This window comes from Parasteatoda tepidariorum, chromosome 8, assembly GCF_982258835.1.
Source record: "Parasteatoda tepidariorum strain Cologne lab strain chromosome 8, Ptep-v5.0, whole genome shotgun sequence".
Classification (NCBI taxonomy): domain Eukaryota; kingdom Metazoa; phylum Arthropoda; class Arachnida; order Araneae; family Theridiidae; genus Parasteatoda; species Parasteatoda tepidariorum.
This window is the reverse complement of record NC_141762.1, coordinates 4147630-4198484: the sequence shown is the minus strand read 5'-3', so window position 1 is coordinate 4198484 and position 50855 is coordinate 4147630. Positions and strand designations below refer to the sequence as shown.

The 50855-nt window shown below is 27.6% G+C and overlaps 1 protein-coding gene across 3 annotated transcripts; it reads left to right on the top strand.

Annotated features, from left to right (window-relative positions):
• The first annotated feature begins 5210 nt into the window (after positions 1–5210).
• gish (casein kinase I gish) lies at positions 5211–43104 on the top strand. 3 transcript variants are annotated; one of them, XM_043047081.3, is made up of 11 exons: positions 5211–5742; positions 11674–11714; positions 12420–12489; positions 17959–18107; positions 20604–20838; positions 21726–21896; positions 24110–24258; positions 28186–28248; positions 33897–33980; positions 37483–37697; positions 42499–43104. In XM_043047081.3, exons 1-11 carry the CDS (start codon positions 5550–5552, stop codon positions 42548–42550), a joined length of 1422 nt encoding a protein of 473 aa, XP_042903015.1. In that variant the 5' UTR covers positions 5211–5549; the 3' UTR covers positions 42551–43104. The 3 variants fall into 3 exon arrangements, with proteins under 3 accessions (XP_042903015.1, XP_015920271.1, XP_015920272.1); XM_016064785.4 differs by lacking the exon at positions 28186–28248; XM_016064786.4 differs by lacking the exons at positions 28186–28248; positions 33897–33980.
• Positions 43105–50855: the final 7751 nt, after the last annotated feature.

Genomic DNA, 50855 nt, shown 5'->3' with positions numbered 1-50855 from the left:
CAAAACGAAACGTTAAGTTGAAAACCCATAACTGGGGCGAATTTGCGATTTAGATATATAAAATAAAAAATAAGTTAAGTTATGACTATTCCTTTTTTTTCTTTTGAGAATGTGGGAAATAAAATTTTTTGCTTAATAAGGGTATCCAGGTAAATTATTTACCTAATTTTATTGATTCAAAAGAAGCAAAAATTAGATTTTTAAAAAAAAAATGCGACGTAAGAAAAGAATTAAAACCAATTGGGCCGAAACTATAATCCCATAACAAGAGACGAACTGACTATCTGGTTGAAAATCATCAGGCAAAGGCTAGAGCAGTTAATCCTCATACCTGCTTACCAATGGTTAGCAGAAGTTCATTCCGTTTACAATTTAAATTTTTTTTTTCTTTCGAAAAATATTTTTTGGAATGATTAGAAATATCTTCTGTTTCACGCATTACAAATCGTATGAAGCAAGAAAGTTTAAAGCTAAATTAAAATAAGAATGCATTCGAGTGTTCAGATTTATTTTTTTTTTTTTTCTCTTTATTAAGGATATGGTCCGGAACATAATTCGAAATTTCTTATCTGGGGTTATTTTACTTAGTCATTTTAAAATAAACTAAAAGAAAAAAACATTTTGAGCTTCGGTTGTTTTTAAAAAAAGTTTAAAGCCGATTTAAAAATTATATATCTTGGTATTTCGTATGTACAGGAGGACAATTATTGAATTATATAAAATAAAACGTAAATTGTTTAAAAACTACTGTACTGATTGCACAAACTTTATTCAACATATGAACAGATATTCGAATTTACGTTGATGTGTTCGATATGCCTGCCATCATTGGCTAAGATGTGACTCAGACGAATAGTAAAATTATGCGTAACCCGTAGAAATGTCAGAACATCGATGCTGTCAATGACCTTCTAAATGACAGTTTTCGGGTTTTATATCTGTACACATTGTCTTTAATATAGCTCTATAAAACTGAATCACATTTACTCATATCCGGAGAACGTGGCGACCAAGAGAGACCCATTCCGGTGGCGTCTGGGTACCCGTGAGCCAGAATGCGGTCTCCAAAGTGCTCCTCCAGGACATTAAATACTATCTTTGTTCGATGGGGTCGAGCTCCGTTTTGAATGAACCATATCTTGTTGAAATCGTGGATTCTTTGGAAAAATGGGGATGAAAATCATTTTCTAAAACCTTCACGTATATTTCTGTAGTCAAGGAATATCTCACCGATTATTCCATGACTTGACATTGCACACCAGGGTGGGGAGATTTCTCTATCGCGAAACGCGGATTCTTAATCTCCCAAATGTGTCAATTTTGCTTATTGGCGAACCCATCTAAGTGAAAGTGAGTTTCGTCGCTAAACCAAACCCACATCAAATTCCTGTCAGAAATTCTCTAGACAATAGTGTTGACCCAACACAACCACTGTTCCATAGCTATGCGGCTTAGTGGTAGTTAGGTTTGAATTTTGAGCTGGGAGAAATGCAGGTCTTCAACCACAATTTGTCGCAGGGTCTCTTGGTTGATTCTAACCTGTTGTTCAGCTCGTCTGATCGTTTTTCTTTTGGCTAGTCTGAAACACAGAGTGTGTTTTCTTGAGGTTTTTAAGCGTTTTCACTCTTGTTTGTCGACCGATATTCCCAACACTGTCATCACAGACATTACCAGTTCTCTCAAACTTGTGAATCAAATTCTTGATTGTTAGACCAGCTTTCTTCAGCTAATGGTCGGTTGCTGCTAACTTCCTTTGAACCTCAATGGAGCTAGAGCTGTAATTTTATCGCATGGTAGGCGTTCACAAGCGATATACGCTCGATCAAGCACGCTGTAGAGCGATATTTTTATTTGCAAATGGGCGACAATAACGCATACTAATTCCGCATACTCATACTAATTCCGCACGCGCATACTAATTCCCCTGCAATCAACCACGAAGTTAAAATTCCATCATGCAAACCATTCAGAAGTTATGAAGATATTATTTCATATAGCTCAATAATTCTCTCCCTGTATGTACTATTAAAAAGTTGTACGAGAAAAAAATTCTTGCGTTTTCCACTTGCATCCCATAATGAAATTGAGAAACGCGAAAATCATCTTTTTCCAATTCGCGATCGCAACACTCGAATACGCCATCTGGGGAGAGACCGGTTTCATGCTTTTAGCCCTTCTCCCTTCCCTCTCCTCCTCTTTTCAGTTGTATAGGAATGTACTACGATATTTTCCCTTTTCTTAATATTTTTCCTTTTTATTTAATAAGAATATTTTTTAAAATTTCCATAATACTTTTCTTTAGAACTATGTTTAATGTAGTTTTCAGTTCCATATAGTTTTTCAAGTTAAAAGATTTCAATCTATATGAAAATCAAGAGAGAAACTAACGTACTTCCTTCCTCTATGACTTTCCACACGCTAATGGGGAAAGCATGTGAAGTGTTGCCATAGGAAAAGAGTTCTGCTCTACGCCACCTGCAGTCCATTTCGATCGCCAATAATGGACACTTTTTTTTAAATATATATATATATGTATATAATTAAAAGAGTTAGGTACTTTTAATTTCTATTAAAAAATAATTATTAGGTTTTGAAACACTACTGAGGAAGGCAAGACTAAAATCTTTAAATGATTGATTTGTTAATTTACGTCGCACTAGAGCTGCACAATGGGCTATTCGCGACGGTCTGGGAAGCATCCCTGAGGATGATCCGAAGACATGCCATCACAATTTTGATCCTCCGCAGAGGGGTAAATCTTTAAAACTTTCCAATAATCGCTTTACTATTTTTCGATTCCTCTGACTTTCGAAGAGGTCAGTCATAATTTGTTGGGTTTTAAGCAGCGTTTTTGTTTCTATTAATTAGTGACCCCCTGAGTTTTGTATTCTTGTGTAATAATCTTGCGTTCAAAAAAAATACCTTAACGGTGGCTATTGTGGAACTCCCTGTATTAATATGTATTTCAAAGTTATATGAGATAATTCATGAGTTATATTATTAAGAGTATTTGTCACGATCTTTAATTTACATAGCTGCGGTGGGTCAGAAAATAGAGCACCTCGCTTCCCAATGTGGTGACCTATTTTTAGATCCCAGAGATAACTGGTAGATAGGAAATCTCCTTTCAGCTAACATCAAAAGTCCATAAAACGAGGTGGATTTGTACCATTTTTTTTTCTTCTTCTAGATTGCAACATAGAATTCTGATTTTTTTTTTTGTTTTGTTTTGACAGTAGGGAAAAGAAAAAATAAGATTCTTATAACTAAATTCTTAAAAGAATTAAAATACAGGGAATTTTGAAGAGGAGGGAGAAATTACTTAAAAAATATCAGTTTTAAGAAAAATTGAATTTTTTAAAAAAAGAAATTGAAATTTTGAGATAAAGGGGGTAATATTTTTAAAATGTCACACTTTTTCGTTGTTGAAGGGACGGGTTAAAGTTCTTTTTTTTTTTTAGATTTATTTTTATTGAAAATTAAAATTATAAATCAGCGTTTATTAGAGGCAATGACGCGAAGTTTCTATGCAAATAAGCTAAAAAAAGGAAAAAATGCAAATTCTACTACAAAACTACTTACCTCTTACATGTAGGTTTTTTTTCTAAATTTTTCTAATGCAAATTGGGTCATTTTTTAAAAAAATCGGAAAAAAACCCTGACTGGATACAAAATGTATAAACATAGGTTTGATGAGAAATATATAAAAACAAAGAATCGAGGACTTCATTACGTTTGTAGGAATTTAAAGTAAAAAATCTAAAGTGATTTTTTTTATTTAATATTAAAAAAAAAAAAAAAATACAGTGACAAACCCAAGTATTAGACCTAAAATCCTTGATGGTGAATGTAAATAAACCATGGCTCTAATGCACATCGTATTTATGAAAGGAAAAAAAAAATCAAAAACTTCTTAACGCAGAATAGGCTAAGACTATACTTCGTTCAAACTATGAAACAAAGCTTTAATAACGAAAATAAAACATAATCTTTTTTTAAATTCACATTATACATATTTATTGAAGATCTCTCAACTTTATGACGCTTTTTTTACATCCTTTACATAAAGATAATCGGTGTTTTCTATTGGTGCTATAAACTAAGTTAGACGATAAGAAAAAAAATGATCCGCTTTGGGTAGTGGTCGTAAGATATCTGAGTACCAAAAAAAAAAGCAAAGAAAAAAAGAATTTAAGTTTTTTTGCAGGAAAAGGTTCAGTTGGGTGAATTTTTTTATTGCTGCTACTACATTAAAAAAAACTACTGCCTTTGCTGTTGTCACCATTTTTCAAATTATAATAAATTATTATCAAATGCTATTACGCAATTAGTTCCCATTTTTTTCCTGTATAAGTTGTGGATATTTAAAAAATAATTTAATATATGAAACAAAAGAACATTTTTAAGTTTTAAGCACTAACTTAATTTATATTTGTTAAGAAACTTTTTTAACAGTTTATTCTGGTAGGTTACGCGTAAAATTAAAAAGAGTAAGTTGAAAATTTTAATTTTAAATAATTAATGAGCATACAGTATTTAAGTAATGAGGCTTTGAATTTGTAGTTTCTTTTTTATAAAGTTATTTATATTGCGATTTACTGATTTTAACGAAGTTTCTGTAAAGGAAAATATTATTTTATTTTTTTAATTATTTTGATAAATATTTGATTCGATAAACGTGGGTTCGCCACCCTTGTTGTACCGCGACAGTTATAACAAGTAAATAAAACAGTTTTAAATAATGGACCCAATTAAATCATACGTTTAATGCACCCGATGGCAGGATTTTAGAAGCAGTAAATGCGCCAATATGTTTGAAATGAATTTGTGCGCCCTCTTGCGGAATTTCTTTAGGTTCAGATCAGGACGGCCTCTTACGTAAAATATCCTTTGCTTATATATATTTAATAATGGCCAAAATCCCTATTATTTGTAAATATTGAATTATTCTTACCTATATAATAATTAAATTATGCTTTCTTTTCTGAAATCTGTATCACAGTTCTAGTTTCGTTTTCCATTATCAAGTGAAAGATTCACTGTTAGTTGTTTATTCAAAAGCAAGCAGAATAATAAGCAGAGTTATGTAATTTTAACTCATCATTAGCTAAAATTATGTTTTAAAAGATCCCTTATTTAGCAATTTTTTAAAAATAAAATAAAATACTGCAAAAAAATTTTGGAAACAGCATCAAGTAATTCAATATCTTATATATCGATTTGAGAATTGGCAACTCCTGTTGTTGAGGGGATAGAAGCCTTTTGTCAATTGTTTTTGAAAGGGTATATTAAAATAAAATTTTAGATGAAAACAACTTATTTACACTCTTGTTTTATGACTTCACAACAAATGTTAAAGCTTAAATGGACTACTTAGTTTCATTTTTTAACAGTATGAACTCTCAACTTTATCCTTGATTTCACTATGTGGAACTTATGACTAACCCAAAGAATCGTGGTATATGCCGTATCGATAGCGGTTTCGTACCTAACTAGGTTGCCTAGTTAGGAAACATTATTTAATTCCAATAGTGCAAGATTTATAAAAAATGCAGAAGCTAGATTCACGAGAAGACCAAATAAATCAAAAGGCTAAAAAGTCCGACCAGTTTTATGCAAGAAAATGGACGACATCACAAAATTCCGAAAGGAGTACACAATCCTCCGGTTTATTAATGGTTGGACCGAATTTTAAAGTTGGAAAGAAAATTGGGTGCGGAAATTTCGGAGAACTTAGACTTGGTAAGTAATTGCAGATAAATATCTTGCGTAAATTTAACGTTGGAGCATTTGTTTGTACACAACCCCACCTATGTGCTATCATCACGTTTTGTAATCTGTCAGTTTTTGAAACTTTGTTTTGATTTAAGCTTGTTTTATGGAATCAAAAGATAAATAAACATCTATATTCTAATTTTGCATTATTGTTTTATATATAAATTTCCGCTAAAACGTACGATAATGCTTATGTCATGTTCGTACATGAATAACTCGCTGTATTGGGTAATTAGTATTTCAAATGCCTGATCTTTGTAACCAAACGTACTTGTCCTATGTTTATTATTTTAATGAAGAGAATTTTATGTTAGGGTTTGCTCTTCTATATTGGAAAATGCACCTTCATTCATGCTTGAGTAAATAAAAAAGACTGTACAGACTAAAAATTGGGACCATGATGATTAAACACTTGTCCGTGTTTTATTGCGTTACCTTCTACCAATGTTAAAGGCGGGAGTTTTCTTAACCACATTGATATTTATAATGCTTTTGTAAAATTTACTATCAAGTATTAAAAACCCTTTTCAGAATTCAATGGCATAAGTTCATAGGAAATGTTAGCAAACACATTTAAACTGTAGTTTTATTACCTCAGAATAGAAAATACTAATTAGTCATAACTGGATTAATAATTATTAGTTTAATTGGTACTTAGTAAACAAATTTCAGTCAAATGAGTTGAGATTTATTAATGAAAATATACTATACATTGTTTTGAATTTCACACTACAGTTATTTAAATGTTGGATTTAGGTAGCTGTATTAAATTCTATAAAATTTTTTAAATCTCATGAGATTTCACTTTTACAATAATGCTTTTAGGAAATGTTTTCTTTATCAACATCATATGTGAATGGATATCATTAGCTTTTCTGTACATTCTGCTGGTTAATGTAACATAAGTGAGCTCAAGATGCATCCTCTATGATAATAAATCTGTGGCTGTCTGCGTTACAATAGAAAATTGATTGGAAGTTTTTTAAGTAACATATAAAATATTATGCCTCTCTTCAAAATTTTTCTGAAAGAATTAACAAAAAAGAAAACACTGGTATTCTTGTACTGATTTCAGAAGATTTTTTCATGTTTTGATTCTTACAAAGTGATAAGTTTTTTTAACCAACACATTCCAAACTGATGTAGTTCAAGGATTTATTTAAAAATTAAAGATATACATTAGAAAGTTATGAAATTGATATAGCCATAAGAAAAGATGAAAACCTGCTATAATTTTATTGAAGGCAAACTAAACTTCAAATGTTTTTCAATTTGAAAATTAGCATATGTGATTAATCTTTGAGCCAAATTGATATTGCTCTTATTACACTAAGAAATAATTAAGTTATTGTTAATAGATATAAAAACTGAAATCATTCCAACACTTTCCTAAAGCAAAATTATTTTTTTTGCAATTTTCTTCCCAAAAAAGGTCTTGCAATCCTACTGGAATAAAAATTAATAATATTCTGTGCAGTAAGTTCTATTTTTTTTTTTTAACATATTTTCTACAACATTTTTTAAACCTTGTGATACATATTTAAAATTTTAATTTTTTTGTTTATATATTTTCAATTTTATCCATTATGCATTAGTTAGGCTAAACCATAAATTCAGAAGATTTTGTTGAACTGCTGTTGTCTTTAAGAACAAGATTCTGACTTTATATAGAATTTTAGCTATGGTCTAAATTTTATTAAATAGATGACTATGTATTGTCATGGGATAATATTGTCTTGCATGGATGACAATAATAGAGACAATGATCTAAACTGTATTTAAACTTTAGAAGAAATTAAATTTCTCAACTTTATCTCATTATTTTATTCTCTTTAATCAGGATTAATATCAGTGTTGGAATTCGGGAAAAAAAAGAAATTGAAAGAATCTAGACGAAATAAAAGAAATTCAAAATGACAATTAAAATTTGTTTAGCAAAAAGTATTATAATAAAAGCTTAAATTTAAAAATAGTTTAATTTTATGTAATGCAGAAGTTTTATATCGTCTTTTTTTTAATGAAATAACTATTTTCATATTTTTTACTTTAGTTTTATATAGAATTTTAAAACCTATTTACATTAAATACTTAAGAGTGTTTCATTTAAAAATTAGTATGCTATTAGTAATGATGTAATTTGTAGTAGTGCATATGTTTATATGATTTGTTAATCAAGAAGAATTTAATAAAATTTGATAATTTAATGATTTATTAAATTAGATTTTATTGTATTAATTTACATAAAAATTTGAACTGCTTATATTATTTTAATACTGTTATATTATTAAATTTATTTATTTTTCCATTTGCTGCTTTTGAGTTTTCATTTATTTATTTATTATATATTAAATAGCTTTGAAATTAATATTATTATTTAAATTAGATTGTAATTGTAAATTGTTTTATAAATGGTGCTCACATAAGGAAAAATGTTTCTTTGTCATTGTTTAATTTAGCAATGCTGCAATAATTAACTTATTAGGCAACATTTTCTCTAATCTAAAGTCAACTTCATCTGCATCAGTACCCAGAAGCAAGAAATTAATAATGCAGCTAGAATTTAATATAATTAAAATTTCACACAATAAATTAAAAATTATTTACTTAACCACTGTAGATACTTATTAATGTCCATAAAGTAAAGAACCTTGTGACTGGGTATCTGTTTACTGACAAGTTTGTCAACGTCTGCTTACTGACAAGAAGAAACAGTTTAAATATAAAGTTATAAAATGTTAAAATTTTTCAAATTATTATAGGTAGTTTTGTAATTTTGAGAGTATAGCACTTATGTCTTAAATCTTCTATATTAGAAATAAAAAAGTTAAACTGTTTTCTAAAAGACCTGATGTTTATTGAGCTGAATACAAAGTTAAAATAAGACTTAAGAAAAATAGTCTAGCATATGAACATACTCTTGAAATTAGAGATTGTTTTTTTTCCCTTCTCAAAACATCAATAAATTTAGAAACTATTAATATTAAATATTAGAGCAAGGATCTGAACTTAAAAAACAAAATGAAAATGTTGTTTGAAATTTCAAATTTGATAATGCTGTCAAAGTATGTTAGAAAAGAAATTTATAGAAATTGTAATGAAAATAATTTATTTGCATCAAATTATTTTTCTATATGAAACTATGTCAAATATGCTGAATAAAAAAATTTAAATCTTTACTCATTCTATTTTTCCTATCTCGTGTTTTATCCATATTCTTTTTAAATTTTTTTTATAAAATTTTTTTCTGATAATATATATAATGTTATTATATATATTATCATTTTATGTAATAATGTTATGGTTATGTTATCATAACCATAACATATAATGTTATGGTTATGTTATTATAACCACAGACCTGCCAACTCTCCTGCTTTTAGCAGGAGTCTCCTGCTTTTGCCTCAAATCTTCGCCCTCAGGCCTTCAGGGTGTTTTCTCCTGCTTTTTTCTATTTAGTGCAAGATAGAGGAAAAAAAACAACAATTTGTGCCTTCCCAACTTGTGCTTCAGATCATGCTGGGCATTTATTTAGAAAAACTTTTCCCCATAGCAACATCACTAAAAATTATGGTGAGTGTGAACCAAAACAGCAGCAATAACCAATGAAATGGCAAAATCGGAGATATCTTGGACACCATTAGGCAAAATGTTTTTTCACTTTCTATAGATGCCAGTTTTTTTTTTTTAAAATAATGCTAAGTCAGCAACATCTGCAGTTTTAAAACAGTAGCAGTTAAAAAAAAATTAAGAAATGCCTTTATAAAGTATTGTATTCATTATTGACATATTTTGTTAGTTTTGAACTTCTTCCTAAATTTGAAAAAATCAAAAGATATGTTTTAATATAATTCTGTAGAACCTTATATTTTATAGTAAGAACACGTATCTTTATTAGTCAGTGTCAGAATCTTATTGTGGTCTATTTTATGTAATGTAAATAATATATTTTGAAATAAACTTCTTGTAGGAAGTGTGAATCAGGTTTAATTTTCAATGTTGCGCTATGTCGTGATACAGAAAGAGTCTCCTGCTTTTTTATTTTCTAAGGTTGGCAGGTCTGTAACCATAACATATAATGTTATGGTTACATAATGTTATGCTTACAAAGCTGTCAACTGCTATACTTTTTGTGAAATATTTTTTTAAATTTTTTTTAAAACTATGAATCAGGGATCTGTCCAGGCCAAATTTACTATCGTTTAGCTGTAGCTTCACAAATTCAACTTTAGGAAAAACGGTAGTTTCACAAAATACTTTTTCTTCTTAAAATTTTATTTTTGTATCCCATAAGAAATGATAAATCCATATTTTTACCATATTTTTGTGTTGATTTTTTTAAATATAATTTTTAATTTTCACAAATTATGTCTAAATTTTCACAAAATAGGTAGGGTGACCTGGTAATTCCTGATCAAAAAATGCAAACATCTATTTTGTGAAAAAACTATTCAAGATAGAATTTTATTATTTACTGGAAGTTTGACTATATGAGATGAGTCCTATGCTACCTTCTTTTGTTTGAAAGTCTAATTAGAATTTAAAAGGTTTCAAATTTTTAGTGATCAGGAATTACCCCTTCTCTTGATCATTTCTGGGGTAATTACTGATCACCAGTTTTTATAGTAAATGGGCTGTTTAAAAATAATTATACAAAGGCAATTAACAAATAAGACATTAAGATCAAACAAATAAACCAAAAAGATATTTTTAAGCAGCTATTAAAGCATTTTATTTAAAAGCAGAAATGAAGATTAATACTTCAGCTCTGGCAGCAGCTCTCACACTGAAATTTTCAATCATTAAAAGAAATTAGCTATTTTTGCTTTTTAGAAGCTTAGTATCCTTTTTAGGCTTATAATTTCTCACCATATTTATATTAGGTTAGTTTATCAACTTAAGAATTATTCTAATAATGTACACACATGAAATTAAGATAGAAGAAAGGTAAGACAAGCTAGAAATTTTATGCATATCAGAACACATTTGTCTTGAATACAGTTAAAAACAAATTTTGTGATTATATTTAAAATGATTTTATAGTTGTTCCACTTAATAAATATGAACTGTTATTTAAGAAAAGACAATTAACTATTGATTACCTATTTTTTATACTATTTATAAGAGGAAATGAAAATGAACAGGAATTACCCAGTGATCAATAATCACCCCATCTGTAGGGGGCAACATTTGATATAGTTTCCTATAATCAATTATAATGTTTACAGTAGATGTGAAACAATTAAACAAAAGCTTACACTATTTTTATATCAAAGAAAAAGAAAGTAACTCAAAATATTTAATATTGCAGAAATGTGCACATTTTGAAACCCATCTTTGAAATGGAAAATGCAGAAAGCATTTTAAAAGATACTTATTTTGTTAGATTAAACAAAAAGCTATTACAATTAAGTAAATGTAGTTATACTTTAGTAAAGTGTACAAGCATTCTTGTCCATGTCTCAAATTTAAAAAAAAATTTTTTTTTTAAAATAAAACTTGAGTGATCATTATTTACCCCAGAAACAGAGTGATCCTGAATTACCCCGGGTCACCCTACCTCTCAGAAAAACCTAGACAGATCCCTGTAAATGCTTTCTTTATGAGTATAATATTCATTACATTCATTTAAATGCAGTGGTTTGACTCTAGATGACTACCCTTATGATAAAATCTTGAAACTGTTGAAATTGCTAATAAATGTAATAAGCTTAAAATAATTAAGTATTTTTATGCCTTAAAAAGTAATGTTACTTTAATTCATTTTAAGTTCTTGATTTTTTTTTTCTTTTTAAATTACGTTTTAAATTATTTGGTTTAAATGATGCTATTTGAATTGTTATTTTTTAATATTTTGTTTACATTTTAAATACATTTGTAATAATAATTTTTATTTTATAGGAAAAAATTTATACAACAATGAACATGTTGCTATAAAACTCGTAAGTATAGCTTATTATTTAAATTAATTTATGCAGTTTCTTGTGACTCATGATGAATTTTTTTATTTAAAAATGCCATTTTTTGTAAAAATAGAAAATGAAGAGCTGAGTGAGAAAGGTGCTAAGTTCGAGGGTTCACTGTTAATTTTATAACTGCCTCATATTTCTTTTTTTTTTCTCTTTTAGAAAAAGTAAAGAATAAAAGTTCAAAAACCCTTGGAAAAAAAAGAGAAAAATAACCATTAAAAAAAACTATACAATAATCATTCAACAGATTAAATTTTAATAAAATGTTGGGACACCAGAAGTAACTTTTTAAGCAGAATGGCATCTGTTCTTTGTTAGACTCCTAAAAATTATGATTATTTTTATAAATTATATGTAAAAATAATGTTTTAAAAATACTTTTCTGTTAGATTTTATCTTGAAAAATCAGTAAAGAATTGTACTGCTTTTAATTTGTATTTGACACATTTAAAAGGTATTTTTTAAAATCTGAATTATACCTAACATTCATTTATTAAATGAATATAATTTATATAAATGAATGTCACATCCATTAAACATTTATTTATTTGTAATGCTTTATAATTTCTGTTTTAAATTTTATAAAAATTTGATCACTTATCATATAACAAATAACTGGAATATTATCAGATTTGCTGCTGTGCATTCATTATACTGTAATGAATTTTTTCATTTTAGGAATCCATGAAATCAAAAGCACCTCAGCTACACTTAGAATATAGGTTTTATAAATTACTTGGTAACCAAGGTGAGAATATTTACTATTTTTTAAAAATTAAAACTTGTAAGTTATGCTAGTTAAACTACAGTAGGGAACCAATTATCCGTAAGGATTGGGACCATTGCTATTCCGGATAACTGATTTTTCCACTTTTCTGAATCGCTACAAAAAGCTGTTTTTTTAATTGTTAAACCCAACTAAAAACGAAAATGATTTGGAAATAATCTTAATAAGAAGAAAAAACGATGAAACGAATATTCAATAATGATTATTTCCAAAATGATGGTAAGGTAAACATCTTTCAAAAAAGAAAAATCCAAAAATCTAATGAGGAAAAAAACATTTTTTAAAAAAAAATGCGGGAAAATTTATCGAATTTCGTTCCGGTTTTCTGATTTCCGGATAACGGGTTCTGTACTGTACTTAAAACTCTTGTAAACTTTATCAGATTTTATGTATGAGATTTTCAGATTAGATTTTTGGGGAGGTCTGGAAATATTGCATTTTTAGCTGTAACCTTAAAAATATTCTGTATCTAATGTGAAAAACAATTCATGGTAATAATAAGCTGCTAATAAGCTTCAAAGTAATTAAAACCAACAATGTATTACATTTACTTCTTGTAAAAATTCTAATAAAAGGTTAAATTTTCTTAGATTTATTAAAATTGAAATATAATTTGTACAATTTTTTGTTTAAAAGTTAAACAATATTTACCATAAAATATACAGTAGTTATATAAGATTTACCATAGTTATATCAAGCATTGTGAGTTTTTTATGATTTTTGTATTGTTTGTACTTATGTTCAAAAATGTTAATTTCAAATTAATATAATTTCCAACTAATACTGCCTTTGTAGCCTTTTAGTGGCCGAGGAAAATTTGTTTTTGTAGAAAATTATGAAATTCAAATGCTATTTGTTTGTTTGTTATTGTTTTTTATAATTTATATATTTGTGTATTTTACAATCTACATATTAAACATTCACCCAGTGAAATTCTGTTTCCTACAAATGATAATAGTTGCCATATTTTGTATCACAAAGTTACAGCTTCTTTGCTCATTCAGTAAAAAATGTATATAAATCTGATAAAATATTGTTTGCATAGTAAAAATTATAATCTGAAATTTAGTTAAGATTTTCTTGAAAATTTGAAAAAGTCAGAAAATTTTTATTTGATATTTTTCTTTTTTAATAATTTTGAAATCAAGTGGTAAGTCTAGCTACAAATGTAACAAGCATTTTTGTACAAATGGTCCACTTTTTTCAATTTATACTTTCTTTTAGTTTTATCAAAAACTATTTAAAAATGAAAACATTTTAAAGTAAATTTAGCTTGTTTACTTTAATTATTTTTTATTACAATACTTGTTGCAACCTGCATCAATGCAGGCATTTTTTTTTTGAAATGTGTAAAATTGCAATATAAAATATTTGCTTGAAAAAATTAATTTTTATCTCATCGGTAGAAAATAGTTAACTTAAACTTCTGCTTTAAAATGAAAAAAGTATTTAATTTTATTCACATTTTAGGAATTAGTATTATTGTTAGAAGTTCCAAAACTAGGACATCATTCTTTAAAAGTACAAAATTTCATCTTTAAACTGAAACCATAAAAAGTTGCTGTTTTAGACTCTACCCGAATATATTTAAACTTTGAACAATTGTTAAATACTACATAAGTATTAATTATTAAGGTTTGTAAAATATATTATTTATAACCACAACCCTCACAGTAAAGATAAATAAACAGTGCTTTGTATAAATGATTAAGTAATAAAATGATGTTTATTTTGTTAACTATTTCAATGTCAGAAATTTGCACTATAGAATATATATTTGAATCCAGACAATTTAATTTTCTTTAAAATTTCAAAAATGTTCTGTTTTTAAAGGCCTACTGTGATTGTTCTGGTTGAAGTCTTATTATTTAACATTAGCTCTTATTAGAACTATAAAGATTACTTCTAACTTACAGCATGATTTATCAATGTTATTGTTTGTACTGTTACAAAAATGTAATGTATGTTAAATGTTAAGACATTTTAAATCACGGTTAATACATTTTCATGCAGTAAAAGCTTGAATTAAAACTTTAAACAAAAAAAAAGTTATATGTCTGTGTACTAGGGAAAGAGTGGAATCTAAAATACAAAAAAAAATTCAAACTTTACAAATCTCGTGCTTTCATGCTCCTGAGTCAAGCCTAACTCGATTTTTAATACAAAAAAGTAGCTGCCACTTTAAATCATTAATTCTTCACCTCTGAAGGTTTAGCAACACTGTATTCTGTGAGTATTCAAATATTAATGAAACACATGTCTAAAATTAATTATATTTACATAATTGTGGCAAACATGCACCTGAATGAGAAAATAATTTAGTGCATAAATGGTTTCTATGTACACCAAATTAAATACATAAACATATTTTTTATTTGCATATTTTATTATACTTAAAAAATTGTTTGAAAATGCTACTGTTAACTTGTATCTGTTACTAAAAGTAACAATGAATTACCAGGTTTTTTTTCTACTTTTCTGTTCAAATAAGAGATGACAACTTATGCAACAGAAAAAGCAGAAGAAATCATCGGGAAAAAATTGCCTCAGAAGAAATTGAAATATCAAATATTAGCGTTTTTTAAAGCAATTTATTATTGCAGTCTAGTTTAAATAATAGTATTAATTTCTGAGCTATTTAATGTAGCATTTTCAGATAAGATTAAAGAGTAGTTTCTTTAGAAATTAAAAGTAACTTTTATCCTTCAATATTTTATGAATATACAGGGTTGCCACAGGCTACTAAAATGCAACTATTTGCTACTATTTTTGACCTTAGGCGACTATGGCGACTTTTTTTGCCTGAAAAACTAATAAAATACTTATATAATTTAATAAAGTGCTTGTTATGTGTTTTCTCTGAGGGGCAGTTTTGTTATTTTTAATTGTTTTTTTCTTCTATTAACATTCATATTTTATTGCAATTCAACTTTTATTTAGGTACGTATTTTCTAATATGTATACCTTTTATATTTGTACAAAACTTTTTTTAATTGGAGCATAGTTAGGACTGGGCGATAAATCAATGTATCGCGAAATATCGATTTAACGCATATATCAGTAGGCCGATGTAATGACTTTCGTTTTAGGCGATGCATCAGAAATCTGATTTAAGAAGTCGGAATTGGATTACAATCGAGGTTTAACGATTTAATATGCAAGGACCCTTGACTAGGCTAACGCTGTTACCGCACTAACGAAGACGATTTTGATTTCGTCTAGCTGCAGAGATGTAGATAGCGTTTTGCTATTAAGATGATGTTAGTTTTGTGATGTTGAATGACGAAGAGCGAATTGAATCAGAACTCCCGGTTTCGTGCGAGGATCAGCGTTGTAATATAGAACGCAATGCATAGTTTCTTTATGTCCATTTTTGTCTTTGGGATTTTGCTTATTTTGAAGATTATTTTCAATGGGACTTAAGTCATTTTGCGATCGTTGTGCATTTTATTTCGTCGGAAATAATTGTCGGGTTTCTTGTTAATTATTTTCAGTGAGTCATTTGCAGCGATCGTTTCGTTCTGCATTATTTCATACCATTTTTTTTCTGTCTGGGTTTAACGATTCTTGTCAATTATTTTTAGTAGACCTTCTGTTACTTTGCGATTGCTGCACAATCGCTTTTATCTTGAATTTTCGTTCTGAACTCAATAGATCAAATAATTGATTTTTTTCAATTATTGTTTTTTATCCTAAGCGATACAATTTAATAGGGGTATTTTGTATTTAACTTTGTTATAAAAAGTTAGTTTTTTAAAATTTATTAAATGTAATTAAGTATAATAATTTGATTGTTTTCAACCAATAAATGCTCAGTCGTTTTTAATTATAAAAAAATTAAAACAAAACTTACCTTTATTTAATTTGCTTTTATTTTTGAAAAAATGAAAACAAAGTTTTAAAAAAATTTGGCTATTAGTTGAAACAATTTTTTTTTTAATTAAAAAAAAAGGTTTAGTAATGTTTTGACGTTTTTAGTAATTTAACATTAGTACTTGAAGTATTTTTTTAAAATTTTTATTAAAATTCTTTCAATACTTGTTTGTTTTATAATTTGTTCGATAGTCAGTATAATTTTTAAACAAATGAATCTTTAGTCGATTTTATTTTCAAAAATGAAAATAATAAATAAGTAAAAATATTTTTACATTTATTAAGTACAGAATTTGACCATTAGTTAATACTACTTTTTATTATTTTAAATAAGTAAATAAAAAAGAGTCTAATGATGTTTCAAAAGCATGTTTTTTTTTTCAACAAATAATAAATAAAAAAAAAAATTTCGAAAGTGAACATTTATTTGGTTTGTTTTCCACTTACGTTTTTTTTCTTCTTTTAATTTTTAATGCATGTATGTAAAATAATTTGTTGCAGTATTATTATTTTTAAATCAATAAATCTTAAATCATTTTTAGTTTGAGAAAAATGAAATAAAGCTTGGGTTTGCTTTTACTTTGACTTCTTTATTAATTTAATTGAAAAAATTAAGCAATTGGTATTGATGTCATAGTAGAATATGTTTCGAATTAATATTTTCTTTTGTACTAGATTTATTCTTTTTTATTTATTTTTGATTGATTTAAAGATTTCCCATAGGTAATTTTGAACGTACGCTAAATTGCGATGCATCACTATATCGTGATGTCTAACTGACGATGTATCACAATTTAAAATTTCTGACATCAACCAGTCCTAATAATAGTATTTGACAATTAAGTTATAATTTTAGTTATTTGGCTACTATTTTTGATACATTTTTGTTCCTGTTCAGGCAACTATTTTCATAGTTTTAGGCAACTATTTTTATGCTTGAGGCTACTAAAAGCAACTATTTTTGTTCATTTTTTACTGTGGCAACCCTGATATAGTAAAACCTTGTTTTTTCTTAAAAATTTTGTAAAGATGTAATAAATTTTTATTATCACTAAATTAACAGATCACGTACTTCACACATATCACTGTGAATGACCGTATGGGTGGTTGTTGATTTCCACTGGTGAATGTTGACAATCACATAGTTGCTTTGGTAAATGTCCAAAATATATAGTGTGTCTAGTTAAGTTCCACTGCCCTGTATGTCCTACATCAATGTTTTTTTAAGGTTCAGTGCAACTGCCCGGAATGCATTTAACCAGTATTCTGAACACTGATGTTTCTCCTAATCCATCCTCAGCAGATATTAAAGTATCAAATAAAATAATAGAAAAATAGTTATTTTTTTAAAAAAGGTGTTGATATGAAAAACTTTTTAATTTTCTGGAATTTTAATAAATTTATTTAAACTATTATTATAATTTTCATTGCTTAATGGTTCTTTTGGTCATTTTTAGTGTCTCGAAAGAAATAGGTTTCTTCTAGGTAGATAAAATGTGAATTTATTTTTAGAATATATCCAAGCCTATTTTATATGGAATTTTTAATCTTTTACAGAGGGTATACCCAAAGTGTTTTATTTTGGGCCATGTGGCAAATACAATGCACTTGTGATGGAGCTGCTTGGTCCCAGCCTTGAAGATTTGTTTGATTTATGTGATCGAAAATTTAGTCTCAAAACAGTTCTTATGATAGCTATTCAATTGGTTAGTATCATCATGCATGTATGTTTTTCATTTTTCAGGGAATTAAGTGAAAATGGAATGTAAAGGAGACTTCAAATAAATATTTCTTGATAATTTCTATGGAATATTAATCAAAACTGTAAAGCCATAAAAATATGTTCTCTAATTTTAAGTCAATCATTTAAAACTACACAATTTAACCGTTTTTAGAATTTTTAAAATTTAATTCATAAAATAATAAATAAACTGATTAATAAAATGAAGCTGATGAAAACTGGGCATGTGCTGCATAAAAGTACTATTTTAAATAATAAAATCTTATGAAATTTTTTTTAAGAAAAATTTCACATTTTAAAATACTTTTGTCATTAATTAAAAATTACTCCAAAAAGTTTGTTTTGCTTATTGAATATTTCCACAGTTATAATAAAAAAACTTAAAGCAAAATTTTTTGTTGTTGTTTTATTTATTAAAATGCCTATATTTCCATGTATATTCAAGCTAGGTTTAAGAAATTTTGTGCAGTTATAGCTTATAATAATCAAATGATTTGTACAACTTGCAAGCTTATTGCTATATTTCTTGACAAAGGGTGTTGAAAACACTCTTTTTCGCTTGTAATTTATTGTCAGTCCCTCAAACCTCTAAATGCTATAAATTTTATTGATAGTTTACTTTTGATAAATTGCATGACCTAAACTCCTCCAAAATTATAAAATAATTGTCTTAATATTTCTTGAGAAATTTGAAAATAATGCACTTTTTAAAGAGCTTTAAAAAATATTTAAAATTCATCTTATTAAATGAATTTTAAAAAACTTCCAAAAACAGGTAGATCATATTGGTATGTTAGGAATGTATGAGAATTCTTTGTAATTTGTTAATTTGTCTTAAAATACCTTTATCGCATAATTTTTATAACAAGATTTTTTTAATGAAAAGCATTTTTTTTCAGAAGAAACTAAAATTCTGGTAGAATTATGGTTTATATTCATTATTTTTTTAAAAAAACTATTTGGTTTGACCCAACCAAGTATGAATAAATGTAACAATTTTATTTGTTTCAAGCTATTTTGTTTAATACTATTTCAAGGGTGATTTATAACATGTAATTTAACATTCTTTATGTTTTTTTTAATATAGCCAGCTAAAGCTATTTTAATCATAAGCCTGGTTCTATGAATCAAGTATTTGTAAAGTATTTTATCTTTAAATGATAACTTTTTTTTTAAAATCTATTTTTTTAATCATGCACGAATCTCCTTTTATTATTATTATTAATATATTTTATTATTATTGTTAATATATTTTATTATTATTAATGTATCATGGTGTGTAGCGTTTTTAAAAAGTGCTTAAAGGTGCTTATTTACGATTTTTGTTTTTTAAAAGCCCTTAAAGGCACTTTTTCATTGGGTGTTTTTAAAAAGTGCTTAATTTTCCCTCTCCCGAAATGAGTTTTTTTTCTTCTTTGCCATGTCGATTTTCACCACATATTATGCAGAAGCGTGCTTTTCAATTCAACGTCTTCACTATTCATTCAACCACAATTTATTTCAGCTTTCCATCGATCCATAGTGTATGAAGGCGCCAATCATTTTACATGTTTGATTAAATTCTTGCGAGTCCACATGCGTTACTGCTGAGCTACGTTCAGTTCTTTTACTGTCATGTGCAACTCTGCTGCATTTTGCAAGATATTCTCAATTTCATGCTACATTTTCCACCCTCTGATATCGAGCCAAAAAACCTCTTGATCTTTTTCTAATGGCTAATATAACCAAGAAAAGAGTTCTTTGTCAGAAACTGGTTTTTTTTTCATGATCATGTAAAGTCTTTGAAAATTATTTTGCATTTTATTAATATATGTAGTGCTTAAAAATATTTTCTGAGTGCTTAAAAGGTGCTTATTTTTTGTTGAGAGATTTGGCTACGCACCCTGTGTATTTTATTCTTTAATACTGTTTTATAGCAAATATTTTTCTATGTCTCAAATTAATACATTATTAAATCTTCTTTATATGGCATAAAAGAAAAGTTGTTTAAAGATAAATTCATCTTGCGTTTTTTTCAATTGTGTGTTTTTTCTTTTTTTAATAAAATGGTTTTAGAAATTTTAGTCAACCTGCATTTTATGTTACACCTTTTAAAACAACACAATTTTATCAGTTCTAAAATTAAATTAGAAAGAGATGTTTGTAGTTTGCATAAGTCTGTTCTACAGTAGGCCATAATGCATTTCTATTTAATTTTAATTAAATTTGACTCTTGGATGTATTGTGTATTATAAAACAATTTTTTATGCAGTAAAATATATATTTAAATGTATTGACATGATTTATTTTTAATAATATTTCAATCATAATTATATTTTTAAAAAAATCAACTAATTCTAAACAAAAATTCAAAAAAATCTGATGTAAATGAAATTTTTTTTTAAATATAAAAGTTTGAACCTTGCTATTATTAGATACTAAGTATTTTATTATTTTTCATAACCTATTTTTTCCCTTCCAGCTTCACCGTGTTGAATATGTTCATTCCAAACACTTAATTTACCGAGATGTAAAGCCTGAAAATTTCTTAATAGGAAGGCAGTCAACTAAAAAACATAACATTATCCATATAATCGATTTTGGTTTAGCTAAAGAATATATAGACCCTGAAACCAATAAGCACATACCTTATAGGGAACATAAAAGTCTTACTGGCACAGCTAGGTATATGAGCATCAACACTCACTTAGGAAAAGGTAAATATTTTTGTGTCATGTAATACTTTTTTTTTTTTTTTTTAATTATTATTATAATTTTTTTCCCTTCAGATTTTACCCCAATAGCCTGTGTTCTCTTTATTAATTTTAAATGTTTGCTATTATATGAAAATATGTGACCATTTAAATGTAATTTTCCATAATAATTATTGAAATACAAGAAATTTAGATAAATGGGATAAAAAAATTACTTACAGAGCAATAGGGAAAAACCGGGAATTATCACGGAATTTCTCAAAAATCTTAGTAAAAGCAGGAAAAAGTTCAGTTATTTATCATTTTTTCTCCTTTTTTCACATATTTTTTTTAGAAATTACGATCGTTTAAATACTAAGTTATTAGGACTTACAAATTTTGAATTTGAGTATTTTGAATATAATGAACTTTTCAGTTTGTAGCTCACTGCCCTTTTTAAGGTCTAGAATAAAACCTGCCTTATTTTGAAATGCAAAGTGTTTGTTTTATAATATTAACCTGCCCATTAATGTTCTTATTTTATTTTACCCTGATTGATTCAATGATATATCATTTTCAATGATAAATTATTTATTTAATAAAATCCAATATTAAATATTATCTGGGTAATTTAAGAAAAATCCCTATTTTTTGGGAAAAGTAAGGAATAACAATTAAGAAATATTATATTTACAGAATTTTAAAACAACTAGTATTTTGAAAATAAACAGCGATTAATTTCTGTTTTGTAACTTTTTAAATGGTAGAATAATTGAATGAATGATATATACAGCACACTAATTGCATTTTAAATTAATCATACTACATATTACTATTTAAAAAAAAGGAGCATGTCACTGTTTGTAACGCTTCTTGTAAATAACACCTAAGAGACATGATTAATTTTTCAGAGCAAAGTCGTAGAGATGATTTAGAAGCTCTAGGACACATGTTCATGTATTTCCTTCGTGGCAGTCTACCTTGGCAAGGTCTCAAAGCAGACACTCTCAAAGAAAGATACCAAAAAATAGGAGATACGAAAAGAGCTACGCCTATTGAAAATCTATGTGAAGGTTATCCAGGTAATAATTTTTTTCCTTACCTCTTAGTTTGAAATTGTCTATTAATTTCAAATGCTTTCTTTCTAATTGTCTTATAAGTCAGAAATGTTTAGTTAATTATTATTTTTTAGTTAACGTTTTCATTGTAGTTTTCTTTTATTACCTTTATAAGTGTCTTTTAGGTTGAAATTATGTAGATAGGAATGTTTTTTCTTCATAATTGTCTTTCAGATACATGTTCTCTTCGTATTTTTCTTTTAGTTAAAAATGTTTTCCTTTTATTAGTCTTTTAGTTAATGTTTTAATTGTTATGGATTAATGTTTTTTGAAGTTAAAAATGTTTTCCTTTTAATTTTCATTTAAGTTGAAATTTAATATTTATAATTATCTTTAAGGTTAAAATTTTTTTGTTTTGTGGATTAAAATGTTTTTTTTTCTTTTTAATTATCTTTTAGTTTCACATTTTCTTTGTTTTCTTTCTAATTGTCTTTTAGTTAATGTTTTATTTGTATTTGTTTTCTAGTTCAAAATACATTTTTTGCTATTAATTGTTTTCCTTTCTTAGATATAAATATTTTCATTGTAATTTTCTTTTAAGCTCAAATGTTCCCTTCATAATTGTTTAGCTCAAATGTTGCCTACATAATTGTTTTTTAGCTTAAAGTTAGTGGTTTCAGATTGTAATTTATTGGCTTTTAGGATTTTATGTTTTATTTGTAATAACTGTGTATCTGCACACCTGGAAAGTCATGAATTTCGGTATTGAACAAAATTTGTCATGATTTTATCTATTTTTTAAAAAAATAAATAATGGAAAATCATGGATTTAGGTCGCTCAAAAATCAAAATTTTAAAATCAGGGTTCGTACAGACTCCTTATACTCCTTGGAAATAAAAAGATCTCCAAAGAGTACTTGGAACTACTTAGATTTCCAAATTAGTCCTTAGAAACTCCTTAGATTATTGTGTTGCATAGATGAACTTACTAAGTCTGCTGATGAATTTGCTGCCCATGAGGGGAAACGAAACAATATAACTTAGCTGTCAAAATCTAATAGTTTAGGAAAAACTTTAAAAGAAAAGAAATTGAATTGCAAGAGTTGAAGAAAAAAATAACAGCAAATAATTTTACATGTTACAAGCAGACTTAATTAATGATTTACTGTGATTTTTTTTATTTTTATAGATGAATTGCCTTAGATTTTCTTATGTATTCAAGTTTAAAAATATAAGATTGGTAGGTTTTTTTGTTAATCTTTAACATCTGTACTATGTACTTTAACAAGATTGATTAAAATATTTGAAGCTGGAAAAAATGTTTATGTGTGAAAGTGATAACTTTATTTATTTTTCTTGATGAGGTTTGACAAAGTCAAAATTTATTTCAAAAGGGCTAGAAAAAATATCTTATGCAAAATATACATTTTTGCAAGTTCTTTTTAGCAACTGCTTTTTGATTTAAAAAAAAAAAAAAAAAAAAAAAAAAAAAAAACTGTCTAGTTATCTTTTACGCAATGTTTTTAAATTTTGGACTCCTTGGATTTCTTCTTCTGATCTCTGTATGAACCCTGTAAAATAGAATTTACCCCTTACTTCCAATTTCATTGTATTCTGAGTAACTGAATTTGTAACAAAATTCCCACTCACAGTCATATTTTATTAAATTATAAAATGTTTGTATCATTCAAATTCTAGATGAAGCAAGCCAGTCATCAGCGAATTTTTTTTATTCCGAAATGAGAACAGAAAAGTCAGGAGTATTTCTTACCTTCGATGAACAAGAAAAGTATCTTTAGAATACAATTCTGCAGAATATTTTTTTTTTTTTTTTTTTGTATTTTTTTCTGCTATTTTATTGCTTCAACTCTTTTTTTACTCTGCTTTCTAAATTTAAAATCTATAAATATGAAGTTGTAGAGTACAACAGTTTTGGCTTTACCTATCATTTCAATTAATGTTATTATAATGCCTTTTTAAATTTATTGTTGTTTTTGTTGGAGAAAATAGTAACTTTATTAAGTCGTGACAATTTCTTGGAATTAGTCGTGGAAAGTCACGAGTTTGAAAATCAAAAATGTGGCAGATACCCTGTAATAAACTTTTAATTTGAAATGTTTTCTCCATAAGTGACTGTCTTTTAGATTTGAATATTTTGATTGTAATTGTCTTGTATCACTTGTCTTTGTTTTGAAATGTTTTTTTTAAAAATCAATGCACTATAATTTTTATTTAAGATGAAATGTCTACTTACTTGCATTATGTAAGGAGACTGGATTTCTTTGAAACTCCAGACTATGACTATTTAAGAAAATTATTCCAAGATCTCTTTGATAAGAAGAAATATGTTGATGATGCGGAATTTGATTGGACAGGAAAACAACTGGTAATGTTATAATCTTTTGTATTTTGGCATGCTATACTCCCATTTGACAACCACTTTCATGTTTAGAATTTTTTTGTGTGATTGATTTTTTTGTATTTAATTTCTCTTAAAACTCTGTTAACTGTTATGCTTTATTTGTATTAATCGCTGCTATGCATGCACTTTGTTGACTTCACATTTTGCTTTCTTGTTCATACGCTACCCATGTTCTTCCCATAGCTGCAGTCCAGTATGAGTAAATTTTAATAGTTTTTATAAACAGGGTGCATAGAGTTTTTAAAAAGTACTTGAAGGTGCTTATTCAAGGCTGCCACTTCACAGAGAAAACCTGGAAAATACAGGGAATTTAAAAATGACCTAAATTAACAGGGAATGTTTAGTTTTTCCTTACAATACAGGGAATTTTATTTTAGTCTTTTTAAAAAGTGGTCACTCAAAGCGCATTCTATGGGATATTTAAGGATGATATTTCTGCTACACTAAACTGTTTCATTTACTATAGCATTATTTGTTATAAGCATTATTTGTTTAAAGTAGTTTAAGCTGTTCCTTATTTCTTCAAGTTTTCCAGCAATTAAAACTAGTATAGTTAGCATAATATAGCTCAGACGCGAGCACAGTGATAGTTTTTTTCCTCTTAATATATTGTGTATAATACGTACTGGGAAAACACATGTTTTTCTCCCAGATTTGTGTGACAACCCTGTTATGTTTGATATTCGTTTATATCGGTGACATTTTATTCCACAAACCACTTTGGCATGTCGTTGGACCGTAGCATACAAAAGAGCCAATTATTTTACATGTTGGAGGAATTACTGGTGGGTCCACATGCTGGTTTCAGTGGAAAGGATTCTTGCATTTACACATGCAGCTTTTTGCGAGAGATTCTCGATTTCAAGCCTCTTCTGGCGCCCTCTGAAATGGAACAGAAAATCTTTAAAATTTTTATGATCATGGGGACCAATTGCCCACTGCCCAATATTTCAACATTAGCAAAACAAAATTTTACTTCTCTCGTTTTCTTTGCTGGTGAAGCTCATTGTCTTCATCACTTGCAAGCCGATGACATTCTTGCTCTGTTCGATCAGTACCACAATCCTTGGACATGACTTAGGAATCATTCACTAATTACTTACTTTCATGCAGGTTCAAAGCTGTCGACAATCACCAATCTTCATCATTACGAAATTTTTTGTCTCCCATCTATTCATTTAATTTAATAAAAGATAAAAACTACTGAGATTTATTAATTGCGGGAGTTTTTCCGTAGGAACAATCTCCTAAGTGTATAAAGTTTTTTTTTTTATATTGTAGTGTTATTTCACTAATTTGTTACTAAAATTTTCAATGCCCTATAGTTTTATTTTATGGCACACAAAAAAAAACCTCAATAATTTTTAGTAGCAAGATTTTAAATAAAGTAGGAAATTAGAAGTTTTTCACTGTTTTAATATTCAGCAAAGACAATAAAAAATCTTATATTGTTCAACTTTGTCTTTTCAAATAACTTTTAACTCCTCTCTTTATCATTTCATTTAAAAATAATTGAAATTAAAAACTTAATATTTTCAGATTCGCTGAACGTAATGAATATACCAAATAATAATTTGCTTGCGTCAGAAAAGTTTAACTTCAATATTTATTATATTTTCAGTTCGAAATTATTGAAAAACTTTTTAATCATTCAATTTAAAAAATACTGAATCAAATTACAAATTAAAAAAATTTTTTTTTTGAGTGCCATTCTTTAATTTTTGTTTGTAATATTAATTTATTAAAATTTTCTTAGTGTGATTAATTCTCTACACATCTTCGTCAAATCAGTATGATCAATAATATTAATCTTGTAAATGATTTAGATGAGTTTACATTTATAAGTAATTTTTATTTAAATCTGAAAAATACACTTGGTAATTATTTCTAAACTTTTCCTTTTTCTGGTTAAACTAATTGTAATTTTGCATTAAAATTATCTTTTTTTGCATAATTGAAAAAATAATTATTAATTTTAAAAATAGAATGAGCTTCTCAGTACGGAATCCGTGTAAAATTGTGCACAAAATGTTATGGTGGCTGATATAATAAAAAATGGAGTTGCTAATGTAATAAAAAAATAGAGTTCTTCATCAGAAGCTTGTTGTTTTGTTATGATTTTGTTAAGTCATAATGTAAATATTCATAAAATTCACAAATGCAAATATCTTTGCATTTAGTGAATATATTTTTTGAATGCTTGAAAGATGTTTATTTTTTTGGTTAAAGATTTGGCTATGCACCCTATGTAAAACACAAAAGTAGCTGGATTTTTTTTTAATGTTAGATTTTCTAGAAAAAATTTTTCATATTTTTTTAATACTAAAAGTATAAGAACATGTCGACAACTGACTCTTCAAATGTATTAAAATTGATTATCTTTAAAAAATTGTTTATTTTAAAAGTTAATAATGTGCTTATGAGTTGCTCAGTTAATGCAGTTTCTTTATTTTGAAAAAAAAAAAAAAAAGAGTAATTGGCCATAAAAGAGTAATTGGCATGCATTCAAGAATATACATGAGTAAATGTTACGTTTCCACATGCTCAAATAAAAATGAATATTTGTGAATTTCAAATTTGTTTAAGCTTGTTGTTGCTTGATTTTTCGGCTTAATATTTCATATAAATTTTCTCTGAATGTTAGTAGTAGTATTTGCACTAAATTTTTTTTATATGTTATACAACAGGCTTAGAGTTTTTTCCCACCTCCTTTAATGATTGGCAACAATATTCTTATTTTTGTTTTTATTTGTCTACTAGTGCACTAGTATTAAGGAATATTGTGATATTGTAGGAATAGGAATATTGTAAATCATTTATTTGATTTGTAAACTTTTTTTTTTAGTATTTTTAGTAATGGAATATTTTTGTTTTGTTTTTCAATTTAATACTTTCATGTATGTCCTACAGATGTAGGAACAATTGGTTCCTTCATTCAATATGCCCATTAAACAGGTCTGCCGAAATGATCAAAAATAAGAACTAGACCACACTAAAATTGAGAATTCATCTAACACCACACGCAGTTTCTAAAGTACATTTAATAAAGTATTTTCAAGGATTGGGAATCTCCTTTCTTTTTTAATTTATTTTGTGTGATTCATCATAATAATGTTATTAATTCTGTGGTTTTTAAGGATTGCTCTAAATAAAACTAGTTGTACTTGAAAAGCTTTTTTTTTTTTTTTTTTAATTTTTTTATTAAATTGTTAAATTTGTACTTAATTATAACCTAATCACTGCATCATTTAACTGAATAAAAATATTTAATATCTTTACCAATAATTAGAAAAACATTTCTTCTTTAAATCCGGATTGTGAATGTGTATGCTGAACCAATTTTCTAGTATAAGAAAAGGGATCTAGCGTGCCAAACTAACTGATGTTGCTACCCATGTGCTGGTGGTCTCTGAATTTCTTGACTAACAACTGGCACTTGAAGGATTGCTCTATGTTTTTCATAATTAAAATATTTATAAATAACACTGTATTCTTGATAACGATAAAGATAACTTTAAAAGAAAATTTATACAGTGATCAAAACTTTCCATTAGCTTTGTCAAAAAACTATGTTCATGTTATCATGTTAGCTCTGAAAAAAGAGTATATGAAAAATGCATACTTTAAAAAGATTATTTTGAAATATTTTAAAAACTCTATAGAATATTTTTTTATGCTATAGAATATTTTTTTATGCTATAGAATATTTTTCAAGAAAGTCTCAAATCTCTATATGTTTAAATTAGTATAATTATTGCATTTGCATGTATGTACAAGCATGTTTAAATTGCTTTATTTTTTCAATATGTCAATAATGCCTTTCTTTGTAAACTTTTTGTCTGCATGCTTACCTTTGATCTTTCTTGTGGCTGTTCTTTCTCTCTTCTGAAGCCCCAAAATTTCCTGCAGTTGCAGCAGTTGCGTAATGCCCCACCATCTGATATATCAGGGAAGGTCGGTATATGAACTGCATGGTTGTATTTTGTAGTTGCTCTTTGGTCATATTTGTCATCCCATTTTGTAACCAGAGAGAGTTGTTCTTCAATCTCTCTTATTTTGTCATTTCTTTCCAGATCATACTATTAACACATGTTTTGATATATTCTGTAATACATAAATTTTTTGTGTGAATTTTCTAAAATTTTCTAATCATCATCAGCTTTATTAAAGTAAAAATGTGATTAAATCATGGCTTTTTAGTAACAAGGCATAATTATTGTTATATAGAAGAATATTTAAGGAAAAAGTCAACTGGAAAATGTATTGAAGGTGGCCGTCTTGTTGTACGCACAACGCTTTTTGAATAATGAGCTACAAAAACTAAGATATAACATAATGTAATATATATTTTTTACACAGCTCAATGCTGAAATCGTGAAAATGCCGAGGGTAATTCTCCGCAAATAGGCAAAACAATTGTAAATGATAGGTATTTCAGTTTCTTTTTGAGAAAAGTGAATAATTTATTTATTCAATATATAGTTTGAAAATGCCTTTAGTATATTATCTCATAGGTTTGGAGTATTATTTCAAATAAATATTTTTATTAAGTTTTAAACTTATAAAATCTCATTACATTTCAACTCTTACAAATACAAAAAAAGTTATTTCTCTCTGAAATACATATACTCAATTTTTATCTATTAAAATTAACCCTTGTAGTGTTGTCTCTATGTATTAAGTTAGTTTTTTTGGTCTTTATAAATGGGTTCTTTATTTAGCGAAAAAGTTTGAAATTGATTATTCATATCATTCCCTCCCTCATAACAGTTCAAACTGTTTCAGATGACTGGCATTGTTTAAGTAAAAATCATGTTCATGTTTTAAGAACATGTTCTGATGAAACTGCAAAACAAATTTGAGTAAATTGGGAGGAGCTCCACTGCATGTAAAAAGGAAACTGAATAAGCAAATTAGATGAGTGAGATTAAATTTATAAAGTTAATTTATTTTCTAAAAACGTATTAATAAGTGTTTTCTCTAATGGAATAGTTAAGGAATTATTCTTCTGGGAATAAAATTAAGAAGTAAATAGTGCTCAGTTTTTCACTCCTTTACTTATCATTCTCTCATTGTGAGATAATGACTCTTTTATAATTTATGAATTATTAATTTATGTTCTAAATGTGTATTAATAAGTGTTCTAAATTCCTCTTAATGAAATAGGTTCAGAATATTAATTTTGCATGCTTGCAAACATTTTAGCATTTCATAAAAAGTTGTTTTCTAGTGGTAGTAAAATAATTATTGAAGTAATATTGTAGACAAATAATAAATTCACTTTTCACCGTCACTCAAAACAAAATAAAATAAGGAGTATGTATATTTAAGCTGTTTAAATGTAATGATAGTTTTAAAAAATATATTGAATCATATTTGTTAAAACAGAAATCAAGCATAAATGAAAAATTTTTGCAACCTCGTTAAATGTAACAAAAAGATTTTCTGGAAAAGTTGGCAGTTTGGATATTGTTATTTTTGTGTATAAATTTCAAAAGATATGTTATTTTCCTCCTTCCCCTCACTGTAAGAAAATGATACTTTTGTGAGGAATTGATACAAATGTTTTTTTTGTTTTTTTTTAACCTATGTAAAAATGATATTTTTGTTTTACTTTATTATTTTTTACTGCAATTAAGGACTGACAAATTCTTAAATATACTCATTAAAATTATTTTTAAAATATTGATAGCTAAAATTATTCCCGCTCCTTATTATCATTCCCTCTCTTTAGAAACTTCTAATGATTTTAGCATTTTTTGGAGCATTAATGTCCAAATGAGCTGCTATGTCTGTCTTGTCTCGTGCCTTCTCGCTATCTCCAAAAAATTTAAAATTTCTGCCGTAATTTTTTGTCTTGTTGTCACTACCTGAATAAAGCCTATTTGTTGGGATTGATCCTGTTTGAGTATTTAAATTCTATTTGAAAATAAGAGGTGCTCCAGAAAAAATACGGATTTTCAGATTTTTTGATAATCACGATCCAGAAGTTTCTGGAAATCCAAGGTCCAGAAGTTGCAAGAAATCATGGATTATATTTATGTATAAAAATTCTTGTATGTTTTATTTAGAAATATTAGAACTAGAATTTATACTTGGCATATTATTCATTTGTAATAATTTTTTCTGGTAGAATAATAAATGTGATTAGAAATAAAAGTAAACTTATTCATACATTCCTTTAGAGTATGCTGCTTATAATTTATTTAGAATTTCATGTTTGGAAATTATCATTGACTTAAATTTATAAAGACATTAATTTTTATGAAATGCGTCATTCATAATTTTACTCAAAAAATTTTCAGGATTTTTGAGTCTCACAATCACCCCTGAAATAATATGAATGATTTGCGCAGTTACATTTTTGCTTGAATGCCCACAATAACATAAATTATTAAATGTAAATAAATTAAAATATACAGATACAAGGTAAATTATAATGATGCCTTGAATTCATAGATATACAAATTAAGAAGGAAAAGAGCGAAATTAAAATTTTCACTTACCTCTAAAGTTCTTTATCATTCCACAGAAACAGAATTTACAACAACAAGTAACAGTATCAAGTTAATGCAATGTTTGTTTTGAATTTTTAAAATAGTTTTTTTCTTCTAATTTATCTATCGTTACAATCTTAAAAACTTTATTTTTTTTAATTATTTGTTGTTCATATATAAAACTTTATGAGATAACATATATTAATGCAAACACACAACCCATTGTCATATACAAAAATTACATTATGTTAAAGATTGCTGTTTCAGAGCACAACCATAAAAGATTTTTTTTCTGATAATTTTTCTTTCATATTTTTATCGATGCACAAGAAAATATCAAAGGTCAAGTTAAAAGGCTATCTGGGATACTTTAAACTATAAGCCATTGTTTGCGCATCTCTGTGGTATACCATGAATTATACTAAAGGTTATGGTTATCCTATTGTGCTCAATTAAGTATTTTTATATAAATATGTGCATCCTATAAAGTTTGATGCTAAAAAATTAGGATTATGTCTGTAAATATAATAAGAGTTTATCCAAAAATGTTTTAATTTGAGTCTAATGTATTAGATGTTTTTAAATATAATTTTTTCTTAGCCATTAAATGCAAAGGTTTTAGTAGTAATTTGATACCACCATGAAACCTGTCTAAATATTGTTAGGACATAATAAATATATTTATATGTTGCTATAGTTAGCTTGAACTATGTTTATGCATCTGAGATAATGTATATGCTCATTGTAAACATTTCTGTTGTGTTTATTGATTTATTTTACTATTTCATTATTTATTTTTCAATTAAAATGTGTAAAATCTATGATTTAAACTTCAAAGATTTTTCCACGATGCCCCCAATACATTTTTTCCCCCCATTTGAAAAAGTAGACATAGTTGACTAAAAAAAATTTATATTTATATATATATATATATATTAAGTGGAAATAGTTCATATAAGCAAGCAGGAACCAATGTACATGCTTATTAATTTCTGCTACCTCACTCTTCTTGCATCTGTGATGACATTACCTGCATCATTAAAAAGTTTAAGCACTGAATCTTATTTTAATCTAAATATTTTCATAATGTTTTTTTTTTTTTTTTTTTTTAATGAGTTTATTTCTCAAAAAATAATTGCAAAGTATTTATTTTGCCAAGGAGAAAAGAAAGATCATCTAAGTTGTTATGCATCATATAAATAAAATTTATTAAAATTTACTTTTAATTTATTGAAACTGTACTCATAGCCGCCAACTCTACTGGCTTTTGCCAGTTTTTTATGGTCTACTGGTTTAATAAAAATTTTCTTGGTTTTTTTGTATACTTTAGAAAATTCCCTAAATTTTAGTTACTTTCATAAAAAAAATCCCTACTGAAATAGAAATTTTGCACATTTTATTGCTTGTTATAATATAATATTTAAATAAGTATTAATAATACATAATAAAGTGAGCTTCAATTATAAAAATCAGTTTAGAACTTTTGTTTTGTTTTAAAATGTTCATTTTCTTTTTTCTACAGAGCTCCCTTTTTAAATTAATTATAAAAAAAAAACTTCTAACTATCTTTGATGATTTAAGTATTTATTACTATTCAAAATTAGGAGGTGACATTTCTAGTTCATGATGATTCATTTCATGTCAATCATAACTGGAAAATATTGCAGTTTGTCTACTTTGTTGACTATAAAAATCCCTTAAATTCCTTATGTGTAATATATTTAGTACATTATGCAACAATTATCATGAAATTTATATTTCATAAAATCTACTAGATATTTTTCTATCCATGTTGACAGCTATGTGTACTAATATAATAAAAATATTACTAAATGAAATAAATAAAGATGTGTGCTAAGATAAACAAAAATTCAAATGTGTTCTGCAGTAATTATTTAATTGTCTAAATGGGATTGTTGAATTTCAATAGGTAGTTCAAGTTAGCTTGGATTTGTAATCACTGTTAATTTATTAATATTTTTATTTTCTTTAAAATTTTTTTTTTTTTTTTTTTTTTTTTGTTCATGGTACGTATGTAACTGCTATAAAAGGTTATCCTCATAAAGATTTAAATGCTAACTCATTCTAGATTTTTTATTGTTCAAGGTGAGCTAATATTATTGAAAATGTTTTGGCCTCATTGCATATTTTGAAACAATAAAGTACTACCAATTAATCCATTTATTGTTCTCTTAATTTTAAAAATGTATAACCCCTCTTTTTTTTCATGGTACATATATGTGCGCTATGAAAGATTATCTTTATGAAAGTTTAAATCTAAACTTCTGGATTATTTAAAAATTAATTGAATGAATTTTTTATGAGCTAATGTCATAGAAAATGTTCAGTCTTGGTTGCATGTTTTGAGGCATTGGGGAGTGCTACCAATTTAGAATCGTCTATGTCTAATTATTATTTTTAACAGTAGTCGAATAATATTTGCTCATGGAATTACTGTTGATGTGGTATTTGCATAAATAAGTTTTTAGTTTTATTTTTAAAAAATTTATGCTTTTATTTTTAATGTTCTTTTTTTTAAATCTAAAATTTTCATTTCGAATGTGACAGTATTGTTTTATAATTTTGGAATGCTTTTACTAATCTTGTCTTACCATAAGTAAACTAACATGCTACTAACCACTATTATTCTACATTCTTCCCTATACTTTCATCGCTAAATCTAGCATTATTTTGGTGCCAGCATTTTTCCTACTATTACTTGAGAATTAACTTATAATGCCAAGCGAACTGCTAAATTTCTAATATTAATTTCTTTTCTCCTACAAAAATTTATTATTGAAGGCAACCAGCATAGGGAAAAAGTGTTTAAGAAATCTACACAGAAATGTCGCTGAGAAAGCTCGGAACACTTTCAAATAAGTCAGAATGACTCGAGTTTTGGCTAATTGCAGATTAATGCTTAGCTTTTATTTCTTCACTTCTGACTGCTTTTTCTTTAAATTATGTTTTAAAAAAATATTAATAAATCAACTACTATCTTATCTGGGCAGTATATATTGAATTAGTAAATTTTGTTGCTTTTTATTAAAAAAAAAAGGTTATCAAAACAAAAAGTTGGACTTACATGTCCCTTTTCTCCAATAGTCCACTCCTGTAGGGTCTATGCAGACTGCCCAGGAAGTGCTAGTGTCGCCCAACCGGGAGAGGCACATAACTTCTGATTCTAGGGTGAGTTGGTTCTCTTTTGCATGTTACATTAATTAAACTGACAAAAAAAAAACTGTTGTGGTTTCTTTCCTATCATTTTTATTTCTTCCTCTTTTTATGTTCACCTCCCATCTTCAAAAGGTTGTTGAATGTCTTTCCGCTTTCTTTTCCTTTAGATGTTCCCACTCACATGTCCATTTTTAAAGGTTGTGTCATTAATGCTTTTGTCACCCTCTTTTTTTTTAAAAAAAAAACCGGTTTTGTGAGGTTGTTGTAAACTGTTTAATTTATCATTTGTGTTTTTAGGCAATTTCAATTGAAATCACTCTTCTTTTTTGCTTGTATATTTTTTAGAGGGAGAGCCAGAGTGTCAACAATTTAATGATTAAAATCAGTTATTTGATCACTGATTTTGAAGAATTCAGGGATCAAAACAAAGCTTTCTAAAGCCGGACAAAACTTATTAACTATTGTCACAATTATGAGGAGAGATCTGTCTGTCTCAGAAATTTTATTTTTATGAAACTGGGATTTAAGTTTACATTTTACAATACTATTAAAGATATATTTCTAAGATAAATTCAATCAGTTAATAACCGTGAATAAAATTTAAAAAATAAATTGATTGAAAGAAAAATTAAAAATAAGGAGTTATTTTCTGCCTTTTGAATGTTATTGCCCATTACAGTTATTTAGTTGTTTGAACTTAAAATTTTTTCTTTGAGATTGTTTTCTTTTTTTTAATCTCCATATTATTCTAAATAGGGAACAAAACTGAAGCACAATAGACTGGAAAAGAATATGCCCATAAAAAACTAATATATTGCTCTTGAAAATTAGCTTGATGGCAATTATTTTAAGTTTGAAAATTAATTTAAAACAAAAACTTATAAAAAAAAATTATAGATGAGGGGATCTTGCAACATACGGGCTTTGTTCTTCCCTAGGGTTCGCCTAGAAAACTCAGCCCACAGAGACCCAGAAGGTTTTTTCAATGGTCCACTTAAAAAAAAAAATTGTTGCAAATAACTGGATTTTTTCACATATTATCATTTCTAATCAGTTTTCTTTAGCAATTATCAAACAAAATGGTTCTTTGAAATTATCAAATTATTGTTTGATAAATTCAACTTAGTTGTTTTTTCCACAAAATTAGAAAAAGTAAAGCTTTTTTTCTTTTCCTTTTTTGCAAACAAAATTTAACATAATATTTTTTCAGTATATACTTTATCTTATATTTAGTTTATATAAGTATGCATGTAGAACAGGGGTGTCAAACTCGCGGCGTGCTGGCCGCATGCGTCCCGAGATCAACATTTTTGCGGCCCTATCAATATGTCCGACGCATAGTAAAAATAAAATAGAAATATTAATTAGAATAGAAACTAGCATATAAAATTATAATATACTTTATTTATAAACTATACGGATCATTTTAAATTGTATGCGCGAAAATGTAAAATTCTAATTGGCTTGCGGCAACTGCCATCCAGGGAAACTGCTTTGTATCAGAAATACGCCGAAAAAATTTCTTATCTTAGAACAGAATTTGAAACAAGGTTTAATGATTTTAATTCTTTGGAAGACAAATTTTGTTTGTTTTCTTCGATTTTCGCAATAAATATAGACTTAGTACCCAGTAATATGCAAATGGAATTGATTGAGATTCAGTGCGACTCAAATTTGAAGGCAAAATTCACTGAAGTGAGTGCACCTGTATTTTACGAATATTTGCCGCAAGGTTTGAAAATACTCGAAAATTCGCATATGAAATTATTTAGTATTATAGAATTATTTTAATTAAGTACTTATCAGTGAGAGTAATTATTTTCTGTTAGGAATGGAAATAAATCTCCTGTCCGAAATCGTACACTCACGTTGGGTCAATTTTGAAAGTAGTCTCGGCTAATAAAATTTCTCCCAAAATAGTAAAGATAGTAGCAGAGAAGAGATGTCAAATATCAAGCAATAATTTTACTTTATATATGTATATTACAATGTACTATTGAAAATAAAAATATTTGTTTCTATGAACACTGATATATTTTTTTTTTGCGTCCCACCTAAAGTTAAGCATTGTTTGTTTGGCCCAAGTTAGCTTTTGAGTTTGACACCCCTGATGTGGAATATATTAAAAACCCTACTTGTACTGGGCAAAATTGTGCCTTTTCATAAAAATCCACTTATCCCTGGAGAAAATTGGGTTCTTTCATGGAAAAATGCATGTGGGTAGGATTTTTCCTTAAAAAACCCGTTTTTTGCAAGCCTTGCTCTTTACAGTTTAAAAATCCAAAAATCATGTTCGCAAAGATCTTAATAACTAACTCGATTTGTTGCGGATAAATTAGTTTTCAGTTCATAAGAAAACAATTTCCATTAAAGGGAGGATTTCCCCCCCCCCCCTATCTATTGGTGGTAAAAACAATTCTTATGGGTACAACCAAAATGACATAACCTTAAATTTTTGATATGTGTGTGTGTGTTTTTCTTCAAGATGCTATCTGGTTTGTCTCCCAGTCATCAGTGGCATGTTCTAATTTATTAATATCAGAACTCGGCCTCTTATTCCATTTGTTTTTGTGTAGTCACCTTGACATCCTGCTTAAGCATTGTAAGAGTCTTGTCGGCGGTTTATTTTCTGCAGAGCTGTCCATTGGCTGTTATTATTGTGTAAATGTACCATCTGTAATTGTCAAAGTGTGTACCATTAATCTTGCATTTTTATTTGAATCTTTTGAAAATGAATCTTTTTTTAAATAATTATACAAAAATCTTGTGCTTTAAATTTGTGAAATGTACAGAAAGCATTGCATATTGAGGCCTGGATTTAAAAAAAATAATAATAATTTTTTTTTACAATTTCATTATATTACATCTGCTGGTATTTAAATTTTTATCAGACAGCTTAGCTTAATATGAATGAAGGAAACTTTATAAATTCTTAAGGTTTTTTTTTAACCTTCGTTCTGACAAAAAATTTGGTTTAGATTGTTTTTGTATTCGAAAACAATAGTTGTTTATTTATTTTTTTTAATTTACATGTCGTAATTATTTTAATAAATCAAAATTTATAATTTTTTTATTCTTTCTCAAATATTTAAGCATGACCTCCTTGTTAAAGATATGGTTGGAATATAGTTAGAATAAAGATATAGTTTCTACTTACAGTGAATTTATTTAATTTGACTCATTAACGGTAAATGTTTTTAAATTTGCATATTTATGAAAATAATAAAAATGTTCTACTTTCTTCATAATCGAAACTAAAGAGACAAAAAAGAAGTGCCTAACATTTTTCCGTAAACAGGTTTAGAATTCTCTTTCCTCCGTAGACAAATGCGTAATACCTTCCTTAACTTAAATGAATTCTGTTTTTGTTTTATCTTTTTATCAATTGATGACTTTAATTAGAGAATCTTGATCTTTTTCGAGTATTGCTTCTTTAAATTGTTTCTACTTTATCAGTATTTTTGTATTATTTTGAGAAGTGGGTCATTTAGTAAAGCTGTGTTGTTGTTTTCAGAACAAGAGGCCACGCCAGTTCGGTTCAGTTATTTTAGTTGATCATTCAAAGCCACCTGAGATGAATGTTCTGAGCAGCAACTTGGCTCCGAATGATCGCCATGATTCCGTCCAAGTCGTCAGCTCCACGTATAGTGAACTTGCTCCTGACAACCCAGGGCACTCAAACACACCTATTGCAATACCTACTGAAGTCGAAGTCGTCTCTGAAACAAAGTAAGATATCGTATGCTCGATGAGGGGGTTCTGATGCACCATAAATGGGCTGCATGTTGTGGCATTGCTAAACAATGTTGGGGTCAGGAAAGGAAGTTTGTTTAATCACTGGCCCCAAAGACCATTAACTAATGGTTACCGTTTACAAGTCTCCATTAGATATTTTGTGTTATTTAATGAAAAATTACAATAGAAGGACTGTAATGTTTACATCTAGGATAAAGTGTGCTATTTTGTATGAAAAACGCAGGACAAAACAAACTAAAAAATATAAATAATAAATAAATAAATTATAAATAAAAAGTTTACCATCAGTCCCCATCGATTGCTGGTCTGGGAAATGAATGGTAATTATTTTATGGTTAATTTTAGTGGCCTCTAACCAATGGGACATTGTTAAGACTCTTGAACAGCAAAATTAAAAACAAATAATGACCAAAATATTAATAAAAACTCGATTTCTCAAATTATATTGAATTTTGTAAATTCGTATCAACAAGCAATTTTCCAAATTTGCATTGCTAGATCGTCAAATATTATGTTAGGTTTAGATCAATTCATGTTTGTGAACAAATAGGGTGAGCAAAATGAAATCAAAATATTGTTTGCAATTAATTGCAAACAATATTTTGAGAGGCATAATTTTGTTAGCCTCTTCAAGAATTAATCCTAATGTATATGTGTAAGTAAAAGAACAAAAATGTTTATTAACAATAAATTTATACTTTTGTTTTACTCATAATAATCAGGGCTAAAGTTTGGATAAGCTAAAAATTTAAAAAAAAAAAGAAATTATGTCCTTAAAATGCAAAACAAAGGCCTCTAAAAGCCATCAAAAATGACCTTTAAATAAAAATGCCTTTAAAAATATTCAAAAACATGTTTATAATTATATATTTTTTAAAAATATGTCATAATTGCATTTATAAATTTAATAAAAAATAAAGAAAAAATTAAAGTAAATGTGTAATTTATGAATAAATACCTGATAGATATTGATAAACCAGAATTTATTAATATTTTGTTATTATTTGAGCATCAGAATTGCAATGTATTAACAAATGTTTTCAATATTCTTCAAATTGAAGTATTGCTTTTCGTCTGTAAGCAAATTCTTATATTTTGAAAAACTCTTTTTCAACATCAACACTTGTTTTTGGAATATATATATCAGGCCCCCCATGGATCAAGGAGAACAGGGTAAACCTGGAATTGTCAGGGAATTTTATTTTGACTCTAAAAAGCCAGGGAATAGTCACGGAAAATTACAATTTTTTTACAAAAATCTGCAAAATTCCTACATCATATCTGGAAAATTACCAGCCTCAGAATCGTCAGTAACACCAATTAGTTATTGAGATTCTAGCATCCATTACAAATATTTGTCGCAAAAATATCAAATTTTATTGACACTTATATGCTTTCATCCTTATTTGTTGAAATGTTTTTTTTTTTTTGCTCACAAAATCTAATATTTGACTTGACAAATCAAAAATCAAAGCTCTCTGATGAAAAATTGCATGATATATATAAAATATATTCTTAATTTTCATTTAAATTTTCTTGATATGCCTAGAAAAGTCAGTGAATTTTTTTTTCTGAAATTGAGTGAGAACCCTGATATTGTTTATTTATAAAACAAATTCAACTAATTTATGAGGTACAAATTCACAAACAAGATTTTCTTGAAATGAGAAAAATCATTTAAAATTCTTGAAAAATGATTAAAACAAGAAAGAAAAAAAATCTGAAAATTGGAGGGGGGAAAAGTTTCGAGAAAGCATAAATAATTCTCTATAAAGAAAAGAAAAAAAGTGCTGTTTGCGTAAAACAATTTAATATTTACTTTTCAGGCATATGTTTAAAATAGAGATCTATTAAACTGTTTTTAATTAGGATCCACTTTTGGAATAAAAAAAGGTGTAAATCTGGGTTCTGTGGACCCATAGTTGATAAAATTGACGTAATTGGTTAGTAGTAGATGGTAAGGATCTTAATTTATGTTAACTATTGAAAATTCTCCTTTTATAGAAAAGTAATATTATTTTCTTGTTGCCAAATAAATATAATATAAATTTAAACTATCAAGAAAATTAAAATAAAATATAAATCGTGGTTTTCCCTGTATCTCATTTAACTTGCGTCTATGAAATCCAGAAATTATTTCACTAAAAATAAACTGAATCCTGTAAATTAGTGAAAATAACAATGATAACAAATTATTGTTATTAAATGAAATTATGACAGTTCATTACAAATGGAGATTTAATTAAGTTATGGAGCTGTTGAGTTGGTACTAATTAAAATATTTGACTTTTCTGTGAGTCTGCAACTTGTCTTCAGTTAAAAAATTCCTTGAAAAAGTAGAAAATATTAATATTATTTATTTACTAAGTAAAACTTAACTTCTGTTTTTTTTTTTTTTTTTTTTTTTTTTTTTTTTTTTTTTTTTGGTATATTATAAGAATTGTGAGCATAATTATTTAAAATTGTAACATAAGAATTCAAAAAATTTATTTAAACAAATATATTTGTGTAAAAAATTGAATTTATGTTAAACCATTATAAGGAAAACATCACACATGCAAACTTTTATAAAAAATATTTTATCTTAAGAAGATTCTAAAATTAATAATCTTTTACAATTTCAAATTTATTGCCTTTTTCATTAATTTTGAAACAAAGACAAATAAATTTTTTTATTTATGAATAATGAATTAAAAAAAAATTGTTCATTTATTATTGATTTTTCATTAATTTCCTATATTTATTTTAAATAGTTTCAACGGACATAGTCTTAAAAAATGTTCAAATGCAATAAATTTTATTTATGTCCATTTTTCAATTGTTGCACCTTTTTCTCTCTATATTATTTTTAAATAACTCAATCAAACATAGGTTTACAAATGTTCAAATGTTATAAATTTATTTTGTGATAAGTTATAAATTCAACTGTCTAATATTCATTAGAGTAATAACAGGGTAGCTGCAAAGAAAAGTGAGGAAATCTTATCTGAAAAATCAAGGAATTTAACTGTAACACCCAGCTATACTGCCATGCTGTGCAATTGGAGAAAAAAATGTGCTAGTTTACGAGAAATGTGACCTGACAACTTTTTTTTTCTATTGCTAATGCTATGAATCCTAAAATTAAATTTCAGAAAACTGATAAAACAAAATTTATTTTTGAAAAAATCGCTTTTGCATCATATACTTAAGTGGTGCCAAATATATAAAAATGGAATTTTTTGTCGCTTACATTGATTTTTCTATTGCTCAGCAGTATAAGGAAGGGAAAATTAACTAATTTAAGATACCTAAAAGTTATAGTTTGTTTTTATTTTTTTTTTTAGTCTTCAGCTTTAATGCCAAGTATATGAGTATGAGTTAATTTTAGTATTTAAACACTTATACTTTATGTACATAGTAAACAATGGAGGACTGATTGGTTTCAAAATTAAAAATCTCTGAAGTAAAAAGTCATAATGGTAGGTTTATTGTGAAAGCTGTTATCATTTTTTACAGAAACTTTGGAGTTTAGTTACAAAAGTTGCCAACAGATGGTGCTGTGTGTTGTCGAACACCAGAAAATTTAATTTTAGCATTGAAATATGAAAGGTTATTGTACAGGTACAGTTCTATTGAATATCCTGTTTCTGGTATGTAATGATTATTACATATTTCAGCCTTTCAGCATTTTTCTTTTTCAGAATATTGTTCAGAATTGAGCATTATCTGTTTGCAACTTTTGTAACTAAATTCCAAATTTTAGGTATTAAATTAGTACGATTTTCACATTAAACATACTGTTAGTTTCATTTCTCTATCATTTTTTGTTTCCGAGATTTTAAATTTTAAAGTGAATCAGTCCTTCACTTTATACCCTGTAACAGTTTAGTGTGTTTTAAGCATGGGTGTCACTCTTCAGTCCTGGGGATTGAAATCAGCCTTGAGAAAAAATCAGATTAGGTTTCATCACATTTCTTTTCCATTTGTTTTTAATATTAAAATTTCTATTTTTCCTTAAAAATGTAATAAATTTTCTTCTTTTAAATAAAAATAAGAATTACTTTTTAATGTAAACATTGTTAATTTTCATAATTCTTGTTAAATCATCAAGTAAAAATGTAGCTCATTAATGGAAGAATCAGGTTGAATCTAAACTCTTACTTGCTTAAACGAAATTTGTACCATTGTTGTATCTAAATTTTCTTGTTTTTATTTTTCCCCAAAGTTTTGAAATGCTGGCCAAAGTTAAATTGAGATTATTATTAAAAAACTATATATATTATAGAGATAGGATAAAAAAAATGAAGTGAAAAATCAGATATGTATATCATGAAAAAATTAGTGGTTTATTTATTATTCCGTGATTGATTCACAAGGTTAGCTATTATATTTTAATATTGTTTGCTGTAAAAAATAAATTAATAGAATGAAGAACAAAAAATTCTGTTGCAGATTTAATATATAAGTTTTTATCACAGTAAGATACATTTTAGAGTCTGTGAGCTATAAATTTCTGAAAATTCTAGTAAACAACTCTAGATTGCTTTAATTGATCCACAAAAAAAAAAGTTAAGTTTTGAAATATTTTTAAAGTGTCACTCTTGGTTTTAAGATTAAGGTATAATTAAAATATTAAGAGCAAAATGTACAGCACCCGTTACAAAAAGCAAGGAATTTCGATAAAATTAGTTTGAAAAGGTCTAGCTATTTTTGTTTTCTCCCTGAAGTGTTTGTGTCCCTCCTGAATATTTTTGTTTCATTCTTTAAATACGATTAAATATTTTTCTTCCAGATGTTGTTGCTTTTTCAAAAGAAAGAAAAAGAAGCCAAGCCGCCAGAAATGACTCGCAGTCACTTGTAGTCCTGAGCAAGAAGTTGTGTTACTGCACACTTCCCCATCAGATTCCAAGGAGAGTCTGAGCGTAAGAACTGCTACCGTCTGACTTCTTCACTGCATGGTTTTTTTTTTCTTGGCCGATCATCACTTATATCCCTTCCCCCCTCCATGTTCTACTACGTAAATCGGCTACACACAAGCTGTGATTAACTTTTATTTTCCTTGTGAGAAAGAGAGAGAGAGAGATGAGAAGAAAATAAAAATTCTTTAAAGAAATTATAATAAATGTCAACCTCTCCTTGTTCTCTTGTGGACGATATTCAATTGCGCAGTACTTGTGTTTAGATTTGATACTAACAGAATTTACCAAAGTATATAGCCTGTTTGGAGAAGGAGAAAGAAGCCTCTAGTTTTTATTTTTAACTCTTATTCTAACCCCCCTATCCCTTTTCTTCGTACGAAATTTTTACACGAGTATTATTGAAAATTTAACTAGAAAGTTTTTAGATCTTTCTTCTTATGAACGAGAGGAATATTACGAAGAAACAACAAAAAAAGAAAGCTGGTCTTTTCATCCTTCTCACATGCAGGCTGCTATATAGTCAAATTGCAACATGAATAGTCATCAGCCTGTTTAACATCACATCGAAATGCATATTTCAATTATAATTACATAGTGCAGGGGTGCCAACTGTTATTGTAAATGTAGGGTCCAAAACAAGGAAAAGTCTCATTTCCCGATTTGTATCTGCATATTTTTTAAATGACGCTGTATTTTAAGATTCTTAAAATCCTTCAGAAGCTCTAATTCATAAAATTAGCTGTTAAAAATCAGTTCTTTTGAATTTTTCGCTCTTGATTATTTACCCTTTAGACATAATTTATTTTTGCTTTGAACTTGAAACTTGAGTTGTTTTCTCCATAGACTTCCATGTTTTTACTTTCAGCGGCTTATAAGCTGCTTTTGTAAAACTTTTAATATTATTAAGAGTGAGAGGTCTTAAATTTTTTACAAAATGTCATTTGTTACTTTATTTCTCTTCATTTCAATTAAAACCCTGTATTTTCTGGTAAATTTTATTTATTTTTTATGAGCGTTCTAAAAATTTTCGGGATTCAATAATTAATATTTATTAAATTGATGAAAGAATAAAATAGGCAAATTATTTTTTGTACTATTTGAGCCGCGAGTTGGAGCATAATTTCGCCTTTAATTTGTGCTGTATTCTGTCATTCTAATTGTTTAAAAAAAATTTTCTTTTTTGAAAATTTGAGTAACCCATAGATTAGTCTAAAATTTTTATTTTAACTGTTTTTTTTTTAAATAGTTTTTATACATTTTATTTCAAATATTAATTTTAACTGTTGAGTTTATGTAATATAAATTTAAGTTAATAATTTAAAGTTCTGTTCTTAAGCAATGTGTTAACCACTTTATAAAATGTTTTGTAGTAAAGAAACTTGTTCCCTTTCTAGACCGATTGATTTCTATACCTACAAATAGGCAAAACCTCTGCTCATTTAGTTTCCTAAAAAATGTGACTTATGCCCTTTCTGAATTAAATGACCTTTTGTTTCATTTTAATCACATAAGCTTTGATTGTTGGTATTCATACCTATTTTTTTAAATGAGTTAAGTCTTTAAATTCTTCAACTGTCAGTTGGCATCCCTGTATTTTAATTATAATTAATTAGTACTTCTTGGGTACATGGTGGGTAGAGTTTTCTGCATATAATAGCTTAATTATATTTTTGAACTTGTAAATTAGATTAAACACTTGATTATTATTATTATTTTTTTTCCAAATATATTAGTCTTTTTCTTGCCAAAATCTGCAAATATATTCATAACTTTAGGGGAAAAAAATTAGACTAGGCAATCATATCTTCAGATTCCCGTCAGATTTGATGGCAGCGTACTTGATATATATATATTTTAACTCTTATTAAATTCATATTTAATGAAGCATTAATAAGATGGCTTAACTTGTACATTTACCATTCAGAGAGCTGTCAGAATAATAATATTAATGCACATATGATTTGTGTCATTTTTTTCCCTTTTTTTTTTAACTTCCTTTTTCGGTACCTGGAATTCGGGAATTTAAAGCCTCTTCAGTGTTACTCAAAATGTTGTTGTATACAGTAAATAAATTTATATATATAAGAAAATAATTCTCAGACCAGCATCTGCTATGACCTGGCGTAATTTTTTCTCTGTGTAAATAGAATGCTACATTATTTCTTCTTTTTTTTCAAACTCTTTTTTCTTAAATATTTATTATTTTCATTGTGAGGTGAGTAAAGATTCAGATTTATGATTTTTCTAAGACACTCTTGCTAAGTTTTTTTTTTCTGGCTGCATTGAAATATTTGAAGCATTCGGTGTTGAACGAATGTTTAAGTACATAATTAAATTCTTGTATGAAAAGTGGCTTTTGTTTTTAAGGGTTTAACCTAAATTTCCTTAGAATTTTAAATTTGTGTGATTCAAAATATTGTATTTTTTTATATTCTTTTATTTAAAAATGTTGTGAACTTTGACCAATAAAATGTAATAACACTACTCTTTTATATCTGTATCAAAAGATATGTTAAGATCCACCAGGGGTTACTTATTTAAAAATATTTGTTTTTATTGTTGGCAATATTCTAAAAACTTGAATTTGTCAATTGCTTAGGTGGCAGTAGATAACTGACTTATGTGATGAAACTATATTCATGAATGAACATGTTTCTTGAATTTGGAGTAACAATATTATGCTTTTTAAAAATGCTTATACATTTTGTTCTCAATAAAATCCAAGTTCCTAACTTTTGCTTTATCTAAATTACTAACTTTACATGCTTTCATCACTATTAAGTATTATAAACTTATTTTAAACCTTTTTTTTTTAAACTCTAATTTGTGAAAAAAATTCAAGCTAAATTTTAATTGCAATGTGTAGAATTTGATTAAAATGCGTCATAAGCTAACTGATTTAAAAAATAAAAAAAATTAAAATTTTTTTTTTTCTTGTTCAAACACATGGCTAATTTCAGTTTTATAAAATTGGCTTTTTTTTCTTCCCATTTCAGATGTCAGTTAGTTATTTGTAAAATTGTCTTCATATTAATAGCAAATAGACCCTTTTTATCTTTACTTTATGTATAAAAAATTGATCTTAAGAGGTTGAATATTTCTTGTAGCTATAGTAACTTTTGCGAGTCATTTTTGGGATAGTTATAATTTTTTTTCCATTCCACTGCTGAAACAGAATTAAACTGATTGAATCAAATTCTTAAGCTAAATTAAAAAATAAGCAAATAAAAATGTATTCTGTTGTAAGTGTCTGTATCAACCTCAAAGCATCTATTTCTTTTACATAGAGTACAAATGTAAGAAGAAAAAAAAAGGATTTGAAGCTCAAAAATATTACTTTTAATTACTTTTGTTTTGTGATTAATTAGTTCCTCTTTTTTTTCAATATTATCTAAATCCACCACCATTTTGTTTTGTAAAATTCATTTTTCATTGTGTAATTTTTTTTTGTTTAGCTCTGTGAACGTACTTGAATATTTGTCAGTGTGATTTTATACTTTAGACCAGTGCTAATTTTGAGAACCAAAAGTAATTTTTCTTTCAGTAACTTCAGTCTGGTTTAAAGCTAGAAAACTTTTTATTGAAATATATGTATTTCTTTTACTACATCTTATTTATTTGAACCGTATTTTTTAGATAAATTTAACGAGAAAATAAAAAAAACATTTAGTTAATTCAGACCAATCACTCCCAAATACATACATATGCATGCTTGGTTGTATAAATTCAATACATTTTGAGTTTTCTTTTCCATCCTTTTTTTTTAGTGTCGAGGTTTTTAATTAAAGTGTAAATGCTCTTCATATATTTTAAGTATTTAAAGTGCCTATATTGTATTCGTTTTTCATGTTCCTTTTATTTAATTTTATCTTTTTTTTTTTATAATGACAAGCGCTCACATGTTTTTGTTTTTTTTGGGTTTGTGAGGTTTATTAGTCATAGTGTGAATTTGCATAAAACAATGCTGCTGTGCTCTTTATTATGAAGTAAAAGTGTTTTAGCTTTCCCATGGCTGCCAACACTGCTGGATTTTCCAGTAGATTACTGGATTTTGTCTGTTTCTTCCTGTTCTACTGGTTTAATAAAACTTGCCTGTTTTTTGTACATTTTAGAAAATTCTCTAAAATTGAGTAAGTTCCCTTAAAAAAATTCCTATTGAAATAGAATTTTTGCACAGCTTATTGCTTGAATATTTTAATAACTATCACTAAAACAATAATCTCATAACTATCTTTGATGAATTAAATGCCTATTACTATTCAAAATTTTGAATAAATATAATACAAACATAATGTTTCGAAAAATTTACTGGATTTTTTCCTGTCCATGTTGGCAGCTATGCTTTTCTATCTCAATGCAGGCTGAATATGAAGATGCTACCCCCCTCTCCGAATATTGTGTTGTAGGGGACCCAGGGGATAGTTAAAATTTGGCAAGCCTATAAAATGACCATTGTTTATATTTTTTTAAATCCTGTCTTAATTTAAACAAATTTCCTGAGTGGATTTTTTATTTTATTTGTAGTTATTTGTACAATCAATGATATTTTGAATGATTTGTATTATGTATAGATGGAATAAAGAAAGCTGTCTGAGTTTGGTAATTTAATTTTATTACCGTCGCTGAACAGCCGACCCGATTTTTCGGGTTTACGACTACTAATGTTCAACTCCGCAGCCTTGTCGTTTTGAACCTAATCCAGAAGACTCCTGGATCAAGTATTGGGAGAAATTTGCTTTTGTGGAGGGAAATAACCCTCACCTGCTTTACATGGAGAGGAAAACCTCCCATGGTTAGGTCTGACAACAAGAGGACTCTAATCCGTCCCAACTCTGGATATTTTATGTCAGTGCAAGCCGAGTGTGGAATTTGTATCGACCAGTTATCGCTGGGATTGAAACCCGGTTTACCTCATTGGAATTTAAGCGCTCTATCCCCTGAGCCATCACGGAAAGTCTTGGTATAATTCGAGCAATTAATTATTGTCCCCCCAAAAATTATTATTACAGTGAACTCTCACTTATGCACCGGTGTAAGGGGCCAAGAGAAAAAAACGCATAAGTGAAAAACTTCAAAATTCTGAAACGCAACGTAAATTGCATTGACAATATGAATAAATATGCTTCTAAAGATTAAATGTTAATATTTATACTGTTTTGGTATTTACTATAATTATACAAAGAAAAAATTTAACATACCTTAAGACAATTTATTTTCTTACAAAATAATCTTAATACATGTTTGTATTTGCCGAAGTATTTCAAAAACAGTTTTTTCCAGTTCATATAAATGGGATGAGGGTGAGTTTCAGAAGCTACATTAAATTGTAAATAGTCACGAATCGTGTCTAAAGCTTCCAATACTGCTGTGTGATTTGGAGGAACTTGATCATCCTCGTCAGTATCATCCACCACGTTCTCATCGTCCACAAGTGTTAGTTAGATATAAATGAACAGTTCTTCACAAAAAATTTGAGTTTTATGGGAGGGGGTGAAACATCACATGATAAATTTCTAAGAAAAGTACTTGACGTCATAATATGCTGCACAATAAGTTGTTCGATTACTACTGTCACTAACACCTTTTATTTACTCATAATGTCCATCTGACTCTTTCGTATTCCAGGTGTCTTTTTTCCATAGAAAACAGCATGGGAGTAAAACTAACCTCTGGACAAGTGGAATGGTCATTTTCTTAAAGATGAATGGGCTTTTATTGATGTTGGTGTAACAGATAAGACACCCTATTCGAAATTCTAGAAAGAATGTCTTTCCAGAAACAGCAAAAATGAAAAGGTCACAGGGGGAAGCAAATTCAATAGGATCTAACAACATATATTTCTTTTTATCTGTAACAAGGATTGCTTATTTGCTTCATTTTTAATTTAAAACATTTTTTTTTAAAAAAGAAAAAATATTTAAAGGATAAAAAAAATTTAAATCTTATCCTAAAATTTCGGCGCATAATTGAAAAATTTATTTTTAGAGCGACGCATAAACGAAGGATGTTTATCATTATTTTCCTATCTAATGTACTGGGACCTATAAAAATCGCCGCATAAATGGTGCATAAGTGAGAGGTCACAAAAAAATAATCTGCCTCATAAGTAATGGGAAGCTCGAGATTTAATGGCATGAGAGTCAAAGCTTGACATTTTATTTTACATCCGACCCAATTTTTGGGTTTACGACTACTAATGTTCAACGCCGTAGCCTTGTAATTTTGAACCTATCCCGAAGACAGGGAAACTCCTGGATCAGTACCCCCAGAGGTATTGATTTGTTATGGGAACATGGAGGACTTTGCAACTTCGACAGATTTAACGTACATCAGTCACCATTTATTACACGGGGAGTCTTTGACCGGCCGGAATCGCACTCTTGGGCATGGGCCCAGTGCCCTACCGACCAGGCTATCCCAGCCTAAAGCTTGACATTTGTCAACAACAGATATTCCCCTTGCGCGCTCACAGTACCTTCATAACTAGTAAAATTAGCTATTTCGAAGCTCTGCCGCCGAGGAAAAAGCCATAGCCTTATACTTGAAGCAATGCAATGATTTTATATTATCTATATAAACTTGCCATGAAGAATTATCTGGGCTTTGTTGTTGTCGTCGGCCATTAAGGCAAAAAGGTTACGATTGTTCTTATTTTCCAGTGGCGCCACCTATGGTCAAATATTCAATTTTTGCCACACCCGTTTATAGGGTGAACCCATTCATTCATTCACCCACAGATCGTAATTTTAACCTGAACCAGAGTAAGATCCATCTCCAATTCAGTACCCCCAGAGGTTTTGATTTGTTATGGAGGACTTTGTGACCCGACTGATTTAACGTGCACCAGTCACCATTTATTACACGGGAATTCTTCGACCGGCTGGATTCAAACTCCCGTGCTCACAAACGTGAGTCCATCTCCTTGCCAACCTGGCTATCCGGTCCTATTACCTGAGCTTTAGAACAGACAAATAACTTAAAATATTTTAAAAGTTATTAAACTTTTTTAAAAAATAACCAATTTGGCGAGATTTTTCCACCTAGATGGAAATTATGAAGACTACTGCCGTATTTTCAGTTTTTGCAAATTTTTATGAGACTAGGTATTGGAGTCATTTTTTTAAATATTAAGAAGTTAGACCACAAACGCTTTTCAGCTTCATAAAACAGTAGCTTTTCTCCGTGTTGACGTTTTGCACCATTTTCAAACTAAGCGTTGACAGCACTGCCTTTAGATGAGCTAACAGTCATGAGTAACGGTTCACAACAGTTATAAAAATAGCATATTACGATGAAGCTTTCGTAAAAGATCCGAAGGAGATAACACTTCGAGATTTGATGTAATCGTCGTCTAACAATCGAATGTTCCATTAAAATGAACCTTAAAAATATGTTGAAAATCCTACAGACTACGGCGAACAAACGCAGAATGACAAAATCTGTATGCAATAAGGCTACTTGTGGAGAACACACTTTCAACATTTGCCAAGAGTGCAAATTCTTACCATATTTCTGTTAAGTTAGACTAATTTGTTTGATATAAGTATAGGAAATGCTAATTCGTACTCTTTAGTCGTTTTACATTCAGTTAACTGGGGTTAAATGCACCCTCTTGGCTTTTTGGTTACTCTACACACACTTTTGATGATGGAATATCATTCAGATCAGCACAATTCTACTTTAAAAAAGAAAAAAAAAGAATTTCTATTGGATTAAATGAAAAAGCTCCTTAATTTTTGAAATCTTTTTATTCTTTTAAAAATTTAAAAAAAAAAAATGCATTTAGTTCATTTTAGATATATTATTATACATTGGTCACCATTTGAAATTTTTATAATTGTAATTTAAATTTCATTTAAAAGGGCGAAAGCCGATTCGAATGAGGCTGAAAAAATTCCAACCTAAATTATCCCCAAAACGAAGAAATGCCAAACGAAAAAAATTGGCGAACATATAATATTAAACTTTCTGGAAATCTTTATTATAGAATAGTCAGAAATTACGCCAGCTTATAGCTTTTCCATTCTGATGATGTATTTTCAAAAACACTGATACAATTTCGGACCCAGTAATTTTAATATTTTGCTATTTCTAAGTTCTTTCTCCAAGTTAAGCTGCAGTTTATTTGCCTTATCATGGTTTGGTTGGTTGGTGTCGTATCCTCTATTGAATCATATTTCATGGTGTGCTTGAATAGTTTTTGTTATTTCTATGGCATTAAAAGAATACA

Bases quoted from the DNA above. Each gene is read 5' to 3' on its own strand.
- gish (XM_043047081.3), top strand. From the start codon at position 5,550: ATGCAGAAGCTAGATTCACGAGAAGACCAAATAAATCAAAAGGCTAAA. The intron at 24,259-28,185 runs GTAATGTTATAA...TCTCTTCTGAAG, and splicing joins ATTGGACAGGAAAACAACTG to CCCCAAAATTTCCTGCAGTT. The intron at 33,981-37,482 runs GTGAGTTGGTTC...TGTTGTTTTCAG, and splicing joins ACATAACTTCTGATTCTAGG to AACAAGAGGCCACGCCAGTT.